This window comes from Pleurodeles waltl, chromosome 7 (assembly GCF_031143425.1).
Source record: "Pleurodeles waltl isolate 20211129_DDA chromosome 7, aPleWal1.hap1.20221129, whole genome shotgun sequence".
Lineage (NCBI taxonomy): Eukaryota > Metazoa > Chordata > Amphibia > Caudata > Salamandridae > Pleurodeles > Pleurodeles waltl.
Window position 1 is genome coordinate 2,924,147 of NC_090446.1, and position 71,925 is coordinate 2,996,071.

A 71,925-nucleotide genomic window follows, 5' to 3' on the forward strand; every position below is an offset into this window, starting at 1 on the left:
CCCCACCTCCACAGCCTGTACCAGTTGTGACCACGCCATTGGCTGCCCTCGCCTGACATCCTCCACACGCACCTACAGGCTGCAACATGGTGCAAGTCCAACTGTAGAACCCTTAATCGTCTCCAGCACCCCCTGATCACAAGCCACAAATATGCAACTTAGGTCAACAGACCCAAAACATACTTTGCAGCAGTAGAGCTGGAGGTGAGACACACAAGCCAGTGCTCCCACCACTGGGTGGCGCAACCATTCACAAACGTTCCTAGACAGTGGGTGAAGCTGGCCCATCCTACACCTACTCAACTATCAAAGCTGCCCTGACAGCACATTTCGAGCCCCTGGCCAACTCGGATTATGAGCGTTTCCTACTTCGTCAGTCCGGAGAGACACCAGAGGAGTCAGTTGATGAGTTCCACGCTGAGCTCAGGGACCTCGTAAGCACCTGCACCTTGCTGAAAAAACAAGATGAGATTTGTGCACAATTCATGTGGGACTGTTTCTCTGCCAAGCTACAGCAGCAAATACTTCAGACCCCCTGGATGACTATGGTGTACACCCCCATGCGCAGCCGATTGAAAGAACTTTCAAAGTCACGGGCAGCGCACATAGAAGTAACCTTTTAGTGTGTCATAAAGACTGGGCCTGTGAACCAAGTTGCCAGTGCCACATCTTCTAATAGCAAGAAAGAACCCCCGAGAACATCACAATTCAATGGGCAGCGCCACCCCACACACCAGAGACTGCCCAACAAAAGGGAACAAATGCTCGGCATGTGGGAAGATGAACCCTTATGCCAAGGTCTGTCATTCTGCACCCTGTCTGAAAGATACTATGAAGAAAGCAGCAAACTGTGTGAAAATGGAATCAATGCTAGCAGATGACGACGATGCCTCAGAAGGAACAGAACATGTCATTCATGCAGTTGAACCAACCAAGAAACAAGCCCACCACCCCCATCAGGTCACAGTGGAAGGGCAGCCACTCAATGACACAGAGCATCAATCAACATTCTTCTCTAGCGAGGCATCTGCCCTTTGCCCCACTACTACTAGAGTGTATGCGTTTAGCATTACCATGTGTCTCACGCTCACTGTTGTTTTCACAACCACAACTGGGCAGCAAGGCCATTCCACAAGTGCGAAAGTGTACGCCACTTGAGGTGGGTCAGACATGCTCATCAGTTGCCATATGGCGGAATGCCTTTGGTTAGTCCAGGTTGCATTTGGAATCCATGCTAACACAGTGAATTCCCTCTTTGAGGGATACAAAGGGATCGGCTGAGTGAAAGACCAAGTTGTTCACCTACACATCACTCAGTCTGAGAAACCTGCCTCCCTGCGCCACCAAAGAATAGCTTTTTACCTCAGATCAAGGATGGCGACCGAACAACAAAAGGTCGAGGAGGCTGACATTATTGAAAAAGTGGAGGGGCCGATACCCTGAGTTTCACCCATTGTGGTAGCCACAAAGCCAAAACAGCCTTGTGAACTGAGGATAGGTGTCCATACGAGGCTATCAAACACTGCTATCAAATGACACATAACCCCAACAGTTTACTACATTGTAGGAGAACTCTCAGGCTCTCTGTTGGCTCTCGAAAATGGACCTGAGGTCCTGCTATCGCCAGATTTTCCTGGCACCCAAGCTCGTCATGACAATATTCTCCACCCACCTCAGACTGAGGCGATACAAGCGCCTCAACTTCGGCATCTGTAGTGCCTTGGAAGTGTTCCAGGACATCATCATGGGGTGTTGGATGGACTTCAGGGAGTCCTAAATGTCAGTGATGACATCTTGGACCAGATGTCCACTCCTGAAGAACACCTTCACAGACTGAGAGCTGTTTTCAAACACCTCCAGGACTGCAGGCTCGCTCCACACAAAGCGAAATGTGACTTTTTCAAAAGGGAGAAAGGCTTCTTTGGCTACCACTTCTGCACCAAAGAGATCACCCCTGACCCAGCCAAGTTTCATGACATCCAGTTGGCATCAGCGCTGAATACCGTCACTGGTGTAAGACGTTTTTAAGGCATAGTCACCTGCAGCGTACGTTTCATGTCGAAATTCACCCAGCCAAGTTCCAAGACATCCAGGTGGCACAAGCACCGACTACCATCACTGGTGTAAGATGTTTTTTAGGCATAGGCACCTGCTGCGTCTGTTTCATGTTGAACTTCATCCAACTCACCGGGCAGCTCCAGGAGCTCATAAAGGCGTTGTAACCTTGGCAATGGGGTGACAAGCATTTCTTTCAGGCCACTAAGCGAGTGCTGGCAGACCCATATGCAAGCTTTCCGTTCTCTTAAAATGACCAGTGTCTCTGGAACCATAGTTCTAATGGTGGGGGTCAATACTTGTCCATAAAACCAGAAGAACCTGTTCACCTTCCAACAGAAGGTGTGAAATGGTCTTACATCCAGGCACATACATTGGTTAAATGCCCTGGGTAGATGATCCCAAAATCACCATCTCTGGAGAGCACTCTACTGGTATGCCCCTGCCAGCCACACCACCCCCAGAATTTCCTCCTGGAAGCCCTCCAACTACGGGAAGCTACACAGAAAGTGTGTCAAAGCCCTAGTTTCCCATACTTTCCAAAAGTTCCTGGATTTACTCTGCTCTCACCCGTATAGCCAGCCTAGCTGAGGTTGAATGCCATCTACAGAAGATTGTAAGTATACCTTCTCTTCCCTGGGCATGTCAGGCGAAATTAGTTGCCATTAAGAAGCTGCTGGACCACTGGTTTTCATCTAACTCTACACCAAATCATTTTCCCATTGTACTTGGCAGGAAAATTTGACAGCGTCGGAAGGGATTTAAAAAGACATAGTTTTGAGGTTAACCAGGGAGGTCCAGAGCAGTGCTCCATTTTTTCTGTCATTTTTAACACCTGCTCAGAGTAAGCATTAAAGTGACACACCCTTTTTAATGAATGGGTTTCCCTGTGCTTTGCTGCACTAGCGTCAAAATGTTTGACACCAGTGCAGCAAAGCACCACAGCAGCATCAAAAATTTTGATCCTATTGTCCTAACGACAGCCATGGTGCGCGGTATTGTAAATACGGCGCAACCATGGTGTCATCAGGTGGGGAAGGGGAAACGCACAAAAAGTGGTGCATCGGGACCGATGCGCCACTTTCTTGTAAATATGCCCCCGAGGATGCATACAACCCTTGACCTATCTGAGTCTTGGGAGCCCAAGAGATTTCCCCAGGAGGCCGGGATAAAGGTTTTGAGCAATAAAACAACGTAACTTATATGTTACTGCGCGATATCATTCAATTAAAAACCAAAGTTGTGAGCCTTGTTAGCGGTGTAGCAAATGTGGAGTCCCAGCCCCACGCCGTTTCAAGTGTTGTGGATTGAGTCAGCCTAAATCTAGGTTGCTTTCCTCCTGAGATACAAGTTATGCAGATTGGTTTTAACTCAGTTTCGCCAGGGTAATTGCAGACAGGTCTTGAAAAACTTGAAGTTGTGGTCCCTTAAATGAGATGTGTTCTCCATTGTTGTGTATTGGACATCAGTATCTCCTTTTCTTCTGTGGTTTCCTTAGCATGATGTAAAAATGGTTGAGAACATATAGCTGAAGTAATTCCCCACCTCTTTTGGAACACTTCCTATGCATACGTTATTATGATAAGAACAGTTTTCCAGACCCAAATACTATCTTTGCGTAATTATATATTGTTCTTCATGTCGTCTCATTCAAGACTGCAATTAATCTGTGGTATCTAATTGGGTGTCCACTGATTCCTCAACAGTGTTTACGACACAACCTGAGGACTTTCTGTGGACTACCAATTGACATCTGTCTTCTTGGAAGGGTGGGGTGGCCCACCTTTCTAGAATAAGGTTCAAGGTCCCAAAAGAGGCTCTGTCCCACCTCCTCCACAGTTTTCTGTGTTGCGGGGAGTGGGAGGGGCGACAGGGAGGAGGTTTGCTATTTCATTCTCTCATCCGAGGGCCTTTCTGAGGGCTTCTACAGGGCTCAGGTGGCTACCTTTCTAGAGGGCTTCACATCTTGCCTACCTGTGTCTTGGTGGCTTCAGCAGGCAGCAGAAGCTATAGGAATCTGTTCCACTACCTGGGAGGCTTGGCCGGAGAGCAAGATCACACTTACACCATGTTCTCTTTGGTGGAGACTGCTGTTGCCCTGCTACTTGCTGGGTGGCAGCGGGGACTCACTGGAGTGCTTTTCCGCTTATTGCCAGCTGCTCCCTGACTCTGTTCTGTAAGACACAGTGAGACCGCCAGGAGGGATGTCTGGTTAGCATGCCCCCTGCTGTTGTCTGCCTCACCCAAATGTTCTCCCAGGGGCCCAGTGTGTGGGGAGCCTTGGCTGTAGCCCTTGGCCCTGCAATCCTAAGCGCATGGTGGGCACCTGCTACCACCACTTCACTCTGGAATTAGCACGTGAAGAGCAATTCCCTTTGTAGTTCATGACACATTGTGAGCGCTTTTTCTCTGTGGTGGTGCATGCCGAGCGCTGACCTCAATTCAGCCGAGCATGTGGAGAGCAATTTGTTTGATTATTTTTGCAAGCTCTCCTGTATCTACAGGCTTGGAGAAGTAATGGTACCCGACTTCTAGCACCCTGCTGGTGTTTACTTCTCCCCGCCCCCAAAACAGCACCCCAACCCCTGTGTCAGATGCAGTGTTTTGGAGGCGCATCAAGGAGGTCCCTGGTCTCCACCTTCTCTCCTGTGGGGAGCGTACTACAGAGCCGTCCAGCCCGCTCGTCGAAGAAAGCGATGTAGAACTGCCTGGATCCCGTGCGGCCGCTTGGTAGAACGATACTTGACCCGCCTTGTGCTCACGGGTAGCAGCTCTTTTCTGAGGAACTGCAGGCAGATTAAACAAAGGAGGGTGTCCCCGCACTCAGCAGGTGCAATCCCCCTCTCCTTACCTAGAGCCGGGTGAGGGGCCCCTCGCCTTGCCGCTGAGTGGCTGTAACCGCATTCTTCTGCAGGATAGTGACCACTGCATGTACTCAGGAGGTAGTCTTTCTGTAGGAAGCTACCGTATGTAATCTAACAGGCGTGTGAGGTTCTCAGCACCCCCGATTGAATATGGCGAACTGGGTGCTGTCGCACCAGAGTATCTTACCCATATTGATGGGCTACTTTTCGTACTCTTAGACCACATAGCTAGGTGCTCTTCAAGGCCCAAGTGGTACTGACAATTGGAGGGGTATGATGTTGTTGTCCTGGCATTAAACATGGGTTCCCCTAATGCATCATACTGTCTACGCAGCATTTTATGATGACTCAGGTGTTTACTCATTCTAACCGAACTACTGCATTTCATGATGGGATATATGTTGTGTTCCACTCTTGCATGTTCAGGAGACTGGACCCTATTTCAGTGTATTATGATTCAGGTGTTTCTCTAAATGAGTTTGCCTCCGTTATACTGATTATGTAATTCATGCCTTGTTACAACCTGAGCCTTATTACAGTAATTGCATTTTTGTGTGCAGTACTTACACCTGTCGAGCTGATACTTGCACCCTAATTGTGACGTCTACTGCTACATGCTGTCCAGGGGAATGTTACAATTACCTACCTGCTGCGTCTCACGGCCTGGTGTGATGTCTAACGTTTTTATTCATGCCTAACCATGTTAATTAGTACTGACCCAGGATTTGCATAGGGTGCACAGCACTTATGAATATTGTCATTTTGGTTTATGTTATACACTATATTTTATATATAACCTGTATGGAGTCTGTTTTGTGGTTTATTTATTGTGTCACTGGTGTGAGTGTGTTCTGCAAATGCTTTACACAAGACCGCTTGGGGTTGTCAGCAGAGCTCCCTGGACTGTGCCACATGTCATCCACTGATACTGGAGAGGAGGCAGGGATACTTACACCAGTCATTACAAGCCATGGACTGCTCCATCGTCTAACAAGAAATGAAGGACCGCCTGAAGGCTGCGAGGATGTTTAAGTCTCAATTCCAAAGAAGAGTACGAGCTTACTGCCTGTGGTGCTAACGTCACTTCTGCCCTGATGTCTTGTGGAGTGCAGACAGAGCAGGGTTAGGACTATTTGTGTGCACATATGTGCCAGTCCTGCCACAATGTCTCTGGTGATGGGCTCTGTCATTTACCCTCCAGAAGAAAACCTGCATGAACTTTTTGAACAGTCTTTTCGTCAGTAAGGTTAGTTGCAAAATATTCTTATTCTATCTAGGTATTAACTTTACAATGCCTGTGTCCATGAATGCATGTAACCTGTGTGTGCTGAATGCAGAACACAAGATCTTGATCATGTTTACCTGCTCTTCAGTTTTCTACCCTGTTACTGTTCAAGTTGCAACACTATCCTGAATTTTCCTTCTAGGCGTGATCTAAATGCCTCGCACAGAGGTTGGTTGATTGAAAGTTTCTTTGCAAACTGACAGCGCAAGAATGTTCCAGTAAACTGGCAGAGTGAGAGCTTCCCCGTAAACTGACAGAGCAAGAGCTTTCCTGTAAACTGACAGAGCAAGAGCTTTCCCGTAAACCGACAGAGCAAGAGCTCCTATGTAAACTGGCAGAGCAAGAGCTCCTATGTAAACTGGCAGAGCGAGAGCTTCCCTGTAAACTGGCAGAGCGAGAGCTTCCCTGTAAACTGGCAGAGCGAGAGCATCCTCGTAAACTGGCAGAGCGACAGCTTCCATGGAAACTGGTAGAGCGAGAGCTTCCCTGTAAACTGGCAGAGCAAGAACTTCTATGGAAACTGGCAGAGCAAGAGCTTCCCCGTAAACTGGCAGAGCGTTCCCGTAAACTGGCACTGAGAGCTTCCCCATAAACTGGCAGAGCAACAGCTTCCTCCGGAACTGGTTAAGCGAGAGCTTCCCCGTAAGCTGGCAGAGCGTCCCCGTAAACTGGCATTGAGAGCTTCCCCATAAACTGGCAGAGCAACAGCTTCCATGGAAACTGGCAGAGCGAGAGCTTCCTCCGGAACTGGTTGAGCAAGAGCTTCCCTCAAAACTGGCAGAGCGAGAGCTTCCCTGTAAACTGGCAGAGCGAGAGCGTCCTTGTAAACTGGCAGAGCGAGAGCGTCCCTGTAAACTGGCAGAGCAAGAACTTCTATGGAAACTGGCAGAGCAAGAACTTCTATGGAAACTGGCAGAGCAAGAGCTTCCCCGTAAACTGGCAGTGTCCCCGTGAACTGGCACTGAGAGCTTCCCCATAAACTGTCAGAGCGACAGCTTCTATGGAAACTGGCAGAGCGAGAGCTTCCTCTGGAACTGGTAGAGCGAGAGCGTCCTTGTAAACTGGCAGAGCGAAAGCTTCCCTGTAAACTGGCAGAGCAAGAACTTCTATGGAAACTGGCAAAATAAGAGCTTCTATATAAACTGGCAGAGTGAGCGTTTGTATGTAAACTGAGAACGAGAGCGTCCCTGTAAACTGGCAGAGCAAGAGCTTCTATGTAAACTGGCAGAGCAAGAGCTTCTATGTAAACTGGCAGATCGAGAGCTTCCCCGTAAACTGGCAGAGCGTCCCCATAAACTGGCATTGAGAGCTTCCCCATAAACTGGCAGAGCGACCGCTTCCATGGAAACTGGCAAAGCGAGAGCTTCCTCCGGAACTGGTTCAGCGAGAGCTTCCCTGTAAACTGGCAGAGTGAGAGCGTCCTTGTAAACTGGCAGAGCGAGAGCTTCCCTGTAAACTGGCAGAGCAAGAACTTCTATGGAAACTGGCAGAGCAAGAGCTTCCCTGTAAAATGGCAGAGCGTCCCCGTAAACTTGCATTGAGAGCTTCCCCATAAACTGGCAGAGTGACAGCTTCCATGGAAACTGGCAGAGTGAGAGCTTCCTCTGGAACTGGTAGAGCGAGAGCATCCTTGTAAACTGGCAGAGCGAGAGCTTCCCTGTAAACTGGCAGAGCAAGAACTTCTATGGAAACTGGCAGAGCAAGAGCTTCCCTGTAAAATGGCAGAGCGTCCCCGTAAACTTGCATTGAGAGCTTCCCCATAAACTGGCAGAGTGACAGCTTCCATGGAAACTGGCAGAGTGAGAGCTTCCTCTGGAACTGGTAGAGCGAGAGCGTCCTTGTAAACTGGCAGAGCAAGAACTTCTATGGAAACTGGCAGAATAAGAGCTTCTATATAAACTGGCAGAGTGAGCATTTGTGTGTAAACTGAGAACGAGAGCGTCCCTGTAAACTGGCAGAGCAAGAGCTTCTATGTAAAGTGGCAGATCGAGAGTTTTCCCATAAACAGGCAGAGCGAGAGCTTCCCTGTAAACTGGCAGAGCGAGAGCTTCCCTTGTTGACTGGATCATGCAGTGAATAGAAGTTGTATCTTTTTCGTTAGCTTAACACAATGCTTCAGCTTTCTACACATTGAATTACAGCCCTATTGTATACATATGTGACACCAGGCCTAGACTGCCCTCCAACTCGCCCACTTGCTACATCTGAAAGCAAAGGCCAAGACACTTCTCCTGACATTCCAGTGAGCTCGCAGGTGTGCCTGGCTCCTGAGGTTCCAGGGTCGCAGACAATCATTTTTACACAGTTTGCTTCGTAGGTCTCTATGGGAACACTTGCCTGACAACATTTTTTGTATGACTTTGTTCTAAATTCCATAACGTGCTTAATTAATATTAGAACAATGGATCATTCGGAGCTCAGGAGGAGACAGTGGAGAGGCTCAAGCCTGTAACTCAGGCAAAGGGCCTTTAACAACCGTTATAGCTCTTGGCAGCAGGCTATAGCGCATACATCCTACAGTTTACACAGATAGGTGATACAAAAGATACTGAACATTAAAGTTTATTAAGGCAAACATTGTTTTATGTATCTTTTAAAATGAAAGAATATGGTCCATTTACAAGTTTTAAAAAATATGTTACATTAACATTGACAATGATATCTACAGGTCTTTCTTCACTGGGTGACTAGTTTAACAAACACAAATGACTTCTGCAATTGAAAGTGAAGTTTATAACAGCACATTGTCCCCTTCTATTATGATCCACTAGCAGCTGAGATAATGTTGCTCTTAACCCGATGGAATGCAGCCCTCCAGCATGTGGAAGGGATGGATTTTTTTTATCCAGGTCACATGCTGTTACTGGTGTGAGTGTTATGTTATTGCCTGGTTTGGATTTTGCATTTTCAAACCTTGTTGCATCTCAGACTTGCAAGACTACATAAGTATTACCAGTCTCAATATTTATTCACTTTCTTCCTCTTGTGTATGGAGCAATATAGCGCCTGGAAGCTGAGAGATCTCAAACTAGATGGAGGCAAGTCCAACCTTCGTATCCCTCAGCATCAGTTTCTGTTTGGATGTCCCATCAAGCGCACAGCTCCAGCTTCCTGTGTCTTTCCCTTTTCTTGCACTGCACTGCTCGCTAACACTTTCCATTCATTCAAAGGCTTTTTGGGTGAGTTAAGTATTGCAGTGGTTGGGTAGGGGGGATGATTGGGGGGGGGGGCACGAGGTCAGGGGTGGCCTTTCTTCCTCACAGTGAAATGCCATCCGTGCATACAGTTACTATGACATTACCTATGGCGATGTGAATAAACTTGTACAAATTCTGCCCTCTGGTGTTCACTTCAGATGTTATCTTGACATACATTGCTTTTTAGATTAAGTAACGGCCCTAGGTGTTGTTTGGTACATCGATCTGGTCTTATAAAATAAATCTTTGAGTCCAACACGGTCTCATCTGTCCTAATTACTGACTGATGATTGTACTCCATGTTCACGACATCTATCAGTACTCTGTAATGGACCTTCTGGATGCAATTCCTTTGCATACACTCTGCTACAAATCAATAGCAAATGTTTGTCTCAGTACTAATAATTGCCACCTCACAGCCGCTTCAGGCCACTTTCTTAGGCACTTGTTTATCTGTGAAAAGAAATCAGTCTTTAACTATGTCACGGTGTGTGGAGTGACTGTACATTTTCACTGGTTTAATCCAGATTTGGATTCCCTCTTCCAAACTCCACGTCTTTGCATCAGCATGCAGAGTGTATCATTCATTCATTCATTCAATTACCTTTTCACACAATTGTAAATCAGTCTCCGGTTATCCCATGTGATTCCGACTCCCATGAGTTGGATTATTCTGACTGCCGCTGCTTCCTGTAAGCGGTCTGGGTGTGACACCTGCTTTTCTTGTGCTTCTCCAATCTTTCTTGTTTGACACATTGTAGCATTTGTAACACTTCCTATAGACCCGTCTCGTAACTGCGTTGTCGCCTCATGTGTGTCGTTTGGTGTCCAACAAGATTGTGCTTTAGAGCAAATCTCTTGCCACATTCACCGCACTGATATGGCTTTTCACCTGTGTGCATCTTTTGGTGTCTCCGAAGAACTTCTTTTTGATTGTAGCTTTTCCCACAAATATTGCAAAGGAAAGGCCTTTCTCCCGTATGTACTCTCTCATGTCTGAGAAGTGCGGACGCGGAGCGCAGGCTCTTCCCACATTCAGTACATGCATGCCTTTCTTTTCCTTTGTGTGCTCGCTGGTGCCCAATGCACCTGCTCTTCTGGTTCTTCTGCTCTCTCTCGGGGTACGTGTATGAATTTGGATTATTGTTACTAGTTGTGATCTCATGTGCAGTGTACGCTTCTGATCTCTTTGTATTCGGCATCACCTGATAGAAACTGGAATACATCTGCTGGTTGCGTCCGTGATCTCCCTCTTCAGTTTTAAATTCCTTCCCTTCTTTGTTGCTCCCTGACCACATCTTCCTTATCAAATTCTTTGTCTCAGAAACACTCACCATGTTTACATTCACTTTGAGCTGCTCTGCTGCAGATTCGTGCAATGTCATTTTGTCGTTACATATGGAAGAACTATCAACTTCGCTCCTCGTGCCCATGCTTGCTTCACCTGTAGAATATTAATTGAATTATTGTTATTAGCTATAAAAATGGAAGTTCTGCACATGGCAGCAGTTCCCACACTTCTACTGTTTGCAGAAAGGAGCCTGAAGGGCGCCACAGTGATTATCTATGAGGATGTAGTGTTAAGAAGTACATCTAAAGCACAGGAGATACAATGAACCAAATGCTATCAAGGACTTGAAACAACCGTAGCTAGGGTTCAACAACGACAAACAAAAGCATCTTTCCATTCTCAGCTACCTCTAAAACAAATATAATGGAAAAACACAGAGAACCACACAACAGCAATTCTGTCACTCTCCGTTGAGGTACATCAAACAATGTTATTATAGTTTACTGTTCTTAAATCTTTCATTGTTGAATAGCAACAGCATTGCTGAGGGCGTATTGAACAAGCACTGGCAATAGGTCTCATCTTTGGGACCCACTGGCTTTGCTAATGCCTTGTGGAAATGCTGTACAGCTTCCGCAAGATGCTATGCATCATGACCAATAGTAAAAGGTATGATAACACGGCCCCAGCAGCCGCAACAACGTGTGATGTGTGCTAACGTGTCAATAGGCATGCACGCCTACAATGTTACCTATGTCATTTTGTATGACTCTGGGCATCAGGGCAGCAGTGGAGCTGGGTGCGGGAAGCAACAAAGAGTGGGCGGGGAGGGGAAAAGCAGCACATTTGGGAGAGCTATATAGGTGTGGCAGGAGAAGCACACAAGTGAGAAAGCAACATGGAGTGTGCAGGAGCTAGGGGGTTTGGTGGGGAGAGGTACACAAGTGAGAAAACAACATGGAGTGTGGAGGAGCTGGAGGGTTTGGTGGGGAGAAATACAAACGAGAAAGCAACATGGAGTGTGGAGGAGCTAGGAGGTTTGGAGTGGAGAAGCACATGGGAAAAAGCAACATGGAGTGTGGAGGAGCTAGGGGGTTTGGTGGGGAGAAGCACACAAGGGAGAAAGCAACAAGGAGTGTGGAGGAGCTAGGGGGTTTGGTGGGGAGAAGCACACAAGGGAGAAAGCAACATGGAATGTGGAGGAGCTAGGGGGTTTGGTGGGGAGAAACACACGCGAGAAAGCAACAAGGAGTGTGGAGGAGCTAGGGAGTTTGGTGGGGAGAAACAAGTGAGAAAGCAATAAGGAGTGTGGAGGAGCTAGGGAGTTTGGTGGGGAGAAACAAGTGAGAAAGCAATAAGGAGTGTGGAGGAGCTAGGGAGTTTGGTGGGGAGAAGCACACACGTGAGAAAGCAACAAGGAGCGTGGAGGAGCTAGGGAGCTTGGTGGGGAGAAGCACACACATGAGAAAGCAATATGGAGTGTGGAGGAGCTAGGGGGTTTGGTGGGGAGAAACAAGTAAGAAAGCAACATGGAGTGTGGAGAAGCTAGGGAGTTTGGTGGGGAGAAGCACACAAGGGAGAAAGCAACATGGAGTGTGGAGGAGCTAGGGGGTTCGGTGGGGAGAAGCACACAAGTGAGAAAGCAACAAGGAGTGTGGAGGAGCTAGGGAGTTTGGTGGGGAGAAACAAGTGAGAAAGCAACAAGGAGCGTGGAGGAGCTAGGGAGCTTGGTGGGGAGAAGCACACACGTGAGAAACCAATATGGAGTGTGGAGGAGCTAGGGGGTTTGGTGGGGAGAAAAGTGAGAAAGCAACATGGAGTGTGGAGGAGCTAGGGAGTTTGGTGGGGAGAAGCACACACGTGAGAAAGCAACATGGAGTGTGGAGGAGCTAGGGAGTTTGGTGGGGAGAAGCACACATGCGAGAAAGCAACAAGGAGTGTGGAGGAGCTAGGGAGTTTGGTGGGGAGAAACAAGTGAGAAAGCAACAAGGAGTGTGGAGGAGCTAGGGAGTTTGGTGGGGAGAAGCACACACGTAAGAAAGCAACATGGAGTGTGGAGGAGCTAGGGGGTTTGGTGGGGAGAAGCACACAAGGGAGAAAGCAACATGGAGTGTGGAGGAGCTAGGGGGTTCGGTGGGGAGAAGCACACACGTGAGAAAGCAACAAGGAGTGTGGAGGAGCTAGGAAGTTTGGTGGGGAGAAACAAGTGAGAAAGCAACATGGAGTGTGGAGGAGCTAGGGAGTTTGGTGGGGAGAAGCACACACGTGAAAAAGCAACATGGAGTATGGAGGAGCTAGGGGGTTTGGTGGGGAGAAACAAGCGAGAAAGTAACATGGAGTGTGAAGGAGCTGGGGGGTTTGGTGGGTAGAAACACAAACGAAAAAGCAACATGGAGTGTGGAAGAGCTAGGGGGTTTGGTGGGGAGAAGCACGTGAAAAAGCAACATGGAGTGTGGAGGAGCTAGGGGGTTTGGTGGGGAGAAGCACATGTGAGAAAGCAACATGGAGTGTGGAGGAGCTAGGGGGTTTGGTGGGGAGAAACACAAACGAGAAAGCAACATGGAGTGTGGAGGAGCTAGGGGGTTTGGTGGGGAGAAGCACATGTGAAAAAGCAACATGGAGTGTGGAGGAGCTAGGGGGTTTGGTGGGGAGAAGCACATGTGAAAAAGCAACATGGAGTGTGAGGAGCTAGGGGGTTTGGTGGGGAGAAGCACATGTGAAAAAGCAACATGGAGTGTGGAGGAGCTAGGGGGTTTGGTGGGGAGAAACACAAGCGAGAAAGCAACATGGAGTGTGGAGGAGCTAGAGGGTTTGGTGGGGAGAAGCACATGTGAAAAAGCAACATGGAGTGTGGAGGAGCTAGGGGGTTTGGTGGGGAGAAACACACACGTGAAAAAGCAACATGGAGTGTGGAGGAGCTAGGGGGTTTGGTGGGTAGAAACACATGTGAGAAAGCAACATGGAGTGTGGAGGAGCAAGGGGGTTTGGGGGGGAGAAGCACACAAGCTTGCAACGCTAGGGAGACAGCACGATGTAGAGCAGGGTGGGTACTTAGAGGGGGTAAGCACTTGAGAGGGAGGGAGTTTCAAAACATATGCACTCTCATGAAGTGCTTAAGCACAAAAAGTAATTCCCTAAAAGTGAACAGTGGAAGGATAGAAGCCAGCCAATCAGAAGGAGAATAAAAAGGCTACGCTTAAGGGAGGGACAAACAGTAGATGGACAAGCTGGGGCAAGGAAAGCCATTGAATGAGACAACGAAAGTGACACCAAAGACAACCAATGGCGAGCAGTGGGTGGGCTGCAAACCCTGAACATTTGAGGTAAACTCACAATAAGTATTTTGCAACCAGACGGCTTGTGCTGTCTGGAAGGCCTGACCTAAAATGGCATCAGAGGGCTCAGATAAACATAGTGAGTGACACAGCACAGTGACGTTGTATTAAAAGGCGCCTGAGTAATCATTCTTCATTCAAATACTTGAGCTGATGCTCTTCTGACACTACTGTTTGGTGTGAGTGAAGTATTCAGTCCAGTTTCCAGCCCTGTCCCTCCAGGCCGGTCGGAACGGCTAATACCTGAACTGAGGCAACAGGAAGGAGGCACACTTGAAGTAGGATCGAGAAATGAGGACGATAGGAACAGAACAGAGGAAGATTTCAGGGCTTGAATGCATTTTACAAGCAAGATTGCCGTTCCTGGGAGATCTTTTAAAAGAGATTTTAAATTAGCAGAAAATGTCTTTCTAAATACTTCAGGTAGAAGGCACTGAGAGAGGACCCATCTTCATCAGCTCTGCTTACAGTGTCACAGAAGGCATAGCTCTTCTTGTGTCCAAAATAACAAAAAACGCACTTTTGACGTACATTAGGAGATGCCTTCGGATCTGCTCTGATGCAGTCACTCGGTAGGAGGCCGATAGCGTTTCCAGGCAATCTAGAAACAGAGCTCATGGAAACACACCCCAGTTAGCAAATATGTGGAATATTAGCTACTGACACAGCCACCCACCTGAGAGACTGTCTGAGAGATGCATTGAAACAGAACCACCCGCATCAAGTGGATGAGGGGGAGGAACAGCAAAAGAGCCCATTTCAGCAAACACACAGGCATGCACAGACGCCCACACACACATGCACGCCCCAACACACAGACACACACACACACACACACACCACAACACACACGCACGCCCCAAAACACAGACACGCACACACGTCCCAAAACACACAGACACACACCCCAACACCCACAGATACCCACACACACGCCCCAAACACACAGACACCCACACACACGCCCCAAAACACACAGACATGCAGACACACACACATGCATGCCCAAACACACAGACATGCACAGACACACACACCCCAACAGACACCCACACACACAACACACACACCCCAAAACACAGACATGCAGACACCCACACACACATGCACGCCCCAACACACACATGCACAGACACCCACATGCACGCCCCAACACACACAGACATGCACAGACACCCACACACATGCACGCCCCAACACACACAGACATGCACAGACACCGACACACATGCACGCCCCAATACACAAACATGCACAGACACCCACACACACATGCACGCCGCAACACACACAGACACGCACGTGCACACACACACACACATGCACGCCCCAACACACAGACAGGTACAGACACCCACACACACATGCACGCCCCAACACACAGACATGCACAGACACCCACACACACATGCACGCCCCAACACACACAGACATGCACACATCTGATACAGATATGTCTGTTTAACAAATAAAGCTTCTCAAATAACATGAAAGGAGAAGGCTGCACTCTGCATGACCGTTTCTAGCATTGACCATAAAAAGCCTAAGCTATGCGTGTATTTCTCTGCTCCCAGGTTTTTGTCTCACTATCTCTGCAGGCACTGAATGTGCAGTAATGAAATGATGCGTTCTCGGTGAATACGGAAGGATTCTTCTGCAGAAATGAAACAGTTCACGGCCTTTTCAGCGAGTCTATTCATTACATGAGGCTGCAATTGTTTCAGGTCGAGCTAGATTTGTACTGCAGCATCCGACGACATTAGGTCTGAGGGAGGTATAGTAGTATTCTTGGGTAGGATGGTGTTAGATGCCGCTGCATTACAATCTGCATTCGGATTTGTTATACCTGTTTAACAATTTGATCACCTAACCGAGTTTTCTAAGCAGATCCACCTCAACCTGTCTCATGCTTAGGACTTCAAATAGTTTTCTTATATTTACTGGTGCATTTGACTGAGCCGTATGCTAATTCCCTAAAATGACTGACTATATGTTTGCCTTCTGTAATCAGTTAGATTCTTCAACAAACCTCCTGGTTTCTAACATAAACCCTGGCCCAAGAAGACTTACTGAACTGATTACGTTTCATTGGTGGTTTTCATTCTGTTAGAGGCACATTACGGCAACTGTTTTTCAGGTCACCACCGCCACCAATCCCACCACCGCCACCAATCCTGCTAAGTTGCTTTATTTCTTATCTATCTTATTACGAAAGATAGCGTCAACACACACAGCTCTCCAAAGTTGCTGGCAGTCTCCGACAAAGTGGTTAAAAAACTGTTACAGGGACTTGGCACCACAAAGAACGCTGCACCCCATCCTCAGAAGCCTGTCTTTAATCTCTGGAGAGCAGCATTTGTGTCCAGCACCGTAGCGCCCCTGGTACACCAGATGACCACAAGAGTCGGCCGAGGAGACCCAGAGGCAGGCATCCACTTCTTTACAAACTAGTAACATGATACAAGAACATCCTCACGGGGAACAAGGTGTTGGTTATTTAAGAAAGATCCCAAGAAAGAATTCTTCATTGTTTACTAGGGTAGTTTACGAGTTGTAGTGTTATTTGTCGTGTCGCACCACTTTGCACCTGGCTTAGCTGCCTATTGTCACTTTAGTGGTCACTGGTTATAGACTCCATTTTGTATTCAGCCTACACTCCATTTTGTGTTCAGCTTAGCTTCACCGCCACATTAAAGTATTTTTGCGTACAAATGTGTTATGCAACATGCTTTGCATTTCTGCGTGTTTCCCTTCTCACCGAAGAGCTAGGACATATTATCACCTAGGACTGGTACATAATATGGACGAGGTAAGCGGTCAGTACGATAAGAGTGTACCAGGCTGATGTTTATCACAAGCAGGGAACGGTTTGACTTTGGGAGACGTGCCTTGGGATTGTGGCCAACTCTTAACGCATTCCTTTCAAAGTTTACCTAAACTAGCCAGCATTTTTAATATTTTCCTTCTGAGAGGAGTGTTTTTTCCAGAAAGCCCTTTCCATGGTTCTTTAAGATATAAAAAGATGGCCCTGCTCAGTGGCGGTGAATTCCGAGTCCTCAGTCAGGATTGGACGTCAAATGCCTGACATTTGTCCCGTGAGGGTGGGGATCTCTTTCTCGCAGTTGAACGGGGTCATCTTCTTGCTGGCATGAGAAAGATGAAGCATCTGACAGGCCCTATGGTGATGAATTTTTATTAATTATTTGCTTTGCATTGTGTATGAATGTATGTATATATCTATATATCAATATAAGTGTTTGTATCCTTGCATGTATATATTTGCTGTTTATAGATTGAAGATTCTTTATACATGGTCTTACGTTATTGTTGCACATTTTGAAAGTACACTTTTTACTATTCAAACCTTCCTTCACGAACCTTGCAAAAACATATAATAAATGTCTTCTTCAGATTAAGAAGTGCATTCCAGAGAATCTTTTCAACCCCTTTCAGTGTGTATATCTTGGCTCAGTCAAACGTAAAGCAAAACACGTGTGCATCAAAAAGAGGCAGAGTGGCCTACTGACCTGCGGGGTGGTTGAAGCCTCCCGTTCTCGGATCACCTTGGATATCAATGGTGTACATCTCCCCCTCTTCATCAATACCGAGGGACGCAGCTGGGGGGTTCACTTCAGGCCCTGTTATGAAAGTACAATACAAGTGTACACATGTTTAGGATTCATGGAACCATCCTAGAAGAGCAGCCAACAATATGTTCCAGTGCCTGGTCCGTCTCCTAAGCTTGCACTCACTTTCTAGTTCCCTTTACCAAGGGAGACATCCATGCATGCGTTTTAGTAAAGCTTCTTCGTAAACATGGGACCACAAGGTCTAATCCACAATATTGTTTTACAAGGCCACCCTGAAAAGTTACTCATTCAAGCACCAGGAGTAAGAGAGAATGAATGCAACTCCATGTTTGAAAGGCAGAAGGGTTTCCCCAGGGGAAAATATTTTCCTAGTGGAGAAAGAAAACGTTTTAAAACTGTGCTTCTGCACAGTTCCACCGAGGGTCTGGTATGCAGACAATCCTTTGAATATGTTCAGAGAATGGTGATAAGGGTGTCTGAAATCCAATGATTTGTACAGATTTGAACACCTGAAGATGTAGAAGTCTACACCAGTGATAGACACCAATCTACACTGCACACATCCATGCTTTTTCTGTGAATGGGTCACATCAGGATCATCAAAACTGCTATTTACTCTTGTAGTGGTTGTAAATGAGCAGAGGCAGGAACTTGGGTGGATAAGGCGTATCTGTGTAAAATCCCGTAGACACAGGATGAGCTGACCCTGTAAGTCAGCTGCGACAAAAGCCGATCCCTGCTGGGTCCAGGGACCTCACAGCATGTCCTTCTGTGAGCTCAGAGGGATTACTCTGTGCCTAATGTCGGTGGTGTGATGAACCAACACCAAGCCAGCTCTGCTAAATATAGGATGTGCTCTCAAAATCCAGCAGAGCTGGAACCCGATAGGGCTGGTGCGGGGCTCAGGTACCGCGCTCATGGTAGGACGCCTATCTCAGACCCCGAGGATCTGAAGAACTATCACCTGTCCATCCTGGCACGTGATGGAAAGGGAAAACGCGGGCGGCAGTGATAACGCCCCCGCTCCCAGCCAAGTATCAGTCAGGAGAAGGGGTGAGGGGGGAGAGGAAGAAGGGGTGTCCTTGAGAAAGGAAGAAGGAATGCCCTTGAGATAGGAAGAAGAGATGCCCTTGGAAAAGGAGGAAGGGGTGCCCTTAACATAGGATTAGGGGGGGCCCTTGAGATAGGATGAAGGGGTGCCCTTGAGATAGGAAGAAGGGGTGCCCTTGAGATAGGAAGAAGGGGTGCCCTTGAGATAGGAAGAAAGGATGCCCTTGAGAAAGGAAGAAGGGGTGCCCTTGAGAAAGGAAGAAGGGGTGCTCTTGAGATAGGATGAAGGGGTGCTCTCGAGAAAGGATGGGATGCCCTTGAGATAGGAAGAAGGGGTGCGCTTGAGACAGGATGAAGGGGTGCCCTTGAGAGAGGATGAAGGGATGCCCTTGCGATTGGAAGACGGGGTGCCCTTGAGATAGGATTAGTGGAGGGCCCTTGAGATAGGATGAAGGGGTGCCCTTGAGATAGGATGAAGGGGTGCGCTTGAGATAGGATTAAGGGGTGCCCTTGTGACAGGATGAAGGGGTGCCCTTGAGATAAGGTGAAGGGGTGCCCTTGAGATAAGGTGAAGGGGTGCCCTTGAGATAGGAATAGGGAATGTCCCTGGTTGTAGTGTTTGATACAAATCACCACAATTTAAATCAGTAAGGATATTCATGAATACTACCTTCCTGGAAGAAAGACTGCACACTGTGAAAAACTGAATGAGCTCTGAGGCCCGATCCTGATGGGACGTGGGCGCTCTCGCATGCTATTTAGCATAATTTAAATGCTATAAGAACTGATTTACTTCATGTAGACTTTAGCTTAACCACTATCCACAAAAACCCAAATCTACTGCTACAAATCACAGATGAGAAACATGCATTCTTGAACCTCGAAGGGCTGTCGGCCTGTCTCATCACATTGAGGCTCTTGTCTGCCTAGGAATGTGTGTGAGAATCTGCCAGAGTGCTGAGGGTTTAGAAGGGACCATGTTTGTTTCATCTTTCTATTCTCCATCGTGGGAGCAGAGTGAGCCTTGGCAGGAAAGCAGGCGGACTCAGCTTGTGTCCCCGGGGTGTCCGTTTGGGTCAGATGGTCCATGGGGTCAGAAATGTGCTTTCTCACAGAAGACTGAGATGTGCTGGAATGGGCCAGTTTGCCTGAGAGAATTGATTGCGTCTAAGAGAAAACAGTGATTTCTTCTTTAGTGCTGGGGGAGCTGCCAAAAGTACGCAATCCGTGACCGGGGATATTAGGTCTGTCATTCATGTGAGAGAACATAATGTTATGCTGAGGGAGACTATGTGAAGGGACTGCAGGGAAGGGGACAGAGTGGAGTCTGCTCAGAGTGTGCTGTGAGGAGCTCTTCAATGAGCACCCTCATTGATGAAGGCCTGGAGGGCATCATGGTGACCCTGGAACTTGCCAGTACACCAAGGGGCAATGGTGTCCCACAAGAACCGGATGCTCTGCGAATCAGACCCCTAGTGGGCTACCGCTGGGGACAACTTGTGGATCGTGGATCTAAAGCACCATAAGCTCTGGGTATCTCTGCGACAGCAAGCAAGCCAGTGGGACACATTTTACCTGGCCATGGGGGAGCAGCAGCTCCCTGAGTCTTGCAGGTTGCAGCGCATTAACCAAGGCTTCCAAGGGTTTTATTGGGTGGCTCACATCAGTATGCCAGGGTGGTCTCCTGAGAGGTTGGGGTGTGAACACCTTGGGGGGTAGGCTGCCCACCGATCTCAACAAGTGTGGCCCGCACAGAGTTCATCACGGTGCAGGGTGACAGCAGGCTTACGGATAGGCGGCCTGGTCTGGGCAGACCACAATCTCACTGTTCTTGCAAGTAAAGAGAACGTATGCTTTGGTGCCGCAGCGAGTCTGGTATGGAGGTAGGAGCAGCGTCAGGATTGTAAAGCCAGAATTTGGGTCTCGAGGAAGCATGTGTCGTGCTGATCCTTTGAGGCCTGTCCTGATGAATCAGCAAGCTCGAGGCACCTGTGGGTGCACTGAAAAAAAGTTGGGGAGCCTGGAGGTGGGGAGGTTGGGGGGGGGGGGGGGCTCAGCATTTTATTTTTGCTTAAAGGGAGCCCTGATATGTTCTGCAGGATCAATAAAAAAAATACAAACCTCCAGTCCTTGAAGTAGGGAGGACAGAGGCTTCCTGTTTGGAACTGGTCAGCACCAAGAAAGCTATAGTAAAGCTGATGCAGGAAGGCAACTCTCTGGGTAGTCACCCTGCTGCTGTGGCATGGTGAAGGTTTGTAGCCTTAAAGCACACTCTGCTTTAACGTGAGCAAGCCGTCTGGCCACCAGGCCCTGCAAGATGTTATAACCTGGGGTTATGGCTTCTTCCTGTCCTCGCTCTGCTCAGCCTAGGCTCTGAGGCCTTGGGGTGTTGGGATGCCACTGGCTGCTTCCACTGAAGTCACATGTAAGAGTTTGGAGATGAATGCAAGGATGAAGGGCTGGGAAGGATTTCAGGGATAAGTGAAGCATGTTGTATCCCCTGGTGCTGTGCTCAGTAGGGGGTGAAGTGTCTGCCTCTTCCTGTTTACAGATGAGGATGACTGAGGAATCCAAACCCCCTGTGGGGCAGAAGGGGTTGTATGAGTTCCCAGGACAGGTGTGCAGCCAAGAGTGATCTCTTATTTCCCATATCGTGTATTCCACAGAGGGAAATGTGCAAGTTCTAGGGTCCAGGGTACACTATAGAGAGATGTATGAAGCTACCTGGTCCTTTGTCACAGGAGATATTTTTCAGTTTCCTGGTCCTGTCCATAGCAGTGGGCGATGAGTAAGGTCCCTAGTCCTATGTGCTGCTGCGAGGGATGTGTAAGGTCCCTGGTCCTGAGTTCAGTAGAGGGTGATGCGTAAGGTCCCTGGTGCTGGGTTCAGTAGAGGGTGATGTGTAAGATCCCTGGTGCTGAGTTCAGTAGAGGGTGATGTGTACTTTCCCTGGTCCTGGGTTCAGTAGAGGGTGATGTGTAAGGTCCCTGGTCCTGAGTTCAGTAGAGGGTGATGGGTAAGGTCCCTGGTCCTGAGTTCAGTAGAGGGTGATGGGTAAGGTCCCTGGTCCTGAGTTCAGTAGAGGGTGATGGGTAAGGTCCCTGGTCCTGAGTTCAGCAGAGGGTGATGGGTATGGTCCCTGGTCCTGAGTTCAGTAGAGGGTGATGTGTACGTTCCCTGGTCCTGAGTTCAGTAGAGGGTGATGTGTACGTTCCCTGGTCCTGAGTTCAGTAGAGGGTGATGTGTAAGGTCCCTGGACATGAGTTCAGTAGAGGGTGATGTGTAAGTTCCCTGGTCCTGGGTTCAGTAGAGGGTGATGTGTAAGTTCCCTGGTCCTGAGTTCAGTAGAGGGTGATGTGTAAGGTCCCTGGTCCAGAGTTCAGTAGAGGTGATGTGTAAGGTCCCTGGTCCTGAGTTCAGTAGAGGGTGATGTGTAAGGTCCCTGGTCCTGAGTTCAGTAGAGGGTGATGGGTAAGGTCCCTGGTCCAGAGTTCAGTAGAGGGTGATGTGTAAGTTCCCTGGTCCTGGGTTCAGTAGAGGGTGATGTGTAAGTTCCCTGGTCCTGAGTTCAGTAGAGGGTGATGTGTAAGGTCCCTGGTCCGGAGTTCAGTAGAGGGTGATGTGTACGTTCCCTGGTCCTGAGTTCAGTAGAGGGTGATGTGTACGTTCCCTGGTCCTGAGTTCAGTAGAGGGTGATGGTTAAGGTCCCTGGTCCTGAGTTCAGTAGAGGGTGATGTGTACGTACCCTGGTCCTGAGTTCAGTAGAGGGTGATGTGTAAGGTCCCTTATCCGGAGTTCAGTAGAGGGTGATGTGTACGTTCCCTGGTCCTGAGTTCAGTAGAGGGTGATGTGTACGTTCCCTGGTCCTGAGTTCAGTAGAGGGTGATGGTTAAGGGCTCTGGTCCTGGGTTCAGTAGAGGGTGATGTGTACGTACCCTGGTCCTGAGTTCAGTAGAGGGTGATGTGTAAGGTCCCTGGTCCAGAGTTCAGTAGAGGTGATGGGTAAGGTCCCTGGTCCTGAGTTCAGTAGAGGGTGATGGGTAAGGTCCCTGGTCCAGAGTTCAGTAGAGGGTGATGTGTAAGTTCCCTGGTCCTGGGTTCAGTAGAGGGTGATGTGTAAGTTCCCTGGTCCTGAGTTCAGTAGAGGGTGATGTGTAAGGTCCCTGGTCCGGAGTTCAGTAGAGGGTGATGTGTACGTTCCCTGGTCCTGAGTTCAGTAGAGGGTGATGTGTACGTTCCCTGGTCCTGAGTTCAGTAGAGGGTGATGTGTACGTACCCTGGTCCTGGGTTCAGTAGAGGGTGATGTGTACGTCCCCTGGTCCTGGGTTCAGTAGAGGGTGATGTGTACGTTCCTTGGTCCTGAGTTCGGTAGAGGGTGATGTGTAAGTTCCCTGGTCCTGAGTTCAGTAGAGGGTGATGTGTAGGTTCCCTGATCCTGAGTTCGGTAGAGGGTGATGTGTAAGGTCCCTGGTCCTGGGTTCAGTAGAGGGTGCTGGATGAAACTGATCCCAGGCAGCTCACTGTCAGATGAGACCGATCCCAGGCAGAGCACTGTGAGATGAGACCGATCCCAGGCAGCGCACTGTCAGGTGGGACCGATCCCAGGCAGCACATTGTTAGATGAGACCGATCCCAGGCAGCGCACTGTCAGATGAGACCGATCCCAGGAAGCACTTTGTTAAAGGAGACCGATCCCAGGAAGCACACGGTTAGATGAGACCGATCCCAGGAAGCACACTGTTAGATGAGACCGATCCCAGGAAGCACACTGTTAGATGAGACCGATCCCAGGCAGCGCACTGTCAGATGAGACCGATCCCAGGCAGCGCACTGTCAGTTGAGACCGATCCAAGGAAGCACATTGTTAGATGAGACCGATCCCAGGCAGCACACTGTCCGATGAGACTGATCCCAGGCAGCGCACTGTCAGATGAGACCGATCCCAGGCAGCGCACTGTCAGATGAGACCGATCCAAGGCAGCGCACTGTCAGATGAGACCGATCCCAGGAAGCACACTGTCAGATGAGACCGATCCCAGGCAGCGCACTGTCAGATGAGACCTATCCCAGGCAGCGCACTGTCAGATGAGACCTATCCCAGGCAGCGCACTGTCAGATGAGACCGATCCCAGGCTGCGCACTGTCAGATGAGACCGATCCCAGGCGGCGCACTGTCAGATGAGACCGATCCCACGCGGCGCACTGTCAGATGAGACCGATCCCAGGCGGCGCACTGTCAGATGAGAGCAATCCCAGGTGGCGCACTGTCAGATGAGAGCAATCCCAGGCGGCGCACTGTCAGATGAGACCGATCCCAGGCGGCGCACTGTCAGATGAGACCGATCCCAGGCGGCGCACTGTGAGATGAGACCGATCCCAGGCAGCGCACTGTCAGATGAGACCGATCCCAGGCGGCGCACTGTGAGATGAGACCGATCCCAGGCAGCGCACTGTCAGATGAGACCGATCCCAGGCGGCGCACTGTCCGATGAGAGCAATCCCAGGCGGCGCACTGTCCGATGAGAGCAATCCCAGGCGGCGCACTGTCAGATGAGACCGATCCCAGGCAGCGCGCTGTGAGATGAGACCAATCCCAGGCAGCACACTGTGAGATGAGACCGATCCCAGGCAGCGCACTGTCAGATGAGAGCAATCCCAGGCAGCGCACTGTCAGATGAGAGCAATCCCAGGCGGCGCACTGTCAGATGAGAGCAGTACCAGGCAGCGCACTGTCAGATGAGAGCAGTACCAGGCAGCGCACTGTCAGATGACACAGGTGCAGAATGAGGCTAGTTGTGATTTCATCAGTGAAATGATTGCTTCTTGTTATAATGCTTTTTGAAATACTTTTAAAAATGTTGTTATATAAAATATATTTGATAATTACTGTTTGTGCTGCAATCAGAACTGGCGGATTTCAATCATTTAGTAAATTTGAACCAGAATCATAACTCCGTTTTTAACTGTGTTTTTTTTTTTAATTATATACGAATAAACTATATATCACAATTTCAAAGACTAGAGCAAAGGCACTGCATGTGTAAACTTGTGCAACACTGTAAGGAAATGGCTCCCCTGTTGCAGTTACCCCCCACTTTTTGCCTGATACTGATGCTGACTTGACTGAGAAGTGTGCTGGGACCCTGCTAACCAGGCCCCAGCACCAGTGTTCTTTCACCTAAAATGTACCATTGTTTCCACAATTGGCACACCCCTGGCACACAGATAAGTCCCTTGTAAAAGGTACCAGTGGTACCAAGGGCCCTGTGAGCAGGGAAGGTCCCTAAGGGCTGCAGCATATGTTGTGCCACCCTAAGAGACCCCTCACCTAACACATGCACACTGCCATTGCAGATTGTGTGTGTTGGTGGGGAGAAAAAGGCAAAGTCGACATGGCATCCCCCTCAGGATGCCATGCACACAAAATACTGCCTGTGGCATAGGTAAGTCACCCCTTTAGCAGGCCTTACAGCTCTAAGGCAGAGTGCACTATACCACAGATGAGGGCATAGCTGCATGAGCACTATGCCCCTACAGTGTCTAAGCAAAACCTTTGACATTGTAAGTACAGTTGTGGCCATATTAAGTATATGGTCTGGGAGTTTGTCAAAAACGAACTCCACAGCTCCATAATGGCTACACTGAATACTGGGAAGTTTGGTATCAAACTTCTCAGAATAATAAACCCACACTGATGCCAGTGTTGGATTTATTAAAAAATTCATACAGAGGGCATCTTAGAGATGCCCCCTGTATTTTACCCAATTGTTCAGTGCAGGACTGACTGGTCTGTGCCAGCCTGCTGCTGAAAGACGAGTTTCTGACCCCATGCGGTGAGAGCCTCTGTGCTCTCTGAGGACAGAAACAAAAGCCTGCTCTGGGTGGAGGTGCTTCACACCTCCCCCTGCAGGAACTGTAACACCTAGCAGTGAGCCTCAAAGGCTCAGGCTTCGTGTTACAATGCCCCAGGGCACTCTAGCTAGTGGAGATGCCCGCCCCCTGGACACAGCCCCCACTTTTGGCGGCAAGTCCAGGGGAGATAATGAGAAAAACAAGGAGGAGTCACCCACCAGTCAGGACAGCCCCTAAGGTGTCCTGAGCTGAGGTGACCCCTGCCTTTAGAAATCCTCCATCTTGATTTTGGAGGATTCCCCCAATAGGAATAGGGATGTGTCCCCCTCCCCTCAGGGAGGAGGCACAAAGAGGGTGTAGCCACCCTCAAGGACAGTAGCCATAGGCTACTGCCCTCCCAGACCTAAACACACCCCTAAATTCAGTATTTAGGGGCTCCCCAGAACCTAGGAAACTAGATTCCTGCAACCTGAAGACAAAGAAGGACTGCTGACCTGAAGCCCTGCGGAGAAGACGGAGACACCAACTGCTTTGGCCCCAGCCCTACAGTCCTTTCTCCCCACTTCGAGAAAAACTGCAACAGTGAGGCGTCCCCCAGGGTCCAGAGACCTCTGAAGCCTCAGAGGACTACCCTGCATCTAAAAGGACCAAGAAACTCCAGAGGACAGCGGCCCTGTTCCACAAAGACTGCAACTTTGCAACAAAGAAGCAACTTTTAAAGGACTGCACGTTTCGCGCCGGAAGCGGGAGACTTTCCACTCTGCACCCGACACCCCCCCGGCTCGACCTGCGGAAAACTAACTCTACAGGGAGGACTCCCCGGCGACTGCGAGCCTGTGAGTAGCCAGAGTTGACCCCCCTGAACCCCCACAGCGACGCCTGCAGAGGGAATCCAGAGACTCCCCCTGACCGCGACTGCCTGCTTCAAGGAACCCGACGCCTGGAAAACACACTGCACCCGCAGCCCCCAGGACCTGAAGGAACCGAGCTCCAGTGCAGGAGCGACACCCAGGTGGCCCTCTTCCGAGCCCAGGTGGTGGCTACCCCGAGGAGCCCCCCCCCCCCGCATCGTTGAAGAGACCCCCGGGTCTCCCCATTGAATCCTATTACAAACCCGACACCTGTTTGCACTCTGCACCCGCCCGCCCCTGTGCCGCTGAGGGTGTACTTTCTGTGCCTGCTTGTGTCCCCCCCCGGTGCCCTACAAAACCCCCCTGGTCTGCCCTCCGAAGTCGCGGGTACTTACCTGCTGGCCGACTGGAACCGGGGCACCCCTATTTCCATTGAAGCCTATGTATTTTGGGCACCACTTTGACCTCTGCACCTGACCAGCCCTGAGCTGCTGGTGTGGTAACTTTGGGGTTGCCTTGAACCCCCAACGGTGGGCTACCTTGGTCCCAACTTTGAACCCTGTAAGTGTTGTACTTACCTGTGAACCTAACAAATACTTACCTCCCCCAGGAACTGTTGAATTTTGCAGTGTCCAATTTTAAAATAGCTTATTGACATTTTTGCCAAAACTGTACATGCTATTGTGATGATTCAAAGTTCCTAAGATACCCGAGTGAAATACCTTTCATTTAAAGTATTGTTTGTAAATCTTGAACCTGTGGTTCTTAAAAATAAACTAAGAAAAGATATTTTTCGATATAAAAACCTATTGGCCTGGAATTGTCTTTGAGTGTGTGTTCCTCATTTATTGCCTGTGTGGATACAACAAATGCAAACACTACCCTCTGATAAGCCTACTGCTCGACCACACTACCACAAAATAGAGCATTAGAATGATCTCTTTTTGCCACTATCTTACCTCTAAGGGGAACCCTTGGACTCTGTGCACACTATTTCTTACTTTGAAATAGTATATACAGAGCCAACTTCCTACAATCACCATACAAACCGTCCAACGAGAGAGCGCGCCCAGAATTCACCACACGTAGTCATCCAACTTCTTGAGCCCTACAACCATCCAACCAAACGCTCCCTTCGTAGTCTGACCATTACACATACATGTCAAGCATCACCGTAGGCTCCTGACTCCTTCCCGTCATCCTTGCACCTGATTGCCCCCCTGCACACTTCTGGAGAACCATGAACTCTCTTCCAACCACTCAAGCTTCTGCTCCAACTCCCTGGCAGGGCTTGTATCTAGACAACGTGCCATATGACACCTTCTCATCGCTCAAAGCGAACCTATAGAACAGCTTCTCGACTCGCCATGGCCATGAAAATGTACACTCTTGTTTCATCCCTTTACCATCCATCCCAACCCCAGTACATGGTCCACCACCTCACACCACGTTCATCTTACTTGCTGTTAGACCATATCATTCTATCTGACACCCTCACACAGCCTGACATACGCTGCGGCCTAGGGTCTATGAGAGACTATCATGTAACCCTCCTCTTAATAAGACCATCCAGAAATCTAGAGCAACTGGTTCAGCGACCACTCTCAACGCCACCTCCACAAACACATTTCACTCCTCCATGTTCCTCTACTTTTGGGTCCATCACATCTGGCTTTAGTCCTTTGCAACTTTGCAGAATGGAGGCAAGCCAGGCCATGTACGAGCTGAGACGCACAAGCTCACTGGAGGCTGCAGGCCCCGGGATGAACATGTACCAGGAGCCAGTGGAGCAGCGGTGCAGACTTGCTCTGGTGGTCCCACACTTCATTGTTACTGAGGGCTGCTAAGCTAAGGTCAGAGCCTGTCCCTTCAAGGCAGTAAGCCACCAACTTCCGTCCACTCCTGCATGGCTAAACTGATCTTCCATAGATTAACTGGTTCCTTCAGCTTACCCCACAATCTGCAAACCACCCAAGTTCCCCTTGAAATGACTAGTGCTGACCTCCAGGGCTCTGTTCAGCTTGTAATGTCTGGTTACCAAGCAGGACAGAAACAGTGAAGCCCACCAGCTCTTGAGGACTGGGTGCTTCTACTACAGCGTGAGCTCTACCACGGCCAGGGAAGGTTCAGCTTGTAATGTCTGGTTACCAAGCAGGACACAAACAGTGAAGTCCACCAGCTCTTGAGGGCTGGGTGCTTCTACTACAGCGTGAGCTCTACCACGGCCAGGGAAGGTTCAGCTTGTCTGGTTACCAAGCAGGACACAAACAGTGAAGTCCCCCAGCTCTTGAGGGCTGTGTGCTTCTACTACAGCGTGAGCTCTACCACGGCCAGGGAAGGTTCAGCTTGTAATGTCTGGTTACCAAGCAGGACACAAACAGTGAAGTCCACCAGCTCTTGAGGGCTGGGTGCTTCTACTACAGCGTGAGCTCTACCACGGCCAGGGACGGTTCATAACCACAGACTCCTAGGATGACACCAAATATGGAATATAGAATACAATGAATTACCCACCTTTAACCTCCCCCAGATGGACCATTCAATGCACTCCAATGCAACATGCAAATTAAGATGATTTGTAAGAAACACCCAACGCAGCAACGCCTGGTCAGACGAGGTAAGAAACAGGGGCTTTACCGTGTGCGGGCATCTGCAGCCACCCACCTGCACCCAGGCAGAGCACCCCTTCAAAGAATGGGTCAGCTACATTCACTTAAATATCTAACCTGGGAGGCACAATGTACTCACGTGCAGATGTGATTTCCTTTATCTCGGGGTGGAGGGTGTCCGCGGAGTGTGACTCCCCCTCTCTTTTAATGTTCAGTGAAGCATCTGGTGTAACATATGCTGGTCCTGTCATAAAGGAAAAGAGACATAAATGTACGTTTGCCAAAATGTTTCAGCATTTTGTTATTCCCTAAATAAACTTATTTCAGAAATGCTTTATTTCTTTCAAATAGTATTCCGCTCATAAACGTTGGGAGGATCCTACAAGAGTGTAGACCAGTGGTTCCCAACCTTTTGACTTCTGTGGACCCCCACTTTAACATTACTGGAACCCGGGGACCCCCACTGAATCATTATTGGAATCCGGAGACCCCCAGACTGAATCATTACTGAAAGCCGGGGACCTAATCTGTTATTATTGTTTAATTTTGTAAGCAGTCGCGGACCCCCTGAGGAGGCTCTGCAGACCCTGGGGTACCTGGGCCACTTGTTGGGGACCACTGGTAGAGAACCATGCCATTGTATGGGCAGTGAGCAGCAGCACAGGCGAGTACCAGCTGGGCTCCTGCAAGGGCTCGTCGGTCCTCAGGTAATCTGTGGTTACTGGGCAGTACACTGACCTCCCCTACCTGCGGTGTGACATCGCTCAGACACTGCTACACTCCTACTGGAAGATCAAACGACTCCAGTTGTACACTGTATTCTCCAGGGACGGCGAATGGAGGAGGGTCACTCCAGGACACAGAGGGTCTGCAATCTGAACAATGGGGGCCTATTCGGGAAAAGGCAGCCCCCCAAGTGTACTCCTACATGCAGCTGCAGATTAGCTGCTTTTCAGAACTCACCAACATCCTAGAAACACACATGGAAAGCTGTGTTGCGTGCATGTTGTCCATACACATTGCTGGGAAGGACACGTGAGACTCCCAACAGGATCCTGGTCCTGCTGTGTGGAGCTGCTCATAGCGAAGAGCTCCTCACGGAGAGATCAGAATCCGCGATTCTAATGCACACTTCTCTTTCAGTACGAGAAAAATATTTTTTTATTGGAGAAAGCTCTTCCTCTACATCCCCAGCAAATCTGGGTTGATCTGATCCCCTTACCACCCACCATCCCTTTCCTGGAGTAACTCGACAACTTTTCCAGGGTAGAAAAGGGAAGAGGAGGTTTCGAATTCCCACAAACGGCCATTTTTGTGGGTCCTCATGAGCAGCCAGGCCTGGAGGGCCCACTTCCTACCTTTGGAGTGAGATTTGAGTGACAGTGAGTGGAGATATCACACACGTAACAGGGACCGCATGTCAGGAACCACACTGTAAACTCCTGATGAACGTAAAAAAGTTACATTCAGTTGTAAGATTACATTCACAAACACATTTACCTATACATAGCAAATAGGGGCCAATACATTCAAGGGGCCTCGCTGTGATGAACTTGCAAAGTGTGATAGGCGCAGTGACAGGGGTTATTTGGTTCATAAACATGATAATTAATGTAGGAAAACCACAGTCCCTATTAGGTTTCCCAGGACGCTGGTTGCTCAATCAAGCCAGCACCTCTGTGCGAAAATCCAGCTGATAATGATAAATAACCAGCAAACTTATAAATATTATGGCCATCCCACTACCTTGGTTTCTTTAATACAACATTCAATCTCCAAGAGGCAGTGATATTCAATCATCCACATGTCAAACACAAGTGGCATGCACCATCCCTTTCCTGGAGTAACTCAACAACTTTTCCAGGGTAGAAAAGGGAAGAGGAGGTTGCGAATGCCCACAAACGGCCATTTTTGTGGGTCTTCATGAGCAGCGAGGCGCAAAAGTCTACCTACATCTGGCCCTCAATTTCCAAGAGGCGGTGATATTCAATCATCCATATGTCGAACACAAGTGGCATGCAATGTTCGTTTAGTGGTAAAATACTCAGCGCCTGATTCACAAAGGTAAGTTACACTTCTGAGTAAGTTTACACTTTGTAGTAAGTTTACTACTTTCGATAGTCTACAAAAGAGTAAATTCGAAGTCTCCACCCTCAGAGTAAGGCAATAAGCTTTATTCTTGTGAGGGTGGGTAACGTCTCTGTCTAAAGCCCTAAGTGAACCTCCCAAACAACCCTTATTTTCCCTAATCTCACCCACTTCCATGCCCCTCCCACACGTACGAGTAAAATCTATACTTACATGTGCAGAGACTCTGCAGTTGGAGTAGAGAACTCCGCGCATACAAATATAGGCGAAACGTACATTTTGTAGTACGTTTTTAAAGAACATTTTATAGTTCAACAAAACATACTCCAATGCGCAGTTTGATAATCAGCACCCCACACTATTTCAAACTTTGTCAAGGGTCATGGGTTGGATCTTTTTCTTACAGCAATGCAGCTTAAAGACTCAGCCAATCCGATGTCACCAGGCTACAAAACACTTCATTGTAACTGGCTTAGGAAGTTTTGATGACACTGCTTTTGAAACTTTTTAGAACCACAAACCATTTTTTTTTAGAACGACAAACTTTTGCGACACACCTAACTTTAATGGATATGAGTTGGGCGATTTTTGAACGGAACTGTGGGAGTACAGTCTGAATGTGGTCTTTTACGGACAACGTATTTTTCATAGAAACGGCCACTAATTTGCAAAGAAATGCAGTTTTACTGATAAGCCTTTACTGCACACAAATGATGTGTGGAAATCGGGTCTCAGTGAATATTTAGCATTTGTGCATCACCAAAAAAGGCGTCTTGATTTGTTTTGATCCTATTCAAATATTTCCTTGTATCACACATCAAAATTACATTACAAAAAAATGTATATTTAATTTTTGCTTTCCTAACTCCTGAATGTGTACAGTTAATTTCCAGGTGTTTACATTTCGTGGTGTGCTGCTACCAAAAATGCCATCCTGCAGCCTCTCACTCCACACTCTGTAGCGCAGAATGGCTGCCACGTAATTCACTTCAATTTTATTTCTCCGACTGTAAAGTGACAGGGGTTTGTAAACACCAATCCCCAAGCTAAAAAAGCAGCAATCTGTCAGAAGAAAGCAAAGCCTGACATCTTTCAGAAGAAAGCAAAGCCTGACATCTTTCAGAAGAAAGCAAAGCCTGACATCTGTCAGAAGAAAGCAAAGCCGGACATCTGTCAGAAGAAAGCAAAGCCGGACATCTGTCAGAAGAAAGCAAAGCCTGACATCTGTCAGAAGAAAGCAAAGCCTGACATCTGTCAGAAGAAAGCAAAGCCTGGCATCTGTCAGAAGAAAGCAAAGCCTGACATCTGTCAGAAGAAAGCAAAGCCTGACATCGGTCAGAAGAAAGCAAAGCCGGACATCGGTCAGAAGAAAGCAAAGCCGGACATCGGTCAGAAGAAAGCCGGACATCTGTCAGAAGAAAGCAAAGCCTGACATCGGTCAGAAGAAAGCAAAGCCGGACATCGGTCAGAAGAAAGCAAAGCCGGACATCTGTCAGAAGAAAGCCTGGCATCTGTCAGAAGAAAGCCTGGCATCTGTCAGAAGAAAGCCTGGCATCTGTCAGAAGAAAGCAAAGCCTGACATCGGTCAGAAGAAAGCAAAGCCTGACATCGGTCAGAAGAAAGCAAAGCCGGACATCTGTCAGAAGAAAGCAAAGCCGGACATCTGTCAGAAGAAAGCAAAGCCTGACATCTGTCAGAAGAAAGCCTGGCATCTGTCAGAAGAAAGCCGGACATCTGTCAGAAGAAAGCAAAGCCGGACATCTGTCAGAAGAAAGCAAAGCCGGACATCTGTCAGAAGAAAGCCTGGCATCTGTCAGGAGAAAGCCGGACATCTGTCAGAAGAAAGCAAAGCCTGACATCTGTCAGAAGAAAGCAAAGCCTGACATCTGTCAGAAGAAAGCCTGGCATCTGTCAGAAGAAAGCCGGACATCTGTCAGAAGAAAGCCGGACATCTGTCAGAAGAAAGCAAAGCCGGACATCTGTCAGAAGAAAGCAAAGCCTGACATCTGTCAGAAGAAAGCCTGGCATCTGTCAGAAGAAAGCCTGGCATCTGTCAGAAGAAAGCCTGGCATCTGTCAGAAGAAAGCCGGACATCTGTCAGAAGAAAGCCGGACATCTGTCAGAAGAAAGCAAAGCCGGACATCTGTCAGAAGAAAGCAAAGCCTGACATCTGTCAGAAGAAAGCCTGACATCTGTCAGAAGAAAGCCGGACATCTGTCAGAAGAAAGCCGGACATCTGTCAGAAGAAAGCCGGACATCTGTCAGAAGAAAGCCGGACATCTGTCAGAAGAAAGCAAAGCCTGACATCTGTCAGAAGAAAGCAAAGCCTGACATCTGTCAGAAGAAAGCCTGGCATCTGTCAGAAGAAAGCCTGGCATCTGTCAGGAGAAAGCCGGACATCTGTCAGAAGAAAGCCGGACATCTGTCAGAAGAAAGCCGGACATCTGTCAGAAGAAAGCAAAGCCTGGCATCTGTCAGAAGAAAGCCTGGCATCTGTCAGGAGAAAGCCGGACATCTGTCAGAAGAAAGCAAAGCCGGACATCTGTCAGAAGAAAGCAAAGCCTGACATCTGTCAGAAGAAAGCAAAGCCTGACATCTGTCAGAAGAAAGCAAAGCCTGACATCTGTCAGAAGAAAGCCTGGCATCTGCCAGAAGAAAGCCTGGCATCTGTCAGAAGAAAGCCTGGCATCTGTCAGAAGAAAGCCTGGCATCTGTCAGGAGAAAGCCGGACATCTGTCAGGAGAAAGCAAAGCCTGACATCTGTCAGAAGAAAGCAAAGCCTGACATCTGTCAGAAGAAAGCCTGGCATCTGTCAGAAGAAAGCCGGACATCTGTCAGAAGAAAGCAAAGCCGGACATCTGTCAGAAGAAAGCAAAGCCGGACATCTGTCAGGAGAAAGCCGGACATCTGTCAGAAGAAAGCAAAGCCTGACATCTGTCAGAAGAAAGCAAAGCCTGACATCTGTCAGAAGAAAGCAAAGCCTGACATCTGTCAGAAGAAAGCCTGGCATCTGTCAGAAGAAAGCAAAGCCTGACATCGGTCAGAAGAAAGCAAAGCCTGACATCGGTCAGAAGAAAGCAAAGCCTGACATCGGTCAGAAGAAAGCAAAGCCTGACATCGGTCAGAAGAAAGCAAAGCCTGACATCGGTCAGAAGAAAGCAAAGCCTGACATCGGTCAGAAGAAAGCCGGACATCTGTCAGAAGAAAGCAAAGCCGGACATCTGTCAGAAGAAAGCAAAGCCTGACATCTGTCAGAAGAAAGCAAAGCCTGACATCTGTCAGAAGAAAGCAAAGCCTGACATCTGTCAGAAGAAAGCAAAGCCTGACATCGGTCAGAAGAAAGCAAAGCCTGACATCGGTCAGAAGAAAGCAAAGCCTGACATCGGTCAGAAGAAAGCAAAGCCTGACATCGGTCAGAAGAAAGCAAAGCCTGACATCGGTCAGAAGAAAGCAAAGCCTGACATCGGTCAGAAGAAAGCCGGACATCTGTCAGAAGAAAGCAAAGCCGGACATCTGTCAGAAGAAAGCAAAGCCGGACATCTGTCAGAAGAAAGCAAAGCCGGACATCTGTCAGAAGAAAGCCTGGCATCTGTCAGAAGAAAGCAAAGCCGGACATCTGTCAGAAGAAAGCCTGGCATCTGTCAGGAGAAAGCCTGGCATCTGTCAGGAGAAAGCCGGACATCTGTCAGGAGAAAGCCGGACATCTGTCAGGAGAAAGCCGGACATCTGTCAGGAGAAAGCCGGACATCTGTCAGGAGAAAGCCGGACATCTGTCAGGAGAAAGCCGGACATCTGTCAGGAGAAAGCCGGACATCTGTCAGGAGAAAGCCGGACATCTGTCAGGAGAAAGCCGGACATCTGTCAGGAGAAAGCCGGACATCTGTCAGAAGAAAGCAAAGCCGGACATCTGTCAGAAGAAAGCAAAGCCTGACATCTGTCAGAAGAAAGCAAAGCCTGACATCTGTCAGAAGAAAGCCTGGCATCTGTCAGAAGAAAGCCGGACATCTGTCAGAAGAAAGCAAAGCCGGACATCTGTCAGAAGAAAGCCTGGCATCTGTCAGAAGAAAGCCTGGCATCTGTCAGGAGAAAGCCTGGCATCTGTCAGGAGAAAGCCTGGCATCTGTCAGGAGAAAGCCTGGCATCTGTCAGGAGAAAGCCGGACATCTGTCAGGAGAAAGCCGGACATCTGTCAGGAGAAAGCCGGACATCTGTCAGGAGAAAGCCGGACATCTGTCAGGAGAAAGCCGGACATCTGTCAGGAGAAAGCCGGACATCTGTCAGGAGAAAGCCAGACATCTGTCAGGAGAAAGCCAGACATCTGTCAGGAGAAAGCCGGACATCTGTCAGAAGAAAGCAAAGCCGGACATCTGTCAGAAGAAAGCAAAGCCGGACATCTGTCAGAAGAAAGCCTGGCATCTGTCAGGAGAAAGCCTGGCATCTGTCAGGAGAAAGCCGGACATCTGTCAGGAGAAAGCCGGACATCTGTCAGGAGAAAGCCGGACATCTGTCAGGAGAAAGCCGGACATCTGTCAGGAGAAAGCCGGACATCTGTCAGGAGAAAGCCGGACATCTGTCAGAAGAAAGCAAAGCCGGACATCTGTCAGAAGAAAGCACAGCCGGACATCTGTCAGAAGAAAGCCTGGCATCTGTCAGAAAATAGCCTGGCATCTGTCAGAAGAAAGCCTGGCATCTGTCAGAAGAAAGCAAAGCCGGACATCTGTCAGAAGAAAGCTGGACATCTGTCAGAAGAAAGCAAAGCCTAATATCTGTCAGAAGAAAGCAAAGCCTGACATCTGTCAGAAGAAAGCAAAGCCTGACATCTGTCAGAAGAAAGCCTGGCATCTGTCAGAAGAAAGCCGGACATCTGTCAGAAGAAAGCAAAGCCGGACATCTGTCAGAAGAAAGCCTGGCATCTGTCAGAAGAAAGCCTGGCATCTGTCAGGAGAAAGCCTGGCATCTGTCAGGAGAAAGCCTGGCATCTGTCAGGAGAAAGCCTGGCATCTGTCAGGAGAAAGCCTGGCATCTGTCAGGAGAAAGCCGGACATCTGTCAGGAGAAAGCCGGACATCTGTCAGGAGAAAGCCGGACATCTGTCAGGAGAAAGCCGGACATCTGTCAGGAGAAAGCCGGACATCTGTCAGGAGAAAGCCGGACATCTGTCAGGAGAAAGCCAGACATCTGTCAGGAGAAAGCCAGACATCTGTCAGGAGAAAGCCGGACATCTGTCAGAAGAAAGCAAAGCCAGACATCTGTCAGAAGAAAGCAAAGCCGGACATCTGTCAGGAGAAAGCCTGGCATCTGTCAGGAGAAAGCCGGACATCTGTCAGGAGAAAGCCGGACATCTGTCAGGAGAAAGCCGGACATCTGTCAGGAGAAAGCCGGACATCTGTCAGGAGAAAGCCGGACATCTGTCAGGAGAAAGCCGGACATCTGTCAGAAGAAAGCAAAGCCGGACATCTGTCAGAAGAAAGCACAGCCGGACATCTGTCAGAAGAAAGCCTGGCATCTGTCAGAAGAAAGCCTGGCATCTGTCAGAAGAAAGCCTGGCATCTGTCAGAAGAAAGCCTGGCATCTGTCAGAAGAAAGCAAAGCCGGACATCTGTCAGAAGAAAGCTGGACATCTGTCAGAAGAAAGCAAAGCCTGACATCTGTCAGAAGAAAGCCGGACATCTGTCAGAAGAAAGCAAAGCCTGACTTCTGTCAGAAGAAAGCCTGGCATTTGTCAGAAGAAAGCTGGACATCTGTCACAAGAAAGCCAAGCCTGACATCTGTCACAAGAAAGCCTGGCATTTGTCAGAAGAAAGCCTGGCATCTGTCAGAAGAAAGCCTGGCATCTGTCAGAAGAAAGCCTGGCATCTGTCAGAAGAAAGCCTGGCATCTGTCAGAAGAAAACAAAGCCGGATATCTGTCAGAAGAAAGCAAAGCCGGATATCTGTCAGAAGAAAGCAAAGCCGGACATCTGTCAGAAGAAAGCCTGGCATATGTCAGAAGAAAGCAAAGCCGGATATCTGTCAGAAGAAAGCAAAGCCGGATATCTGTCAGAAGAAAGCCTGGCATATGTCAGAAGAAAGCAAAGCCGGACATCTGTCAGAAGAAAGCCAGACATCTGTCAGAAGAAAGCAAAGCCGGTCATCTGTCAGAAGAAAGTCGGACATCTGTCAGAAGAAAGCAAAGCCGGACATCTGTCAGAAGAAAGCCAGACATCTGTCAGAAGAAAGCAAAGCCGGTCATCTGTCAGAAGAAAGTCGGTCATCTGTCAGAAGAAAGTCGGACATCTGTCAGAAGAAAGCAAAGCCGGACATCTGTCAGAAGAAAGCAAAGCCTGGCATCTGTCAGAAGAAAGCAAAGCCTGACATCTGTCAGAAGAAAGCAAAGCCTGACATCTGTCAGAAGAAAGCAAAGCCTGACATCTGTCAGAAGAAAGCAAAGCCTGACATCTGTCAGAAGAAAGCAAAGCCGGACATCTGTCAGAAGAAAGCAAAGCCGGATATCTGTCAGAAGAAAGCAAAGCCGGACATCTGTCAGAAGAAAGCCTGGCATAAGTCAGAAGAAAGCAAAGCCGGACATCTGTCAGAAGAAAGCCAGACATCTGTCAGAAGAAAGCAAAGCCGGACATCTGTCAGAAGAAAGCCGGACATCTGTCAGAAGAAAGCAAAGCCTGACATCTGTCAGAAGAAAGCCTGGCATAAGTCAGAAGAAAGCAAAGCCGGACATCTGTCAGAAGAAAGCCGGACATCTGTCAGAAGAAAGCAAAGCCTGACATCTGTCAGAAGAAAGCAAAGCCTGACATCTGTCAGAAGAAAGCAAAGCCGGACATCTGTCAGAAGAAAGCCGGACATCTGTCTGAAGAAAGCCCGACATCTGTCTGAAGAAAGCCCGACATCTGTCTGAAGAAAGCCCGACATCTGTCTGAAGAAAGCCCGACATCTGTCTGAAGAAAGCCCGACATCTGTCTGAAGAAAGCCCGACATCTGTCTGAAGAAAGCCCGACATCTGTCTGAAGAAAGCCCGACATCTGTCTGAAGAAAGCCCGACATCTGTCTGAAGAAAGCCCGACATCTGTCTGAAGAAAGCCCGACATTTGACCCCTGTTTTTCCAACTGCAGAAAAATGTGACAAGATAAATACAGAAATTAAAGGCAAGTGTTTTTGTTGCTTGGACTTTCACAACCCACTCAAATAACATAAATTTAAAATCGGCTGGCGACCCACAGTTTAGGAAAGACCATGAAAGGGCTATATTTGAGATATGATTGCGTTTCCTTATGCTACAATCCTGTCGCTCTTTTTTTCTATGACAGCAAGTACGCCCTCTTCTGGCTTCCTGGTATATTGTCATCCAAGTAACCCTGTTCAATCTTGTCACTCAGTTACTGAGTTCTTATTTACATTAGTGCTGGTGTCACCCATGTTTCTTGCATTGGGTGGTTTAAAGCTCAGGATTGATTCCACCACCTCTGCAGCTGCACAGAATTTCTCCTCTTCATGCTTGGCGCAGGTCTCACGAAGCAGATATCCAAACCAACCCGCTCTGTGGTCGTATTCTTGACGACCTATTCACATGTGATGAATTTATCTCATATAGACATATACCAGTCACATGGTCAGACCACGCAGCACACTCACATGTCCATTCAATTTAACTAGCGTTGGTTGTTGATGTTCTACTGCCGACCGGCCTCCAGTTTCTAAGCGCTACTCAGCTGATAACATTCCTTTCGCAGCTGGTGTCTGAGGCATACATGATCATGTCAGGGAAATAGCATCATCTTTAATGCGTGGCCACGTCTCCTTTAGATGTGGCTGCTGCAACAGTCACTCCCACATTAAGGCTCCCTCTCTCTTCCCTTCGAGGGACTAGCCAACGTGAACTTGTAAGGCACTACAATGGAGGTGACGTAACGGTTACTCTCTGGAGGACATACAGTGAAGTACTCAACATCTACTGAGCACAACCTAGCTAAGCCTCTCACGTCTCTTCTTCCCTCGCTGGTTCTAGTAATATCACCTCTCAGGACGTCTTTGAGATAGTTCAGGGCTTCACCAGTGCGCACGGTGTGCCCTCTTCAAAAGTATTATGTGACCCTTGCCTGCTTTCTGATGGGACTAAATTCAATGCATGTATCAGTCCTTCATAAAAATGCACCAATGTCATCAGCTATCTTTGATTCAGCGCAATGTATTTTCGAATTCAATGATGTCACCTCTGACCTGACCGCACAAATGTTCTAGTCCAATGAATCAGGATCTCCAGATGTCCCATGTTCAGCCGAGATAGAATATATATATATATATTATATTAGCTCCTCCTTGCACTCTCAGTTTAATTCTTCGTTGAGGTCAGGATGCTTGCCCTCAGACTTGAAACATCCTGTGTTCACCCTCTAGTAATGCAGTCATCATTAGATCCTCCGACTCCGAGCAGCTGTGAAAGGTAGAGGTGGAAACCACCATTAGTCAGCTATCTGACCTTGTTTCTACATATCTTTATTTAATACTTTTCAAACATGCTCCAGCTCCACCTCAGCACTGAAGGCGCAGTCCAAGAAGAACCGCACCAGGTTCTAGAACTAGGTGTAGCCCCATTCTATTTGTCCTGTCCACCGGCTTCGATACAGTTTCTCAGCCTTTGCTGTTGAAAAGGGTGCTGACCACGCACGCAACCTAGGATTCATCTTGGACCCCTCACTATCCATGACCCAGCAAGTCAACGCCATTACCTCCTCCTGCTTCAACACCCTCTGCATGCTCCGAAAGATCTACAAGTAGATACCCACCGAAACCAGAAGAACAGTCACCCAGGCCCTCGTAAGCAGCAAACTGGAATACAACAATACCCTCTACGCAGGAACCAAGGCCAAACTCCAGGAGAGGATGCAACACATCCAGAACTCCTTCGCACGCCTCATCCTAGACATCCTCCGCCACTGCCACATCAGAGTCCACCTGAGAAATCTGCACTGCCTCCCAGTCAACAAGAGAATCACCTTCAAACTCCTCACCCACGCTCACAAAGCACTGCACAACACCGGACCAGAATACCTCAACAGACGACTCTCCTTCTACACCCCAACCCGGCATCTCCGCTCCGCTGATCTCGCAACCGCCCCACGCGTCCGCAGAACTACAACCGGCGGTAGATCATTCTCGCACCTCGCCGCCAAAACATGGAACACTCTTCCCACCCACCTGCGCCAGACCAAAGCCCTCCTTACCTTCAGGAAACTTCTCAAGACCTGGCTGTTCGAGCAGTAGCAGGACCATCAGCCCCCCTTTCTCCCCCCCCACCTAAGCGCCTTAAGACCCTCAAGTGAGTAGTGCGCTTCACAAATTTCTGATTGATTGTAGTCATTGTGAGACCCTTGGAGTGTTTACGGCACTGACTGGCAGAGGGCGAGCTGCAGGCACATCACTGTTGAGATCCTATCCAGAGCATTAATGCGTGGATTTCTGCAGGGACCTTCGCTCAGCCCGGACTGTTTTCATTTGTCTGTGGCTCTGCCGGTGTCCCGTATGTTACACAGATGATGCTCACAACGTTTCCAGATTAGACAGGGCTCATTTTGTGAGTGGACTATAAGCTGCTACTGGCTGCATGTCCTCTGGCTTCTCAAGGAGACACACACTCTTTTCAGTGTCGGTGCTTGTTTTAAGGCAGCAATGATCCTAGCCCCAGTTTTCATGAAGCAGCTGTTTTCTTGGGATGTCCCGGCTAGAATACTGCCTGCTGCCTCTGTCCACCTCCTTAAAGAAATCACATGGGTGGTGTTGTCCATGAAGTTGTGGGTGTGATGCGAAGATTGCAGTCCCTGACACACGGTTAAGCTCATTCTGACTTCTCTGTCCGAGCACTGTGCCTCGGAGACCCTTTAGACGTTTCTGGTTTGTTTGACAAGCCAATGGTATGTGTCCGGCCTAGTGCCTTGCTCTAAAAACACTGAACAAAACCAGTCTGACTCTCTGGTATGATCTGGTGGCAAACCTTTCTGAGGTGTGCAGGGCCAAATCCAGATCTCTGTGGCCATCAGCAGGCTTCTCCTTGGTGCTGAAGTATGAGAGGCTGTTTTGGAACCAGGCAATACCTCCATTGGGGCCTGGCCCTTTTCTCCTTGAATATACATTGTTCCTACCAGGTGGCGCCTGAAATGCCTATGAAGATGTGCCAGGAGCCTGCTTGGTAGGGCTCATGATTTTCAGGTCTAGCTTTAGCCAAGAAGTTTGATTTTCAGGACAATTATATAAATAATATACTTTAGAGTCTTCAGCCAGACCTCTTCATTCATTGGTCCACTGCTGTGTCAGTCACAATATTACCCACCCTCTGCTGCATATAACATGGCGCAATGGGTCAACTCACTACAGGCTACAGTCACTGCCAAGCTCCTCATTTACAAACACGCCCACAACAACGTGGTACTGTTAATGCCAAATCTGTGCTGCCAGGACAAATAAATGTTTTGCTCTGTCAAAACAAGCATTAGCAAAGCCAAAAGGTTGGCAGCCTCTGCTAGAGCTGCTGTCTTGGAGGGAGACCGTCTTCTCCTTACTGGGCAAGACCTGCCCTTCAGGCACAGCCCTTTCCAGCTGCTTTGATTCAGACGAATCCTGCAGCCCAGATCAGAGGAAGTTCTCAGGGCCCGTATTGTTTTTACTCCTCCAAAGCTGGCTGTTACCACCTGAAAGAGGCCTGAACACCCAGAGAGCCAAAGGAAAGCACTGAAGGAGGGTGGCTGTGGTCACCTACACAGAGGCTGAGCCCGCTCCCGCCATCTGCTGTCAGGTCCACTGTTGCCAGTGGAGAGATGGGACTTAGGAGAGCAAGCTTTACTCCTGCTGCCGAGGCCCAGGCAATGGGGTTAAAAGGAGTGTCCGGGAGAGGAACAGGGAATCTACTGGAAAACAGAAAAACATCAATGCAGAAGGTGATTACCAGCAAACATGATCCGTGTTCTGTGAGGGACTCATCTCTTCCACAGTGATGGGTGACAACACCACGCAGCGTAGGACCTGCTGCCATTATAGTAGAAAGGCCCATAGAACATCAGCCCATGTGTGATGAAGGTTATGGTTTGTTTCGGGACCGCACAGATGAAGGACCATACAGCGCCTTAACATGATCTACTCGCAAAACATAGATGCAGCTCTGTTGACCGCGTCTCCCACAGACGGGGACACACATGAGAAACCTTAGAATGTGGATCTTACCAAACCAGGAGCCAGCACTTCCATCATCCGTTCCCGCGTCATGAGGGTCCAGCAAACCAAACTCAGAGTCTCCATCCGTCCTCAGACCACCACCAGGAGCACACGGTCCTACTGGAGAAATCAGGCAACACAACCAGGTTAAAGAGCTGCCTTCAGGAAGGGAATGTGATTCACTGGGAGCGACAGAGAATAAACAAGACAGAGAGCAGAGGGGCATATCTACAGAATGGGGCAAATGCTACCATGATGTGCACGTGAGATGGTCTGGGCCCTGTTGTAAATGTGTGTACATTCATCCGTGGAGGTCACTCCCACCACAGTACAGGTGTGTGCTGGAGACACCACCTCCCTCAATTACAATAAAACTCACAATGAGGAGTCCGTGGGACCCTCGACTGCTGTGTATCACATCAGAACATCCACAGGGCCTGGGAAGAGAATACTGATTTGGTTATCATACTCTGCTCACCATAGTACAGGTGTGTGCTGAGACATCACCTCCCTCAATTATAATAAAACTCACAATGAAGTCTGTAGGACCCTCAACTGCCGTGTATCACATCAGAACATCCACGGGGCCTGGGAAGAGAATACTGATCTGGTTATCATACTCTGCTCACCACAGAGCAGGGGTGTGCTGAGACATCACCTCCCTCAATTAGAATAAAACTCACATGAGGAATCTGTGGGACCCTCGACTGCCGTGTATCACATCAGAACATCTACGGGGCGTGGGAAGAGAATACTGATCTGGTTATCATACTCTGCTCACCACAGAGTAGGTGTGTGCTGAGACATCACCTCCCTCAATTATAATAAACCTAACTGTAGGAAGTTGGCTCTGTATGCACTATTTCAAAGTAAGAAATAGCATGCACAGAGTCCAAGGGTTCCCCTTAGAGGTAAGATAGTGGCAACATTTGATAATTCTAATGCTCTATTTTGTGGTAGTGTGGTCGAGCAGTAGGCTTATCAGAGGGTAGTGTAAAGCATTTGTTGTACACACACAGGCAATAAATGAGGAACACACACTCAAAGACTTACTCCAGGCCAATAGGTTTTTTTATTAAAAATATATTTTCTTAGTTTATTTTAAGAACCACAGGTTCAAGATTTACTTTAAACGTAAGGTACTTCACTTAATATACTTTAGGAACTTTGAATGAAAACAATATCATGTACAGTCTTTGTAAAAATGGCAAAAAGCTATTTTCAAAGTGGACACAGTGCAAAAATCAACAGTTCCTGGGGGAGGTAAGTAAAGGTTACATTAGGAGGTAACTAAAACACCTACAAGTCTCAGTTTTGGGGCATATGCAGCCCACCGTTGGGGGTTCAGAGAAACCCCAAAGTTACCATACCAGCAGCTCAGGGCCGGTCAGGTGCAGAGGTCAAAGAGGTGCCCAAAACACATAGGTGCCTATGGGGAACAGGGGTGCTCCGGTTCCAGTCTGCCAGCAGGTAAGTACCTGCGTCCTCGGGGGCAGACCAGGGGGGTTTTGTAGAGCACTATGGGGGGGGGGACACAAGTAGGCACATAAAACACACCCTCAGCGGCACAGGGCGGCTGGGTGCAGTGTGCAAAGCAGGCGTTGGGTTTCAGATAGGAAACAATGGAGGGACCCGGGGTCACCCTAGCGGTGCAGGCAGGCACAGGGGAGGCTTCTCGGGACAGCCACCACCTGGGCAAGGCAGAGGGTCTCCTGGGGGTCACTCCTGCGTTGAAGTTCAGTTCCTTCAGGTCCTGGGGGCTGCGGGTGCAGTGTTGGTTCCAGGCGTCAGCTCCCTTGTTACAAGCAGTCGCGGTCAGGGGGAGCCTCTGGATTCTCTCTGCAGGCGTCGCTGTGGGGGCTCAGGAAAGTCGTCTCTGGTTACTCATGGGCTCGCAGTCGCCGAGGAGTCCTCCCTGAGGTGTTTGTTCTCTGGATCTTGAGCCGGGGGCGTCGGGTGCACGCCTGCTTTGCACACTGCACCCAGCCGCCCCTGTGCCGCTGAGGGTGTGTTTTATGTGCCTACTTGTGCCCCCCCCCACAGTGCTCTACAGTTTGTTGGTCCTTTAGTCCAGGGCAGTCCTCTGAGTCTTCAGAGGTCGCTGGTCCCTGTCGGATGCGTCGCTGGAGCAGGTTTTCGAAGTTGGAGACAGGCCGTTAGGGCTGGGGCCAAAGCATTTGTCGTCTTCCTCCTTCTCTGCAGGCTTGTAGGTCAGCAGTCCTTCTTGTTTCTTCAGGTGGCAGGAATCTGATTTCCTGGGATCTGGGAAGCCCCTAAATACTGAATTTAGGGGTGTGTTTAGGTCTGGGAGGGCAGTAGCCAATGGCTACTGTCCTGGAGGGTGGCTACACCCTCTTTGTGCCTCCTCTCTGTGGGGAGAGGGGCACAACCCTAATCCTATTGGGGGAATCCTCCAAACCCAAGATGGAGGATTTCTCAAGGTATGGGTCATCTCAGCTCAGGACACCTTAGGGACTGTCCTGACTGGTGGGTGACTCCTCCTTGTTTTTCTCATTATCTCCTCCAGCCTTGCCGCCAAAAGTGGGGGCAGTGGCCAGAGGGGCGGGCATCTCCACTAGCTGGGATGCCCTGGGACGCAGTAACAAAAGGGGTGAGCCTTTGAGGCTCACCGCCAGGTATTACAGTTCCTGCAGAGGGAGGTGAGAAGCACCTCCACCCAGTACAGGCTTTGTTCCTGGCCACAGAGTGACAAAGGCACTCTCCCCATGTGGCCAGCAACATGTCTGGTGTGTGGCAGGCTGGCAGAAACTGGTCAACCTACACTAGAAGTCGGGTAGGTATCCAGGGGGCATCTCTAAGATGCCCTCTGTGTGTATTTTACAATAAATTGCACACTGACATCAGTGTGCATTTATTGTGCTGAGAAGTTTGATACCAAACTACCCAGTTTTCAGTGTAGCCATTATGGAACTGTGGAGTTAGTGTTTGACAAACTCCCAGACCATATACTCTTATGGCTACCCTGCACTTACAATGTCTAAGGTTTTGCTTAGACACTGTAGGGGCACAGTGCTCATGCAAATATGCCCTTACCTGTGGTATAGTGCACCCTGCCTTAGGGCTGTAAGGCCTGCTAGAGGGGTGACTTATCTATGCCACAGGCAGTGTGAGGTTGGCATGGCACTCTGAGGGGAGTGCCCTGTCGACTTAGTCATTTTCTCCCCACCAGCACACACAAGCTGTGAGGCAGTGTGCATGTGCTGGGTGAGGGGTCCCCAGGGTGGCATAAGACATTCTGCAGCCCTTAGAGACCTTATTTGGCATCAGGGCCCTTGGTACCAGGGGTACCAGTTACAAGGGACTTACCTGAGTGCCAGGGGTGTGCCAATTGTGGAGACAAAGGTACAGTTTAGGAAAAGAACACTGGTGCTGGGGCCTGGTTAGCAGAGTCCCAGCACACTTTCAAATCATAACTTGGCATCAGCAAAGGCAAAAAGTCAGGGGGTAACCATGCCAAGGAGGCATTTCCTTACACTCACAATGAAGTCCGTGGGACCCTCGACTGCTGTGTATCACATCAGAACATCCACGGGGCGTGGGAAGAGAATACTGATCTGGTTATCATACTCTTCTCACCACAGTACAGGTGCGTGCTGAGACATCACCTCCCTCAATTATAATAAAACTCACAATGAAGTCTGTAGGACCCTCGACTGCCGTGTATCACATTAGAACATCCACGGGGCGTGGGAAGAGACACCACCTCCCTCAATTATAATAAAACTCACAATGAAGTCTGTGGGACCCTCGACTGTTATGTTTCACATTAGAACATCCATGGGCGTGGGAAGAGACATCACCTCCCTCAATTATAATAAAACTCACAATGAAGTTCGTGGGACCCTCGACTGCCGTGTATCACATCAGAACATCCACAGGGCCTGGGAAGGGAATGCTGATCTGGTTATCATACTCTGCTCACCACACTACATCCCTCACCTATAATCAACCCACAACTTCTGGTTTCCAAACAGACACAATAATACTCAGACGTATCTCCAGACTGGCTCAGTACCTTCTCTGTTACCTCGTTATCCTTTTGAGATGAGACTTACTACACTGGCTGGATGTCAGGGTGCCCAGCACTTCTAATCTCTTCCTGGCCTTTCACTTGACAGTTTTGAAGGCAGCGATCATGGTCTTGCAAGGTTTTGGCTGAAGCTCAGTCCAACAATCTGGTTTAGAAATCACTGTACCCCAGTGTAGATCACATGCACGTTTGAGCCCCAGCTTCAACAAGCCTTTCATCGATCTGCTCTGTGGTTTGTCTGCAGGAGTGAGAGGTGCACCTGCATCGACAAGCCTTTCACAGATCCACTCTGTGGTTTGTCTGGATGACTGTGAGACGCACCAGCATCGACAAGCCTTTCACAGATCCACTCTGTGGTTTGTCTGCAGGAGTGCGAGGCGCACCAGCATCGACAAGCCTTTCACAGATCCGCTCTGTGGTTTCTCTGCAGGAGTCTGAGGCGCACCAGCATCGACAAGCCTTTCACAGATCCACTCTGTGGTTTGTCTGCAGGAGTCTGAGGCGCACCAGCATCGACAAGCCTTTCACAGATCCACTCTGTGGTTTGTCTGCAGGAGTGCGAGGCGCACCAGCATCGACAAGCCTTTCATCGATCTGCTGTGGTTTGTCTGCAGGAGTATGAGGCGCACCAGCATCGACAAGCCTTTCACAGATCCGCTCTGTGGTTTGTCTGCAGGAGTGCGAGGCGCACCAGCATTGACAAGCCTTTCACAGATCCGCTCTGTGGTTTCTCTGTGCTCTGCCCTTTTTTAATTTTATTTTTTATTAAGGCTTTTGCTATTTTACTTCATCAATACAAAAAAAACACAACAAATGGGGGAAGAGAGAGGGAGCACCCAGCTTGGAATGAATCATACTCAACAATTCATCAATTATACATCACCAACCAAAAGACTCAAGAAGGAAAAAAAAAAAAAACTACTTAGAACATATGAACAGAATTCATCTCATAACAAGTGTAGAAGCTATAAGGACGCACAAAGCGAATACACAGGTTAAAAAGTGTAGGGCTGCATAACCCCCCATGTAAGTACATCCCGCAGTCCAAAAGAAAGACAGCTATAGAATTCTTCAAGGGATTAAAGCAGCCTATCCTTGCAATGAAAACCCCCCTTTGCCATTGCTGAAATGAGGGGGGCTGTGGGCTCAGCCAAGCTGAGGTGACACACATGCGCACACTGCCATAGCCACATAAATGAAAGAATCCCGACTAACCACACCTGCCTCCCTAATCCTGAGAAGCAAAGTTTGTGGGGTCAGAACAACAATGGTATTGATGATTTCCCCCAGAAATTTAGAAACCTCAGCTCTGACTACATCCAGCTGAGGGCACGTACAAAACATGTGAATCAAATCTGCTTCCAAAGCTCGACACGGTGGAGAGTGTATAGCCTCCATACCCCCCACTTGGCAGTCTTCGATGGAATAAAGCATAAATCAAAGACTGGTCTGTATTGCTGCGCCTGCAGGCCCGATGAGCAGAGTAAAGTGAAGCCTAATTCCAGAGACACATAAAAACTGAGATCCTGTAGTCAAGCCTCTGGTACCATTTAATGTTATGTTCCTCCAGATCGTCCAGAACATTGGAGCACAAGCTAGTACACAGCTATCTAATTGTACATGCTAGATGTGCCTAATAGCAAATCTAGCATTGGTGCCCTGGAAAAAAAAAATCGTGCAATGCCCCCAGCTTTCTCGTGCAAAAAGCTGTGAACTTGCAGATATCTGAAATTATGTCAGATCTGGTCCAGAGCTCCTCAAACACTGCCAGATGAGGTCCTTGGGAAAAATCCTTAAATTTCACAAGCCCCTGTCTCTCCCACCTTAGTAGACAAGCATCTTCAAATATGCCAGGTAATTGCATATTCCTCTGTATGGGCATGTACCTGTTAAACCAGCCTTTTTCAGTCATCTAACCCAGGGCCAGATGTAGTAACAAAGCAAACTGCGACTTGCAATTTGCGAGTCCGTGTGACTCGCAAATTGCAAGTCGCAATTTGCTATGCAGAAAGGTGTCTCAGACACCTTCTGCAACTCGCAATGGGGTCGCAAAGACCCACCTCATTAATATTAATGAGGTGGGTCGCAGTTTGCGACCCCATAGCGAGTCTGGGCACTCACGGGGATGGTGGCCTGCTGGAGTCAGCAGACCACCACGTCCGTGACTGCTTTTTAATAAAGCAGGTTTTTTTTTTCCATCTGCAGCCCGTTTTAACGAGCTGCACTTGGAAAAAAAAAACCGAAACCTTTAGTTTCGGTTTTTTTCCATTCACAAAGGGGAAGGGGTCCCATGGGGACCCCTTCCCGTTTGCGACTGGGTTACCATCCACTTCAAGTGGATGGTAACTGCGATTTCATTTGCGACCGCTTTCGTGGTCGCAAATGAAATTGCATAGCGTTGCGAGTGGCAAATAGGAAGGGAACACCCCTTCCTATTTGCGAGTCGGAAATGCATTTTGCGAGTCGGATCCGACTCACAAAATGCTTTTCTGCATAGCAGAGAGGCTTTTGCGCCTTTGCTACATCTGGCCCCCAGTTCTTAAAACCTGCAAATAACGTCTTCAACCGCACTTTTTTTCTTAATAACTAGGTTCAACCATTTTTTAGTAAATAGCCCTTGGCATCCACCCCAATTAAAAGCTCAAACATGAATGTCCATACTCTGCAGATGCTTCTCCCCCACCGCTACTTTCTACAAGAAGGCGCATGCATTGAAAGGCAGCAACTAAGTGATACAATTTAAGATTAGGGAGGGCCCACCTCCTCCCTCCCTGGATAGGGAGATACCTGTATGCCCTCCTTGTTTTACCATAATAATACGAGCTGAATCTGGAGATCGCAGCATCAATTTATTTAAAACAGGGGTTTTCAAACTCCTACAGGATTGCAAGAAAAAGATACAGAAAGTGCAGAGAATCCTCTGGCAGCGATCCACTCGACACACCAAAGAGGAGCCTTTGGTTTACCACCCAGGTGACACCGCCATGATTGAGCCCCTCGTACAAGGCTCTGCGGTCAGCAGGACCACACAAGTAATTCTGGCAAAGGTTCTGGAGTTTGAAACCTGCATACCACGCTCTCACAGGGGAGGAGGTGGTTCTTTGCACCAACCACACCCATGATCCAGTTTTGGTGCAAATTAAGGAGCGTACAACTATGTACTTGCATCCAGAAGCATACTCCAAGCAGACGCTCTTATTACATATATGTGTGTAAGGAAATGCCTCCTTGGCATGGTTACCCCCTGACTTTTTGCCTTTGCTGATGCCAAGTTATGATTTGAAAGTGTGCTGGGACCCTGCTAACCAGGCCCCAGCACCAGTGTTCTTTCCCTAACCTGTACCTTTGTTTCCACAATTGGCACACCTTGGCATCCAGGTAAGTCCCTTGTAACTGGTACCAAGAGCCCTGATGCCAGGGAAGGTCTCTAAGGGCTGCAGCATGTCTTATGCCACCCTGGGGACCCCTCACTCAGCACATACACACTGCTTGCCAGCTTGTGTGTACTGATGGGGAGAAAATGACTAAGTCGACATGGCACTCCCCTCAGGGTGCCATGCCAACCTCACACTGCCTGTAGGTATAGATCAGTCACCCCTCTAGCAGGCCTTACAGCCCTAAGGCAGGGTGCACTATACCATAGGTGAGGGCATAGGTGCATGAGCACTATGCCCCTACAGTGTCTAAGCAAAACCTTAGACATTGTAAGTGCGGGGTAGCCATAAGAGTATATGGTCTGGGAGTCTGTCATACACGAACTCCACAGCACCATAATGGCTACACTGAAAACTGGGATGTTTGGTATCAAACTTCTCAGCACAATAAATGCACACTGATGCCAGTGTACATTTTATTGTGAAATACACCCAGAGGGCATCTTAGAGATGCCCCCTGAAAACATACCCGACTTCAAGTGTGGGCTGACTAGTTTTACCAGCCTGCCACACACCAGACATGTTGCTGGCCACATGGGGAGAGTGCCTTTGTCACTCTGTGGCCAGGAACAAAGCCTGTACTGGGTAGAGGTGCTTCTCACCTCCCCCTGCAGGAACTGTAACACCTGGCGGTGAGCCTGAAAGGCTCACCCCCTTTGTTACAGCACCACAGGGCATTCCAGCTAGTGGAGATGCCCGCCCCTCCGGCCACAGCCCCCACTTTTGGCAGCAAGGCCGGAGGAGATAATGAGAAAAACAAGGAGGAGTCACTGGCCAGTCAGGACAACCCCTAAGGTGTCCTGAGCTAAGGTGACTCTGACTTTTAGAAATCCTCCAACTTGCAGATGGAGGATTCCCCCCAATAGGATAAGGGATGTGACCCCCTCCCCACCGGGAGGAGGCACAAAGAGGGTGTAGCCACCCTCAGGGCTAGTAGCCATTGGCTACTATCCTCCCAGACCTAACCACACCCCTAAATGGAGTATTTAAGGGGCCCCCAGAACCTAGGAAGATAGATTCCTGCAACCTGAAGACAAAGAAGTACTGCCGACCTGAAACCCTGCAGAGAAGACGGAGACACCAACTGCTTTGGCCCCAGTCCTACCGGCCTGTCTCCCCACTTCAAGAAAAACTGAAACAGCTACACGTCCCCCAGGGTCCAGCGACCTCTGAAGCCTCAGAGGACTACCCTGCATCTAAAAGGACCAAGAAACTCCTGAGGACAGCTTCCCTGTTCCACAAAGACTGCAACTTTGCAACAAAGAAGCAACTTTTAAAGACCACACGTTTCCCACCGGAAGCGTGAGACTTTCCACTCTGCACCCGTCGCCCCTGGCTCGACCTGCAGAAAACTAACTCTACAGGGAGGACTCCCCGGCGACTGCGAGCCCGTGAGTAGCCAGAGTTGACCCCCCTGAGCCCCAACAGCGACGCCTGCAGAGGGAATCCAGAGGCTCCCCCTGACTGTGACTGCCTGCTTCAAAGAACCCGACGCCTGGGAAACACACTGCACCCGCAGCCCCCAGGACCTGAAGGATCTGACCTCCAGTGCAGGAGCGAACCCCAGGCGGCCCCCTCCCCAGCCCAGGTGGTGGCTACCCCGAGGAGCCCCCCTAGCCTGCCTACATCACTAAAGAGACCCCTGGGTCTCCCATTGAAACCTATTGCGAACCCGATGCCTGTATGCACTCTGTACCCAGCTGCCCCTGTGCAGCTGAGGGTGTACTTTCTGTGCCTGCTTGTGTCCCCCCCGGTGCCCTCCAAAACCCCCCTGGTTTGCCCTCCGAAGTCGCGGGTACTTACCTGCTGGCAGACTGGAACCGGGGCACCCCTATTTCCATTGAAGCCTATATGTTTTGGGCACCACTTTGACCTCTGCACCTGACCGGCCCTGAGCTGCTGGTGTGGTAACTTTGGGGTTGCCTTGAACCCCCAACGGTGGGCTACTTTGGACCCAACTTTGAACCCTGTAAGTGCTTTCCTTATCTGTGAAACTAACAAATACTTACCTCCCCCAGGAACTGTTGAATTTTGCAGTGTCCATTTTTAAAATAGTTTATTGCCATTTTTGCCAACACTGTACATGTTATTGTGATGATTCAAAGTTCCTAAGATACCTGGGTGATACCTTTCATTTAAAGTATTGTTTGTAAATCTTGAACCTGTGGTTCTTAAAATAAACTAAGAAAATATATTGTTCTATATAAAAAACCTATTGGCCTGGAATTGTCTTTGAGTGTGTGTTCCTCATTTATTGCCTGTGTGTGAACAACAAATGCTTAACACTACCCTCTGATAAGCCTACTGCTCGACCACACTACCACAAAATAGAGCATTAGAATTATCTCTTTTTGCCACTATCTTACCTCTAAGGGGAACCCTTGGACACTGTGCATGCTATTTCTTACTTTGAAATAGTACATACAGAGCCATCTTCCTACAATGTGTGAATGAGTTCACAGGTGGGATGGAATCTTCACAAAGCTGTTCACATAGTTTTTTCCTTTGTGGCGCTCAAGTTACATCCTCTGGCTTGACCTTATTGGATCCACCTAAACACAGACCTAAGATTGTTGAAGTTGTTGGTGATGGAGATGATCCCAGAGTGACCCTCTACACTGATCAAAAGATGATGGTGTGAGCCTGTTGGGAGCAAGTCTTGGACAACGTTTGAGCATTCAGGACATATTCTTGCAGTGAATCAGAGCTCCGCCGGTCAGCAGCTTTAGATTGTCGCTTATCTTACTTTGTTCATCTACAGCGTCCCTCTGGTCACTATAAAGGTATTAGCTTGTCTCCTTGAGCCCTCGCACCATGCCTTGTCAGCCACGTGAAGCTTAAGAGGTATGGGAGCTGGCACTGTGGGGAGGCAAAGGGTGGGTGTGGCATGACTGCAAGGAGCTGGGGCATTCAAGGTGGGCACTGCAGGTGGGGTGAGGGATCAGGGGAGGGAGACAGACACACCGCTCTGTAGAATAGGCGTCTGTACTGCATGGGAGGCTAGGTGGTCTGCACATGTGTAGGTGAGAACTGTAGGCCTACTCTGGAGATGAGGGGGCTGGAGCAGAGCAATTCTCACATGGCACAGGAGGGGGGGGACAAAAATATGGGTATTCAACATCTTTCAGAAGCGAAGTGTTGCTGAAATCCAGGGGTCCTTAAGTGTATCAAACACCTGTGCCCGAGCGCCCCAGACCAAGAGATCACTTCAGCCTCGCAGACTCACCAGAGGGAGCGCGTCCCCTTCTTCTTTCCTCCGAGTCCTGAAGGAACTGGAAACTCACACTTTCCTTTTCTTTGGGCCTTAATGAGAAAACTGAGGCAGCAATCAGAGGGCCTACCAGGAGAAGAAAGCAGACAAGAAAAAAAAGTTATTGTGAAATACACAGCAATTTACAGTACAGGCTTGTCTGAAACAAAGAAACCTGGATCCATCACAGTGACTGTTAACTGAACAGAAACATCAGGAGAACCAGTTGAAGAGAAATGCAGCAAACTAGTGATCTTCCTACATTCGGCCCCGGGGTTATCGCGCAGCACTGCACTCCTCTGGGACAGACCTTTCCTCAGCTAACTGCAGGGGATTTGTGTCCAGGACTCCCATGGTATGAAAGCACAGTGACCACTGGCTCCCGCTGCACCCCGTAAAGAAGCGGTAGGGACACTCGGTAGGAGCGGGGCTGTGGTCTAAGAGCTCTGGGCAGTGGAGTACCAACAAAATCCCTTGGTTTGGCAGTAAAAAATAGGGATGCTGTGCTCCCTCTAAATCAACGCCTCAGGCGCCACTGCACCTGATGCACTAATGATAGGTACGCCTCTGGGCTAAGGTCCTTGGAGCCTTTGTAACTGTCGCTGTTGTTGAGTAACAAATAGAATAGCAGGACCAGCAGAAATAGACTTTTTTGGTCAGAAATTGTACATGGGTTTAAAAAAACCTATGAAGTAAGCTTGAGGAAAGATTGTGCCGCCACTGTGAAGGCAGTGGGAATACTTCACTCCACCCAGGAAAGGACAGGCGCTTGACCCTTCACACCTTCGAATGCAGGGTTCAGCAGTATGTTTCCATCTCAGTGAGATATCTTTCTGTGGATGTTTTAGTGCTCTAGAGAGTTATTTGTGTGTCCAGTGAGACACATGTACAAACAGTGCACATTGCTAAAAGTCCTGCACAAACATGAACATTGCCCCTGTGAATATTATGCCTGAAAGAAGGATGTGCACCTTCACCGAGCTCTACCACCGTAGGATGACAGAGGACCTGATTTAGAACTCGGTGGACAGGTTACTCTGTCACAGCTGTGGCGGAAATCCCGTCCGCCGGAATGTAAATCAGGCCCGAGTCTCTTCATCCTTATGATTTTATCAGGTAACAGAAAGGGAAGGTGCGGGAATCAGAAATGTGATCTAACGACTCAAAAAGACAATGGAACAAATAAATGACATTTGAATTATGGTGCAACCAGGTCACTGGGTTGTGTGATCCTCAACAATTCCCGCCACGGCACCAATCAATTATAATGCATGGAAAGCCCACAGGTGGCTCAATTTTTTGTGTGTGATTGGCAATAATACCAATTAAAATAATTTCTTGCTATGGTTCTAATAATGTATGGCCACACGTGTTTACCGTAGGCTTCAGGAAACAGCATACAAATAACTGGCATTCCAAAGCAACATGACTAAGGCCCTCATGTAGATATTGGCAGATGATTTACTCCATCACAAAGGTGACGATATCCAGTCCGCCGAAATTTCAATCCCGTTATTTCCTATGGGAGTTAGATTTCGAAGGACGGCATATAAGTCACTGTTGTGATGGAGTAACCCCTCTGACAGTTTCTAAATCAGGCCCTTGGTCCTTTGTCGCCTGCTGCCAACGTAGAAAATACGCTACGATTCCAACCGGGGCCTGAATGTGATGCTTGCATTAGCCTGGCCTCTCAGCACCCATAGGGCTACCGCACTGGTGTTCCTCTTCTCCCATACATACTGGCATGAGCCCCTTTTGTTCTGCCATCTATGAGGATGGACAAAAATGCCTGTGGCATGTTGGGTGTGAAAACGTGTAAGTATTGTTTGCCCTACAAACATGTTCTTCCTCCCGAGTCTCTTCCCAGGCTTGCAAGCTGCCCGCGGCTGCTTTTTACAGCAGTGAACCAGACTTCACTCTCTCTCACACTACAGCTGGAGGTCTCCCTTCGAGGCTGTCAGCCTTAGCCTTTCTCTAAAGGACTTGAAGATCCCAAAACCATCCAGGGACTCTGGCATGAGTATGTCTGCAGCACACACTGGGACTCTTTGGGAAGAACTAATCTGCAACCTGGGGTCTCCATTCCCACTCTGGACCCTGCATGCTGCGCTCACTGTCCGTGGTCCTGCTGGGAACAAAGGATCTGTTAGTATGGAGGGACAGTTCCAAAGAAGGGAACCTTTCGTGCACAAACAGGCTCAGCTTGGCACTCTCTGGAGTGAGAGTGAAAACAATGGGCCTAACTCATTACAGAATCAAACGTCATTGTGCAGCACTGGTCCAGCCAGTGCAACTCACAGTATATGCGGGCGGGAGCCTCAGCTGCAGGTGGCTAACCTAAAAAGTGGCTGACATGACAAGTCTGCATAAGTCACAGGCTCTAAACCAGGGATTTCCAACCTTTTCTGTAAGTTACTTTTGTACACTGAATACCACTGTGGGCTACTGCTATTAGTCTTGTAATTGTGACCACACCAGATAAGATTAACGCAGTGGGCAGCCTGTGCAAGGACTACCAGCAGTGATCACCTCTGTGCAGCAGGAGGGTTTCCAGAAGCAGTGTAAACAAGCATTGGCAAAGCCAAAAGGTCTCGCCTACGCAAGGATTACCAGCAGTGATCCCCTCTGTGCAGCAGGAGGGTTTGCAGAAGCAGTGTAAACAAGCATTGGCAAAGCCAAAAGGTCTCGCCTACGCAAGGATTACCAGCAGTGATCACCTCTGTGCAGCAGGAGGGTTTGCAGAAGCAGTGTAAACAAGCATTGGCAAAGCCAAAAGCTCTAGCCTACGCAAGGATTACCAGCAGTGATCACCTCTGTGCAGCAGGAGGGTTTCCATAAGCAGTGTAAACAAGCATTGGCAAAGCCGAAGCTCCAAATTTAGTCAGCAGGAGAGCTACTCACAGAGAGCTAGAGAGCTACTCGTTGGAGAATCCTGCTCTCAGTACTGCCCGTTCAATTTGTGGTCAATGAAACTGGGCTCGGAGAAAAGTATAGAACAACAAGCTGGGTGTTGTGCAGCAGGAAACACTTTGCATTTTTGACTTCTACTCTGACATTTAGCTTTTCACTCTAAATCCTCGCTGTCTAAGGGAAATAAAATGTAGAATTTAAAAGATTACAGGTACACTTGAAGCTTTCTTTCAGAGGACTCAAGTTTCCCAGGTACATGCATGATTAATTTTACCGATTTAAGTAATAGCTTCGCATTCTGGGAGAAGCAGTTCTGCTTATCCTGTTGTAGATACATGTCTAAAAGACCCAGAATGCAAAACAAAAATGTGAATTGCATGAGCTACTCTCACACAGATCATGGAAACCTGAAAGGTCTGTTCATAGGTTCATCCCGGGGGTCAGACATGGAAATTCAAACCCTGCGCGCCCTGAAATAAACAATGCACAGTAACTTCACCCAGAGAACTGAAGGCCTGGCGGATCTCCATCATCACACTCCTGTACAGCTCCTTCTGCCAGTTCTGTAAGAGCGTCCATTCCTCTTCAGAGAAACAGGCAGCGACATCACAGAACGTGAGCATGCTCTGAAACAACAAGATTTGTGAAACCTGAGTACAATCTATACATATCAGAAGGAACTCATCTTTAATGCAGATACTTTATCCTGCAGTCATTTTGAAGGATTCAGTAGAACCCAGTTTTCAGACGCAGTACCCGGGTCCCATTACACGTTGCAGGCACCAGCTATGAATGACCATCACCGTGATATTGGTGTCTGGCGCCAGGATACCCTCCAGGGTATAAGCACACCTCTCCAAACACAGTAAACATAACATAGAGGATATTATTACATATGCTATGCTTACTTGCGCTACCCTGATCTCTTCTAACTGGGATAATCTTCAGAAACAAAAGCAGCGTCGTCTTTTGATACAACTGGGGCAAGAACGAATCAAATACATTTTCAATACAGCTTCAATTCAAATGATCCTGAGATATGTTAATGGGGGGTTGGGGGGACAAACCTGCGAGATGCACATTTTCAATGTTTTCTTCCTCCCATTGTGTGATTTTTTTTCAGTCTAGTTTATTTCTCTCACCCAAGAGCGGTGTGTTGACATGTTTCAACCCCATATGCATTTGCTCCAGGGATCTTCATCGTGACTCACATCTAGCCTGGAATGGACCCCCCCCCCCTCCCCCCCAATACCACCCCTTCGCTGCCAAATTCAAGAAAGAGCTCAAAGCGTGGGCATTTGAATGAGACCATCTCAGCGCCAGGATACACTCGCGGGGGACACGGTGCACTTTCACAAATACATGATTGGTGTCATGGCTCTGATCCGGTGTATGCACCTTGCTCTGGACAGGACACAGTCATGATGAGGGGAGGCAGACCTTAGCCCTCCAAGGACCTGGCCTGGCCTTAGCCCCTGTGGGCCTGACCTCAGCTCCCCTGGACCTGGCCTCAGTTATGGATTCTCCACGCCCCAGGGCCCTGTGCACAGAGGGGTCTCCGGGGACAGCTGTACAAACACATGCACATGACACGGGTGGGCGGAGCTCCAACACTCTCAGGACTCACTTCATCCGGGGCCTGCTGGGCGGCACTTCCGGTTCTCATGGTGACGGGCGGAGCTCCGGGACCGGGAGCAGCTGCTCGTTCACAGGACTGTGCGCCCGAGAGGAGCGCGGAACCACCGCAGGTTGCACGAACTACACCGGAGATGACGCATGCGCGGTGTCCGGCTCTAGCCTCTGAGCATGCCTACTGCACAGACACCGCTTCACACATGCGCAGTACTAGCTCTGAACAATGAGCGTGCGCAAAGTAGAAACACTGCTTTTAAGCACATGCGCATACACAACTCTACGGCGCCTCTTGCAGATTCTGGGCCGTATTTATACTTTTTGACGCAAAACTGCGCTAACGCAGTTTTGCGTCAAAAAAATTAGCGCCGGCTAACGCCATTCTGAAGCGCCATGCGGGCGCCGTATTTATGGAATGGCGTTAGCCGGCGCAAGCAGACCGGCGCTGCCTGGTTTGCGTGGAAAAAAACCACGTACACCAGGCAGCGCCGGCGTAGGGGGAAAATGGCGCATGGGCGTCTTAAAATGGGGCAAGTCAGGTTACGTCGAAAAAATCGTCGTAACCCGACTTGCGCCATTTTTTTTCGACGCCCATCCCCCATCAACATGACTCCTATCATTGTAAAGATAGGAGTCATGCCCCTTGCCCAATGGCCATGCCCAGGGGACTTCTGTCCCCTGGGCATGGTCATTGGGCATAGTGGCATGTAGGGGGGCACAAATCAGGCCCCCCTATGCCACAAAAAAAAAAAAAAAAAATACTTACCTGAACTTACCTTAATGTCCATGGGATGGGTCCCTCCGTCCTTGGGTGTCCTCCTGGGGTGGGCAAGGGTGGCAGGGGGGTCCCTGGGGGCAGGGGAGGGCACTCTGGGCTCATTTTGAGCCCACTTGTCCCTTAACGCCATCCCTGACCCAGGCGTTAAAAAGCGGCGCAAATGCGCCGTTTTTGGCCACGCCCACTCCCGGGTGTCATTTTTGCCCGGGAGTATAAATACCACGTAAAGGCCTGGGAGTCATTTTTTAAGACGGGAACGCCTCCCTTGCATATCATTAACGCAAGGAAGGGGTTCACGCTAAAAAATGACGCACATTCCGGGAACTTTGGCGCTAGACGCGTCTAGCGCCAAAGTATAAATATGGCGTTAGTTTTGCGTCGAATTTGCGTCGAAAAAAACGACGCAAATTCGGCGCAACCAGAGTATAAATATGCCCCTCTGATTTGTGCACATCCATAGAGCCAAGCTAAAGCTTCGAAACGTGCCTATAACACTTTGTACGCATGCGCACTCGTAGGATTACGCCTCTGACTATGCACATTGTAAAGACAGTGCATCTGACACCTGCGCAGTACACCTAGCCTCCTGACCACGCGCAGAGCAGTCTTTCTGCGCATGCGCACGACCAGAGCGCGCCCCGCGTGGTCCCCCCTTGCACTTCCAGCCCCCCCAGTGTCCACATTAAAGCCGCCGCTGCTCCCTTCTGTGATTCATTCATTCATTCAGCTGTTATCTGTGCAGTTTCATGTAGCGCGGAGGTGGCCTGAGGCCTCGAGGCGCTTTAGAAGAGCGGCGGGGTCAGTTAGAGTCATTACCCTCGGGTGTGCCCGCGGGCGGGGGGGGGGCAGATCCCACCGGAGAGGGCACTAAGCAATGTCCCCGCTCACTCACTCAACCCGTCCGCCGGGGCCTCAAGGCGCTAGGGGGGGTCCCTGAGCCTCAGTGCCAGAGCCGGGTGTGCGGTCCTTCCTGAGTCCGGGTGGCGATGGGGGCTGCCTGGGGGGGGGGGTGGCTGCCTGGGGGGTGAAAAGTACAAGGTAATAAACAAATTGTTCAGAAGCAGAGTGAGGTTAAACTTTAAATTAAAGTTTATTCTTACTAAAAATAGGAGCCCACAGCGTAACAATCTCTTCCTGTGCCCTACGAGTGAAAACTGTCATTTTCACATTCGGAACGCACAGAGAGTTAAACACCGCGAGCCAGAACACATATTCAAACAATTACAAATCATGAAAGATAACACCAGGAAATTCTTAACATGCATGTGCATGTGTACATGACCTCATACGAACCCTGACTGTGTATTACGTTACATCTTCTTTCCCTTTTGCAAACAAAACATTCTGTTTATAGCACATTAGTACAGAAAGAAATCTTTGTATCTTGACGGTACAGAAACATTACGTGATGTCCTGCAAGCTTCATCATGAGGGTGAATACTTTCTTTGGCAACCTGTGAAGACTCTGCAACAGAGCGATTAAATTCTGAATCACAAGAGCGTGAGTCTAAAATTTCTACACCATGCTCTAATGAATGAAAAGCTTCAGAACCATTCAGTACATCAATACCTTGCTTATGATTAAAAAACAGATGAGATGTATCTTGTAAACCATCTTCCTGGATGTTTTTGTTAACCAAAATCTTTCTTGCTTGTTCATAAGACAGTTTAACTACACATCTTTTACTCCACCACCCCTTTTTATCCAATAATAAAGACCCTTTAGATACCTTCAATATGCGTGCTGGTGAAGAATAAATAGAAGATCCTTTTTTAACTCTAACACGACTTTTGATTAAAACCCAATCACCCACTGTAAAATTCTGTTCTTTTACACGATGCGTGGCATCAAAATGACTTTTCTGCAAATTTTGTTTAGTTGTTGCATTAATTCTCATTCTATTTGAATCTAAACAAGAATAACATTTTGGTTGCCCTGCTAAGTTTTTAATCCAATCAGGACAGACTACAGTCCTAGGATCCCTTTTCCGTAACAGCCTAAACGGAGAAACCCCTGTAGTGGAATGTGGGGTGATCAAATAAGACCAAACCTTTTTATTCAGAAAATTTTCCACCGAAGTATTAATAGCAAACGCAGTTTGTATCCCCTCCTTCAAAAATCTGTTCATTCTTTCTACCAGACCATTTGAAGAAGGGGAATACAATGCAACTCTGAGATGTTTAATGTTATGTGAATCTAAAAAGTTTTTCATTTGAGTTGAAGTGAAATGTGAGCCATTATCAGTAACCAATTCTTTTGGTGCCCCTTCAATATTAAAAATCCTGTGTAAAAACTTTATCACAGAGGCTGTGTTGGGCGTATAAGTGAACTCAAAATAAACCCATTTAGAATAGTAGTCAACCATTACCATAAGAAATCTTTGTTCATGGGGTAACAAATCAAAAGGACCTGCAATATCCAATGCAATTTTGTTCCAAGACTCAACAGGGACCGGAACGCAATGTAATGGTGTCTGTGAAGTTTTCCAGTGTTTATCAGATAACAAGCAAGTTTCACATTTGTCAATCCATTGAGACACCATCTTATCCATTGAAGGCCACCAAAAATATTCTTTTAAGATTCTACAAGTTCCGCCAATACCTAGGTGCCCTTGATGAGCAGACTCAATTAAACTACTGCGTAAAGATGCTGGTGGAATACAAAGGTCTGCACGCATCAAAACTCCTTCTACTAACGAAAGTTCAGCTGAAATTTGGGCAAAGGGTTTTAAAGAGTCAGGCAAAGAGTGTTCTTTTGGCCACCCTTCTCTTACATAACTTATTGCTTTCTGCAAAACTGCATCCTTTTGAGATGCATCCATCCAATCTTTATATTGAATACTACCCACAGAGTCCAAAACATCCTCAATGATTGCCACAACTGCTTCTGTTTCATCATTATCATCATCTAAACCAACACTTTGTAGTGGCATTCGGGACAGGCAGTCCGCCCTGACATTTCGACCTCCAGAAATATACTTAATATCAAAATTGAACTCTTGTAGCCGAGAAAGTAACCTAACCAATCTGGAAGACGCTTTACCAGTTCCATTTCCATTTAACAAATGTAATAACGGTTTATGGTCTGTAAAGATTTCAAATCGAGTACCCCATCTAAAAGTTTTGAACTTTTCAACAGCCCAAGAACACGCAAGAGCTTCCCTTTCAATTGTACTGTAGTGAGATTCTGCCAGCTTTAAACTCCTGGAAGCAAATCCGATGGTACGTTCCTGCCCTGACACCCACTGACAAAGGACAGCACCCAACCCTTTTTGACTAGCATCAACCGTGATGGTACATTTATGACCCGAAATATATGATGATAAAACTGGTGCCTTTATAATCAATTGTTTGATATCATTGAAAGCTTGATCGCAAGAACTGTCCCAAACAAAAGATATGCCCTTTTTAAGCAAAGACCGTAGAGGTTGTACTACTTGAGCATACCCTGGAACAAATCGTGAATAATATTCTGTCATGCCCAGAAACGACCTAAGTGTATCTTTATCTTTTGGAGGGTCAACATCAGTGATGGCTTGAGTAAGTGATACCTTAGGTTTAATGCCTTCTGAAGAAATGGAATGACCTAGATAATCCAATTCATTAGTTAGAAATTTACACTTTTTAAGTCCTAAAGTGATACCAACTTTTTTGAACAAGTTCAAAACTTTTCTTAGAATGACAAGATGTTCAGCAACAGAGTTTGAAAAAATGAGTACATCATCTTGGTAAGCCTGCACCCCCTCAATTCCTTTCAATATGTAATCCATAAATTTTTGAAAGACACTGGCAGCAGAAGCCAACCCAAAAGATAATCTCAAAAACTTATATGCTCCAAATGGAGTCACAAACGTAGTGAGATCAGTTGACTCTGGTGCTAAGGTATTTGGTGATATGCCGATTTAAGATCCAATAAACTAAAATATTTTGCAGTACCAATATTTGTAAGAAGATCTTGAATCTTTGGTAAAGGGTGACAATCAACTAAGATATTCTTGTTAAGAGATCTCAGGTCAGCGCACAAACGAATCTCGCCACCCTTTTTGCGCACAAGAACAATAGGACTGACCCACTCAGAAGCATCAGTGGTAGTAATTATACCTTCACGGATCAAATCATCCCAATTTTTTTTTAGATCCTCTCTCACACTTAACGGAACAGCTCTGACCTTATGAGCTACAGGAATAACATTCTGCTTCAATTTTATCACGTGCTCAAACTTGTCTATTTTTCCAATTTTAGAGTTAAAAACATCTTGAAAATCATCTAGCAGTGATTTTAAAGCACAATCATCAATAGTATCACCAATGTAAGAAATCTGAGTGTCATTGACTTGTACAGGTTTCTCAGAACCGGGAACAAGTTTCAAACCCATCTTAGCTAAGTCTTGCCAGCCCAAAATATTTTTGCCTTTGACGGCTACATAAATTTTAGACGTAATTTGTCTACCCAAACATGACAAGGTTTCAATGAAAAATCCTAACATATCGATATCATTGTCCCCATATGCCTTTGGAGAAATATCAGTTTTATGCAAATGAAACTTATCAGACCATTGAGCGTAATAAAGCTGCTCCGAGATAATAAAGACTGGTGCACCAGAATCAGCCGTCATACTCAATGTGTAGCAATTAGCAATGATAACTTCACAAAAAGGACCTTTATACTTGAAACCTGGTTGAATAGAAACAGCAGACTCAACGGTTAAAACCATCTTATCAAAATCATTTTGCAGAGTGACGATGTCATCATGCATTTGAACACCACTAACTTGAAGTACACTCTTACCTCTACACACAGATTGAAAATGACCTATTTTGTGACACTTAATAAAAAAAAATTCTAAAGCCGGACATTTAGGACTGTTGCCTACATGCGAAGTAGAACCACATCTGAAACATATTAAATTTGTTTTTTTATATACCGGTTTGACAAAGTTATTTTTGAGCGCAAGCGCATTAATTGAATCAGAACCTTGGATGGAATTAATCATACAGTTACTGGAAGACACAGAAGAAATACATTTTGATGAAACCATTGCTCTTTCAATGCTTTTCGCCATGTCAATTACTTCAGAAAGAAGAGGATCCCTGCAACTTAAAATCCTCTCTTGTATTTTCTTAGAGAAACAACTGTACACAAATTGATCTCTGATGTAGGTATCTAACGCTGAACCAAAATTACAATTTGCAGCCAAATTTCTCAGAGCTGAAATGTACTCCTCCACAGTCTCGTCCACTTCTTGTTTCCTTTTCATGAAATTGAAACGCTCCAGCATCACGTTTGGCTCTTCCAGAAATTTTTTATTTAACCTTTCTACTGCTTCCGTATACACAGACCAATTATCTCCATCTCCAGATGTAGGTGTCACAACAGGTAAGTTATCAAAAATTTGTTGACCTTCTGTGCCAAGATAACCAAACAATACTGCCAGTTTTCTTTTAGGAGTATAATTTTCAGCATCAATAGCAATTAAATAATTTTCAAATGAGCGATACCAAATTCTCCATGGTATTTTAGGTTTCCCAGGTAGAGGTAAAAATGAAGGAAGTTGAATAACTTGTTGAGGAGAAGCCATACTTACAAATATCTAAATATTTATAAAATCTGGTTTAAAAAATGTAATGACTTCTTTAAAAAAAAAAAAATGAAAATTGAGACTTCTTCTTAATACTGGAACCAACGCAAAATGGCAATAAACATAAGCGTCACAAAAAAAAAACGCTTAAAAATGGACCAGACTCGCATTTGCCGATTTCTTGACATTTAAAATCAGTCTAAACCACTTCACCAAATGAATACTCCCTCACCCAATATGGCCACTAAAGTTGCCTCACGATGTAGAGAGGAGTAAATCCCCTAATCCAGACATATATTGAAGATCACCTCACTCGAGTCCGCAATAGTTCAACCGAATCACTGGCTCCAACAAAGGTGGACAAAATCCTTGAAGCAAATGAAGTGAATCAACACCGTACAGGAAAGAATGGCTAGTGGGCTCCTGAACATTACCAAGTACCTCGCTCGTCGCCAGATGAAAAGTACAAGGTAATAAACAAATTGTTCAGAAGCAGAGTGAGGTTAAACTTTAAATTAAAGTTTATTCTTACTAAAAATAGGAGCCCACAGCGTAACAATCTCTTCCTGTGCCCTACGAGTGAAAACTGTCATTTTCACATTCGGAACGCACAGGGAGTTAAACACCGCGAGCCAGAACACATATTCAAACAATTACAAATCATGAAAGATAACACCAGGAAATTCTTAACATGCACGTGCATGTGTACATGACCTCATACGAACCCTGACTGTGTATTACGTTACAGGGGGGCAGGGTGGGGGCTGCCGGGGGGGGCTGCCGGGGGAGCCGGGTGGGGGCTCACAGCCCGTGGCCGCGAGGATCTCCCACTAGCCGGGGCTTCTGTCTGCGGGGTTCGTGGCCAGGGCCTGTGGAGGGTCTGGCGGGGCGTAGCAGGTGGTGCGGTGGTTGAGGTAGACGGGTCCAGGTCGTGGAGGGCCGTGTATGCGCCAACGAGGAGGTTGAAGTTCTCGACAGGGTGGTCTCTCGGGCATCTGGTGATGTGTTCGCTGCGGGGATGCTCGAGATGAGTTTGGCGGAGGTGCTCTGGATGCGCTGTAGTTTCTTCAGATTCTTCTGGGTGGAGCCGGCGTAGAGTGCGTTGCAATAGTTGAGCCTACTGCTGACCAGGGCGTGGGTTACGGTTCTTTGGCAGTCGCTTGGGATCCATTTGAAGATTTTCCAGAGAAGTCACAGTGTGTAGAAACAGCAGGGATGCAACAGAGTTAACCTGGCAGGTCATTTTGACAGATGAATCCAGGATGAGCCTGAGGTTGAATGCGTGGTTCGTTGGGGTGGTGGGTGCTGAGTGCCGCAGGCCACCAGGAGTCGTCCCAGGCGGATGTGGATGGTCCAGCAATGAGGGTCTCGGTCTTCTCGGAGTTCAGCTTGAGGCAGCTGTCCTTCATCCAGATGGGGACGGCTTCCATCCCATTGTGGAAGTTCTTCTTGGCAGTTGTGGGGTTTTCGGTCAGTGAGATGATCAGCTGGGTGTCATCAGCATAGGAGACAATGTTCAGTCCTTGCCTTCTGATGATGGATGCGAGCAGGGCCGTGTAGATGTTGAAGAGTGTGGGGCTCAGGGAGGAGCCCTGGGACACTCCGCAGCTCATCTCTGTAGGTTCCAACAGGTAGGGCGGAAGTCTGACTCTCTGTGTTCTACTGCTCAGGAAGCTTATCCACTGTAGAGCCTTGTCCCAGATGCCAGCTGCATGGAGTATGTAGCAGATGGTGTGATGGAAGACCGTGTCGAAAGCAGCCGAGAGGTCCAGTAGGATGAGGACTGCTGTTTGGCCGTGGTCGAGGAGGGAGCGGATGTAATCCGTAGTGGCGAGGAGGGCCGTCTCTGTGGTGTGGTGGCTTGTGAAGCCTGTCTACGAGATGTCCAGGATGTTCTTATTTTTAATGTGTTTGCAGAGCTGTGCATTGATGGCCTTTTCAATTAATTTGGCTGGGTATGGCAGCAGTGAGATGGGGTGTTAGTTCTTGAGAGGGTCAGCCGTGGGTTTTTTCAGGAGCGGGCAGATTTCGGCATCCTTCCAGTCCTCAGGGAAGGTAGCCGTCTCCATGGAGCAGTTGAGAGTGTGGCAGAGCTGGGGTGCGATGGAGGTGCTGGCTTTGTTGAATATGTTTTGGGGATAGGGATCTGTGGGGGCTCTGGAGTGGATGCTACTCATGATGGAGCAGGTCTCATCCGTTGTGAGGGTGGCCCAGCTGTGCAGGATCCACAGAGGTTCGGAGGACCCGGGCTAGTTGTTTGTAGGTGGGCTTGGAGGGTTTTGGGGTCCGAAGCTATAGTAGTTGTCCTCTATTTTTCGATGGAAGAAGGTGTCTAGTCTGTTGCAGAGGTCCTGTGATGGAGGGATGTTTGTAGCTTCTGGTAGGGGGTATAGCGAACACGTTCACTGCAGTGAAGAGCTCTTTGGTATCGTGTGCAGTGGCGTTGACACAGTCCTGTAGGGCAGTTTTCCTAGTGGATCTGATGAGGTGGGTGTGAGAGTTGATGGCGGATTTGAGGTCCTCCAGGGTCTTGCTGTTCCTCCATCTTTTTTCTAGACATCTGCAGGTGCGCCTGGAGTGCGGGGAGAACCAGCCGGCCTTCTTTGGGTTTGTGTTTGCCTGAGGTTGTTCGGAGTGGCACTAGGGAGATGGTGCTTTCGGAGATCAGTTGGTGGAAGTTGTGTGCCGAGATGTTTGCTCCTATTGCAGAGGGAGGTGGTGGCTTGCTGAGGGTGCTGGTGAGTAGCTCCTCGGTGATCTGGTTCCATTTCCTTTGTGGGGAGTGGAGCTAGCGGAAGGAAAGATTCAATTCTGTTAAGGACTCGTAGGCGAGGATTATCCTTTTCCTTCTCACTTTATTGTCAAAGCAGTTTTAAAGAACATGTGGAAAAAACACAAGAAAAAATGTTAACACTACGGGGGTTATTCCAACTTTGGAGGAGGTGGTAATCCGTCCCAAAAGTGACGGTTATACCACCAGCCGTATTACAAGTTCCATAGGATATAATGGAGTCGTAATACGGCTGGTGGTAAATCCGTCACTTTACCGTCACTTTTGGGACGGATTACCACCTCCTCCAAAGTTGGAATAACCCCCTACATGTCTCATAAACCAAGTGTGGGGAGTCCCCATGGCGACCATAGTCCAATAAATACACAATCCTTTGTATAAATGTGTGTGACATCCCTTCCTCTTTGTTCTTCGCTGGAGGAAGTTAACCACCGGAGTCCACTCTAATCACATTTCTGGTCACTGTCTGGAATATACAAGAGTGCGTCTTATTTCAGGCTTTCCAACATTCATCTTCATCACCAATCAAATTTCTTTGCAGCGTGTTACAGATGATTTTGGGGTGGTGGAGGGGTTTGTAGTCTACAGCGGTGTTCCCCAACCCACCGGTCCGCGGATCAATCGGCACCAGGCCGCCCGGCGTCAGATGAGTAACCTAGGTCAGCAGACTGCTGTGGCTGGGATGGCGGGTTAAATCATTATTAAAATTATTAAATCAAAACAAGCGGGCCGCAGAAAAATTATCAAACATTTACCGGTCCGCAGCGATAAAAAGGTTGGGGAGCACTGGTCTACACTATGAACTCGAACAGGTGCTTAGGTCTGTTCTTTACAGAACTCACAAGGGATCTGGCTGATATGGGGGGTTTTGGCTGTGAGAATTTGGTCTTTATTGGTTTCTCGCTTTGCAAAGCTTAATCAAACTCAGGTAAGAGGGCACTAGTCTCCCTTCTTTCTCATATTTCTGGATAATCTTTCTTTCTCTGTAAAATTATTTTGAGAACCAAGTGTAGGAAAGTACCATCTTGCCTGGCATGTTACCCCCATATTTCACTGTATATATGTTGTTTTAGTTGTATGTGTCACTGGGACCCTGCCAGCCAGGGCCCCAGTGCTCATAAGTGTGCCCTGTATGTGTTACCTGTGTTATGACTAACTGTCTCACTGAGGCTCTGCTATCCAGAACCTCAGTGGCACTAGCCAAGGTGCTCCCACATTGTTCAGGGGACACCATTACACGCGTGCACTATACATATGTCACGACATATGTATAGCGTCACAATGGTAACTCCGAACATGGCCATGTAACATGTCTAAGATCATGGAATTGTCACCCCAATGCCATTTTGGCATTGGGGTGACAATTCCATGATCCCCTGAGTCTCTAGCTCAGACCCGGGTACTGCCAAACTACCTTTCCCGGGGTTTCACTGCAGCTGCTGCCAACCCCTCAGACAGGTTTCTGCCCTCCTGGGGTCCAGCCAGGCCTGGCCCAGGAAGGCAGAACAAAGGACTTCCTCAGAGAGAGGGTGTTACACCCTCTCCCTTTGGAAAAAGGTGTCAGGGCTGGGGAGGAGTAGCCTCCCCCAGCCTCTGGAAATGCTTTGATGGGCACAGATGGTGCCCATCTCTGCTTAAGCCAGTCTGCACCGGTTCAGGGATCCCTCAGCACCGCTCTGGCGCGAAACTGGACAAAGGAAATGGGAGTGACCACTCCCCTGACCTGCACCTCCCTGGGAGGTGCCCAGAGCTCCTCCAGTGTGCTCCAGACCTCTGCCATCTTGGAAACAGAGGTGCTGCTGGCACACTGGACTGCTCTGAGTGGCCAGTGCCAGCAGGTGACGTCAGAGACTCCTGATAGGCTCCTTCAGGTGTTGCTAGCCCATCCTCTCTCCTAAGTAGCCAAACCTCCTTTTCTGGCTATTTAAGGTCTCTGCTTTGGGGAATTCCTTAGATAACGAATGCAAGAGCTCATCAGAGTTCCTCTGCATCTCTCTCTTCACCTTCTGCCAAGGAATAGACCGCTGACTGCTCTGGAAGCCTGCAAAACTGCAACAAAGTAGCAAAGACGACTACTGCGACATTGTAACTCTGATCCGGCCACCTTCTCGACTGTTTTCCTGGTGGTGCATGCTGTGGGGGTAGTCTGCCTCCTCTCTGCACTAGAAGCTCCAAAGAAATCTCCCGTGGGTCGACGGAATCTTTCCCCTGCAACCGCAGGCACCAAAGAACTGCATCACCGGTCCTCTGGGTCTCCTCTCAGCACGACGAGCGAGGTCCCTTGAACTCAGCAACTCTGTCCAAGTGACTCCCACAGTCCAGTGACTCTTCAGTCCAAGTTTGGTGGAGGTAAGTCCTTGCCTCCCCACGCTAGACTGCATTGCTGGGAACCGCATGTTTTGCAGCTACTCCGGCTCCTGTGCACTCTTCCAGGATTTCCTTTGTGCACAGCCAAGCCTGGGTCCCCAGCACTCTAACCTGTAGTGCACAACCTCCTGAGTTGTCCTCCAGCGTCATGGGACCCTCCTTTGTGACTTCGGGTGAGCTCCAGTTCACTCCACTTCGTAGTGCCTGTTCCGGCACTTCTGCGGGTGCTTCTTGCTTCTGAGTGGGCTCTTTGTCTTGCTGGACGCCCCCTCTGTCTCCTCACGCAATTGGCGACATCCTGGTCCCTCCTGGGCCACAGCAGCATCCAAAAACCCTAACCGCAACCCTTGCAGCTAGCAAGGCTTGTTTGCAGTCTTTCTGCACGGAAACACCTCTGCACGACTCTTCACGACGTGGGACATCCATCCTCCAAAGGGGAAGTTTCTAGCCCTTGTCGTTCTTGCAGAATCCACAGCTTCTACCATCCGGTGGCAGCTTCTTTGCACCCACCCTGGGCATCTGCCCACTCCCGACTTGATCGTGACTCTTGGACTTGGTCCCCTTCTTCCACAGGTACTCGGTGTTGCATTGCTGGTGTTGGTCTTCCTTGCAGAATTCCCCTATCACGACTTCTGTGCTCTTTGGGGAACTTAGGTGCACTTTGCACCCACTTTTCAGGGTCTTGGGGTGGGCTATTTTTCTAACCCTCACTGTTTTCTTACAGTCCCAGCGACCCTCAACAATGTCACATAGGTTTGGGGTCCATTCGTGGTTCGCATTCCACTTCTAGAGTATATGGTTTGTGTTGCTCCTATCCCTATGTGCCCCCGTTGCATTCTATTGTGACTATACATTGTTTGCACTGTTTTCTATTGCTATTACTTCATATTTTAGTATTGTGTACATATATCTTGTGTATATTTGCTATCCTCATACTGAGGGTACTCACTGAGATACTTTGGCATATTGTCATAAAAATAAAGTACCTTTATTTTTTGTATATCTGTGTATTGTGTTTTCTTATGATATTGTGCATATGACACTAGTGGTACTGTAGGAGCTTCACTCGTCTCCTAGTTCAGCCTAAGCTGCTCTGCTAAGCTACCATTATCTATCAGCCTAAGCTGCTAGACACCCCTCTACACTAATAAGGGATACCTGGGCCTGGTGCAAGGTGTAAGTACCTCTTGGTACTCACTACAAGCCAGTCCAGCCTCCTACACCAAGGACTAGAGGGGTTTAGTCTGGATAATTTGCTCTTTAGGAATGCACATTTGTCGATATGGGATTCCATAAAGAGTTGAACTTGCCAGTGGCCTCAATAATATAAAGATGAGATGTAATCAAAATTAGGGTAGGTAAGACCATTGATAGCTGTGGCTTCTGTGTCAAAGTAGGATGTGCCCCTGGACCATATTTTCTCTTTCTGGGTTTGCCTGGAGCTTTTAGTATAAGAGCCGGTTAGGGATTACAAGGGCCTGCTTTGGATAGACCAATCAACTGGAATGGGGGCATATGACTGTAGGGTGGGGGAATTAGAGATTATCAGGTCCAGAAGGAGCCTTTGTAGTTTGTGGATTTATGTCAGTGTTGTTGGAGATCATTGTCTTTGAGAAAGGAGGTAAAAGTGTCCACATAACTGTTACCCTCGCCTCCACAGTGGATGTTGAAGTCACCAAGAAAGATGTCCAAGCTGATAAATTGAGAGGTCAAGAGATCCATGCATTCCTTGATGACGGTGTTGTTTTGACCTCATGGATTGTAAATCAGATTCAGTCGAACATTGGAGGTAGTGTATGTCAACACTTCTACCAACCTGCGTTCAAAAGACTGAAAACTGGGTTACTCGTTAATTATTTAAATTACAATTAATGTCAAAAAAGCGGCACATTGAAGGCCACTGAGCCTGAATATCAAGGCTCCCTGCTCTCCTGCGGGTCTGCAACTCACTCACACCAGCCTGTGCTTGGGCATGGTGGTGGTGGCAAGAAGCAGGTAATTGTATTTAGATTGTGACATCATGGCTGACAATGGTAATTGTTAGAAATTGGGTCTCTAGTTGGCAGAGGTATGCATCCTGTCCACGTAGGGACCACAGGCCTAGTTAGGGTAAGTCAGATAAACACAGTAAATTAACCTGTGCTCACCCTTTGGTAGCTTGGCACAGAGCTGGCAGGCTTATCTTAAGCAGCAATGTGTGAAGTGTTTGTGCCACACGTAATACAGTAACACAGTGAAAGCACTGCAAAAAGACACCCCACCAACTTAGAATAATAGATAATATTCTTATGAGTAAAACAAGACTAAAACAAAAAAAATCCAATAAGTAGAAGTCAAGATATGAATTTTTAAAGACTAAGGGGGTCATTACAACATTGGCGGTAAAAGGCTCATACCGCCGTGCAGAAGACCGCCAATACACCGCCGCGGCCACGGTAGACCGCCACAGCTATTATGACACACATTTTGGAATCTGCCGAAATTCAGACACCCACACAATACCGCCACACCAAAGGTCAGCGATAAACACGCGGAAACAAATCCTCCACCTCCACGCCAACAGAAACACGCCCATGCCATTACGACCCACGAATCCACGCGGCGGTCTTTCAACCGCAGTATCCCATTGGCGGTACACACCGCCACGCTCAAAATACACACACAGCTCCAAAACACCGCCACATTGGACAATTACAAATACACACACCTGAGACACATACACACACCACTCCCACACACCCAACACAATATAAAACACACACCCACATCACCCACAAACCCCTACAACCTGAAATTCTGAGAAAAGGCGAGAGAGAGAGCACAGAATAGACAACCCCATCACACAGAGGCACACAACATCATCACCCACACA

The 71,925-nt window shown here is 48.3% G+C and overlaps 1 protein-coding gene across 2 annotated transcripts; it reads right to left on the minus strand.

Annotated features, from left to right (window-relative positions):
* Positions 1 to 8,750: 8,750 nt before the first annotated feature.
* On the minus strand, positions 8,751 to 57,691 carry LOC138303497 (zinc finger protein 485-like). Of its 2 annotated transcripts, XM_069242676.1 has the most exons (7): positions 57,535 to 57,691; positions 56,407 to 56,533; positions 52,974 to 53,084; positions 42,272 to 42,382; positions 29,119 to 29,223; positions 17,555 to 17,665; positions 8,751 to 10,845 (listed from the first exon to the last, which is right to left on the minus strand). In XM_069242676.1, exons 1-7 carry the CDS (start codon positions 57,571 to 57,573, stop codon positions 10,178 to 10,180), a joined length of 1,272 nt encoding a protein of 423 aa, XP_069098777.1. In that variant the 5' UTR covers positions 57,574 to 57,691; the 3' UTR covers positions 8,751 to 10,177. The 2 variants fall into 2 exon arrangements, with proteins under 2 accessions (XP_069098777.1, XP_069098778.1); XM_069242677.1 differs by lacking the exon at positions 29,119 to 29,223.
* Between the last annotated feature and the right edge of the window lie 14,234 nt (positions 57,692 to 71,925).

What these genes read in the sequence shown, in the direction of transcription:
- LOC138303497 (XM_069242676.1), bottom strand. Translation starts at nt 57,573, where the DNA reads ATGAGAACCGGAAGTGCCGCCCAGCAGGCCCCGGATGAA. An exon ending in CCAGGCCTTCAGTTCTCTGG is followed by an intron (nt 53,085 to 56,406) that starts GTGAAGTTACTG and finishes TTCTCCTGGTAG; the next exon opens with GCCCTCTGATTGCTGCCTCA. An exon ending in AAAGGAAATCACATCTGCAC is followed by an intron (nt 17,666 to 29,118) that starts GTGAGTACATTG and finishes CTTTCATAACAG; the next exon opens with GGCCTGAAGTGAACCCCCCA.